Here is a 72089-nt window from a genome sequence, read left to right as displayed (position 1 = left end):
AAACACTCTCAAAATAAGTTGATTTTTACAGCTTGGCCAAACGGGCGATAAATTTAGGGAAGTTCTAAATTATCAAGCATTCACAAACTCAAGGGGCATTTACAGAGTAGCAGAGACAATGCCAGAGAGTGATCGTCGGGATGCATGCCTTGCGAGATCCATTAGCAGCTTCCATGAACACTGCACACATATACTAGATGGAAAATCGGGTATGAAGTTCAGCTATAATCATCCTTCTGGGTATTCCCACACAGTTAGACCATTTATGTATCGTCCAGCCAGTGTCCCAAAATTCTACATCTAGTAAAACTTTACACATCTTTATTTGACCAAAAAATGATAATCTTTGGATAAATTAATTAATCAGTTATTAAAGGGAGCTAATCCTAGTTAAAGCTAGTAACTACAGATCTTAGATCAATGATGTGAAAAGAAAGTGGGCAGTGATGAAACGGATTTAATTCGTAAGCATTAAATGCATCGAATGTAATAATATGTTAGAGGTATCAGGTGTTAAATAGTAATAAATGACGCTAAATATAAATAAAGAGACAAATCCACCCAATATTGAATGAGTTGGATGATTTCTTCCTCTGACAATGATGAATTACAAGAATATAACAAAAATAGTGAGTACTTTCTCGAATCTAGTGGAAATGACAATGGATACTCCAAAAGGTCAAATCTCTTCAGAAAGTTGTTCTTTGTATTTATTTAGAGAGCTTGTTTTTCAAAAGAGTTCTTATCATATGGAATATTATATGTCTTTTGCCTTATCTCTCATACTATTTATATGGTATATTCCCAAAGAACCTTAAAAAGTACAAACAAAGAGAATATTCAATAGAATATTCCCTCTGAAGATCCCAAAGCAAAACTAGCCATTACTTCTATCTATGCCGCTCGACCTCGACCCCGATGAAGCACTCAATGGCTCGTTCTGTTGATCACTGATCGACCTCGGCCAAACTGCTCATATTGATTTGCAAGTCACTCATGACAATCGTCTCCGCATGACGAATTTTTTTAGTCGGATAGCGGTATGTTCTTGATCATGATAACTTGGTTGTAGTGATTTGATCGAAAAACTAACTGCAGTCTGGCTTAGTCTGTTGTAAATTGTGTCTTATGTACTAAATTACACTGTATATATAAGACAAAATCTGTTTTTTTACTTCTATATATTATGTTTTGAACCCCCTTAACACAACTCAAAAGTGTAGTTTAGTGGTCAAAGAGGTTCAAAATCTTTATAAGGTCATAAGTTTAATTTCCACTAGCTACAAAAATTTTTTTTGAACCCCTTCGTGATACTAGTCCCTTTGGAGTCCTAGCGAGAAACCCCACGAAACTTAGAGCCCGTTTGGACATAAGAAATATTTTCTTTTTTTTTCGAAAAATTTAATTTTTTTTCGAAATCAGCGTTTTGTCATAAAATTTTTAATTTTCACTTGAAGAAAATTTGAAAAATTCCAAAAAGCAGTTTTTCAAAATTCACTCAGATCACTCACAAAACATAAAAAACAACCCAAAATTATATTCATGTCCAAACACAATTCTAATTTTCAAATACCATTTTCACTTAAAAAAAATTCACTTTTTCTGAAATTTTACAATTCTTATGTCGAAACGCTCACTTAGTTTGTGAAGTTTAGGATTATAAGTGTTTCTGGTAACTTGAGGCAATACAGTTTTTGTAAGGGAAATTGTGATTCGAATTACGAAACTATAACTTTAGATAGGTTGTTTTTACGAGAGAAAGGGGTAAAATTTGAAATTATCACTTATATTCTGATTCATAATTTGGTTTTTTTTTTTTCATTCAATTTCTTGCAAAAATACAAGGATGTGAATTTTGGATATGATTTTTAAATTTCATGGGATGTAAAAAAAGGTGAAAACTTAGATTACGGAATCTCTATCTATTAAAACAGAAATCATAAAAGAGAAACTTGTTCTTTTAGTTCTTTTCTTTTCTGGGGGAATATCATTTCCATAGATAAAAGTAATGGAAAATTATTTCACTTGAGCAAAACTATAATTCTTTAACTTGCTTCATAATAAATGATAACTTGTTCATTCGTGCCAAAAGAAAAGGGGACTTGGAGTATGACGCAGAAAATATCTAATTTTCGATGTGAATGAATATATTTGTTCTTTAACTATTCTAAAATAAAATTAATATTTTCTAGAAACTACAGTAAAGTTTAAATAAATACTTCTTGTCCGATCGAATAAAAAATTTTATTGAAAAAGAATAAACACGCAATAAAAAGATGGAGTTAGGGAAGCTCACTGACTTAATTAATATCAGAGCCAGGTTTCGATCCTGGGACCTGTGGGTTATGGGCCCACCACGCTTCCGCTGCGCCACTCTGATTTGTTACTATCTACAATGTTAGATAAAATAGTAAAAAGCAGAACTAAGCATATTTTCACAAATTAAAAGTATATGTTGCATCAAATACTAGTCGTAGTACTTTCCTGTGAGAGCAACAATCCTCAACTCAGGTCATACCTCTCTGCCGGCGGGAGAAATACAATTTCAGCGGTTCGTTCTGGATCTTTCCTTAATCAATCTGTAAGGGGCTACTGGTGACTGCTCAAATTTCCCTCTGATTTTGATTTCTCTATGCATATCCACCGTGTTGTATGTGTTCCATTGACATATAGTAATAAAATTCTCTTTTTTTGAAGTATTATTTGGATTTGAAGCGCTGGAAATTTATCAAAAAACCAAAGATGGCTTCCAACGATCCAACAACTGTAGACCGAATCAGTGTGTTGCCAGATTCTCTTCTCCATCACATTCTCTCTCTCATGCCGATAGAGGAGGCATTCATAACGCATGCTTTCTCGAAAGGATGGCGCTATCTCTGGACTTCACTTTATAATTTCTATTTCAATTGTGAACTTTATAATGAAGAATACGTGTCCTTTGTTGACTATGTATTAGCTCATTCCGTTTCTCCTAAAATAAAAGAATTTGTGCTCCACTTCCATGACCCGAATGAATACAAGTCCGCACTCAGCAGATGGCTTAGTTTTGCTGTTGAAAAGAAAGTGGAAAATGTTGTGCTTTGGTCATACTCTGAGGATGATGCCTGTCCATTGCCTGAATTTTTCTATACCTGTTCGTCGTTGATAACATTAATTTTGGGATTTTGTTACTTTGACGCTGGCGTGGTCATATCGTGGAAGTCACTAAAGAGCATACCATTCAAGTGTATGGCCATATTGTGAACTTACTGTTAGGTTGTCCTGCTTTAGAAACTATGGAATTTAACTCTTGTAAGCGTTTTACTCGCCTGGAAATTAGGTCTTCAAAATTAAAGACACTGAAATTGATAGATTATGGTGACAATGGAAGTGATTAGTCCTTGGAAATTGTTGCTCCCTATCTTCAGCATTTGGAGATTTCAGGAAGTCTTGATGATTTCAAGTGTAGGCTTGTAGATGTGACCTCTGTGGTTAATGCTAGGCTTACCTTCAACATTACCTGTATCAAAGACATCCAGGACGATCATGGTGAAGAAGTTGATGATGAGGAAGATAGTTGTGGGGACTATCATCAAGTTTTTAGTATTCTCGTCCAAGATTATCTTCAAAAGTTGAGTTGTGCAACCGATCTAACAATTGCAAGTTGGTTCACAGAGGTCCTATGCATGTTGCAGTTCAAAGGTGTGCTGATTCCAGAATTGAAATGCAAATATGTAACACTAGAGTTGCAGATGGAAACGTTTAATTTGTACAGAGCAGCTGACCTTTTGCAAGCCTCCCCTTATGTTGAGACACTCAACATAGACATGCATACTATGTATTTTTACAAGTCTCGGTGCCAATTTGAATCAAGATATTTGGCTAAAGGAGCTAATATTGATTTGCAGAGTTGGGTTGCATGCTTTGTATTTCCCAACCTCAAGAATGTTAGGATTACTAATTCCTTTGGGTGTTTGGCGGATCATTTCAAACAGGGCTATGACAAGCTTTTCAAACTTTCAGAATTTCTGTTAAAGAGAGCGACTGTTCTGGAGAAGTTCATTATCATATCAAAGACGAGAAGGTGCAAGACATGTTCAATGAACTTTGTGTCTAAATATTTATTTCAATTGGCTGGGGAATTATTAGGTTGCCCAAGATCCTCCACCAATTCTGTGTTTGTCTTCCAGGAGCGAGATTACCAAGGCTGCTGGTAGTTTTCTGCCTCAGGATATGAGGAACGTCGCCTTATATTGAGTTTTTGATAAGCTGCTCATGTAATCGTGAAACTTTAACTTCTCTATGTAACTACTTACTACTACTTTTACTTTTGGGCTTACCCTTGTGGCACATGCCAAATGTTATGGTATCTTACTTTCTCATGAAGAAAAAAAATGGGTTTGAAAAATCCTTTGATGGCATTTTGAGGATTCATTTTGCCAGTGATATCGGAAACAGTCTCTTGCCCTTCCAAGATAGGGGTAAGACTGCGTACATTCTACCTGTTGCGGAAGCCAAATGTATAGAGTGTGAATAAGTCACAACTACTATACCAAAAATTATGACAGCCACCAAATAATAAATAAGACAATAAAGCAATAATAAAGGGAACACCAGAATTTACGAGGTTCGGCTAATTTTGCCTACTCCTCGGACACAACCAATATTTTATTCCACTCCAAAAATACAAGTGAAATAATACTAAAGAGAGAAGATACAAATGCCTTAAACAGATGAGAAGGCAAATGAGAGGTGTGTTTCAATCCTAAACATTAGGCCTTCTTTTATAGGGGAAAAATCCCCCCAAACTTAACTCCCAACCAATGTGGGACTTTGGCATTTTGCCAAACTTCAACAAATCTCCACCTTGGCAAAATTCCACATTTTCAATTCTCTCTCAATAACAAATTTTGGTTGTGTCTTCATCTTCAATCTTCAGTGTTCAACAATGTTGATCAAATCCAAACAATGTTGAAACTTGACCGCAGTCACCACCTTTGTCAGCATATCAGCAGGATTCTCTGTAGTATGAATTTTCTTCACCGTGACTCCACCTTCTTCTATGATTTCTCGTACGAAATGATACCGAACATCAATGTGCTTCGTCCTTGCATGATAAACTTGGTTCTTCGCTAATTGAATAGCACTTTGACTATCACAAAAAATTGTGATACCTTTTTGTTCAACACCAAGCTCCTTTAGCAATCCTTGAAGCCAAATTGCCTCTTTCACAGCATCTGTAATAGCCATGTACTCTGCCTCTGTTGTAGACAAAGCAACTGTTGACTGCAAAGTAGACTTCCAACTAACTGGTGCCTTTGCAAAAGTAAACACATAACCAGTAGTTGATCTTCGTTTGTCCATATCACCCGCAAAATCTGAGTCACAATATCCAACTACAAACTGATTGTCTTCCTGCTCAAAAACTAACCCGACATCTACAGTATTATGAATATACCGTAGAATCCACTTCACAGCTTGCCAATGCTCCTTCCCTGGATTGTGCATATATCTGCTAATAACTCCAACAGCTTGTGAAATGTCAGGCCTTGTGCAAACCATTGCATACATCAAGCTACCAACAACATTTGCGTATGGTACCTTTGACATATACTCTCGTTCAGCTTCATCCATTGGCGACATAGTAGTACTTAGCTTAAAATGGGAAGCAAGTGGAGTACTAACTGGCTTAGTCTTGTCATCTATGCCAAAACGTTGAAGTACTCTCTTCAAATATTCCTTTTGAGATAAACAGAGTTTCTTTAAACGTCTATCTCTAATTATCTCCATGCCAAGAATTTTCTTTGCCTCACCCAAATCCTTCATCTCGAACTCCTTCTTCAGTTGAATCTTCAACTTATCAATTTCTTCCAAATTCTTGGAAGCTATCAACATATCATCAACATATAGGAGAAGATATACAAAGGAACCATCTTTAAGCTTGTGCAAATACACACAATGATCGTATTTGCTTCTCTTGTACCCTTGCCGCAACATAAACTCGTCAAATCGCTTGTACCATTGTCTAGAAGATTGTTTCAATCCGTACAACGATTTTTCAAGTTTGCACACCATATTTTCTTTTCCAGCAACTTTGAATCCTTCTGGCTGAGTCATGTAGATTTCCTCCTCCAAGTTTCCATGTAAAAACGCAGTTTTTACATCCATCTGAACTAGTTCCAAATCCAATTGTGCTACCAAAGCCAACATAATTCTAATGGAGGAATGTTTTACAACTGGAGAAAACACTTCATTGTAATCAATTCCCTCCTTTTGAGCATATCCTTTGGCCACCAATCTTGCTTTGTAGCGAACATCTACTTGGTTAGGAAATCCTTCTTTCTTTGCAAATACCCATTTGCACCCAATTGCTTTCTTTCCCTTCGGGAGATTGGCCAATCTCCATGTATGATTCTGATGAAGGGACTGTATTTCATCATTCATGGCAATCCTCCACTTATCTTCTTCTGAACTTTGGACAGCATCTTTATAAGTGGTAGGAACATCATCAGCTACAATTGAGGTTGCACAAGCAACTGTCTCTATGAGACGAACAGGTTTCGTTATTGTTCTTTTTGGCCTGCTGGTTGCTATTGATTCAAGTTGTTGTTGAGGTTCCTGAGTTGGAATCTCCTCTACTGGCTCTCCTTCCAGAGGGTAATCTTCATTTGTTTCCTCCTCTGCTTCTTGTGTAGGAAAAATAAATTTTCCCTCAAACTCCACCGTCCCACATTGGTTGGGAGTTAAGTTTGGGGGGGATTTTTCCCCTATAAAAGAAGGCCTAATGTTTAGGATTGAAACACACCTCTCATTTGCCTTCTCATCTGTTTAAGGCATTTGTATCTTCTCTCTTTAGTATTATTTCACTTGTATTTTTGGAGTGGAATAAAATATTGGTTGTGTCCGAGGAGTAGGCAAAATTAGCCGAACCTCGTAAATTCTGGTGTTCCCTTTATTATTGCTTTATTGTCTTATTTATTATTTGGTGGCTGTCATAATTTTTGGTATAGTAGTTGTGACTTATTCACACTCTATACATTTGGCTTCCGCAACAATTGGTATCAGAGCCAAGGTACTGTCTAAGTATGCTCTGTGGTTGCAGCATAGTCTGATCTTCCACATCAGAAAAGATTTATCTTGGTAACTGAGTCAAGGTTCTGTCTGAGTATGCTCTGTGGTTGCAGCTTAGTCTGATCTTCCACACCAGAAAGGAAATAATCTTGATTTGTGTCGTCAGCTATTAAATAATATTTGTGTCAAAGATGGGAGACAATAAACAAGAAGAATCTACATCAAGTGTCAACAATACGTCATCATTGGCATCTTCGCTTATGACAAGAATTGTGTCAAATGCGAAATTTGCGGTCGAAATATTTGACGGGTCCGGACATTTTGGGATGTGGCAAGGCGAGGTTCTAGATGTCCTTTTTCAACAAGGGCTAGATCTGGCCATTGAAGAAAAGAAACCAGATGTTATTGGAGAAGAAGATTGGAGAATTATCAACCGTGTTGCTTGCGGTACCATTCGATCCTACCTTGCTAGAGAGCAGAAATATCCATACACAAAGGAAACTTCTGCATGTAAATTATGGAAAGCACTGGAGGATAAATTTTTGAAGAAAAACAGTCAAAATAAATTGTACATGAAGAAGAGACTGTTTCACTTCACCTATGTTCCTGGTACCACGATGAATGAACATATCACCAGTTTCAATAAGTTGGTTACAGATTTGCAAAATATGGATACAACTTATGATGATGGTGACTTGGCCTTGATGTTGTTGGCGTCACTTCCTGATGAGTACGAGCACCTTGAAACTACTCTACTCCATGGAAATGACGAAGTTTCTCTCAGAGAAGTTTGTTCGGCTTTGTACAGCTATGAACAAAGAAAGCGAGAAAAACAGAAGGGCGGAGAAGGAGAAGCACTATTTGTGAGGGGTCGTCCTCAAAATCAAACGAGGACAAAGAAGGGAAGATCCAAGTCAAGATCCAGACCCAGCAAAGATGAATGTGCCTTTTGTCGAGAAAAAGGGCACTGGAAGAAAGACTGTCCGAAGTTGAAGAATAAGGCCAAACATAACAATGGAAAGGCCATTATGGATTCAAATGTAGCTGATTGTGATGATTCAGACTTCTCATTAGTTACAACAGAGTCATCAACATCATCAGACATATGGTTGATGGACTCGGCTTGTAGCTATCATATGTGTCCCAACAGGGACTGGTTCATGGAATTTCAAGAAGGAGAATATGGAGTCATCCACACAGCGGATAACAGCCCTCTTACCTCATATGGCATTGGTTCAATACGATTAAGGAACCATGATGGAATGATCAGAACATTGATAGATGTTCGATATGTACCGGATTTGAAGAAGAATCTCATCTCTGTGGGAGCCCTAGAATCAAAAGGGTTCAAAATCATTGCAGAAAATGGAGTGATGAGAGTATGCTCCGGTGCACTAGTGGTAATGAAGGCTAATCGGAAGAATAATAATATGTACCGCTATCGTGGCAGTACAGTTATTGGGACAGCGACAGTAACATCCAGTGACGACAAAGAGGCAGAAGCAACCAAGCTATGGCACATGCGCTTGGGACATGCTGGAGGAAAATCCTTGAAAACTCTATCAGATCAAGGATTGTTAAAAGGAGTAAAGGCTTGCAACTTGGAGTTTTGTGAGCATTGTGTCAAAGGGAAACAGACAAGGGTTAAATTTGGTACAGCGATCCATAATACTAAAGGCATTTTGGATTATGTACACTCTGATGTTTGGGGTCCTTCCAAAACACCTTCATTGGGTGGGAAGCACTATTTTGTAACCTTTGTTGATGATTTTTCCCGAAGAGTATGGGTGTATACAATGAAGAGCAAAGATGAAGTGTTGGGAATTTTTCTCAAATGGAAGACGATGGTGGAGAATCAAACAGGCAAGAGGATCAAGTGTATTCGCACAGACAATGGAGGTGAATACAAAAATGATCATTTCAATAAGGTCTGTGAAAATGATGGCATCGTCCGACACTTCACTGTTAGACATACACCACAACAGAATGGAGTGGCAGAACGTATGAACCGGACCTTGCTGGAGAAGGTACGGTGTATGTTGTCCAATGCTGGCTTGGGCAAAGAATTTTGGGCTGAGGCAGTTACATATGCATGTCACCTCATTAATCGCTTACCATCTGCTGCTATTGATGGCAAGACACCATTTGAAAAATGGTATGGAAAACCTGCCATAGATTATAACTCTTTGCACGTGTTTGGCTCAACTGCATATTATCATGTGACGGAGTCAAAATTGGATCCAAGGGCAAAGAAGACTATTTTTATGGGAATTACTTCTGGAGTCAAAGGATATCGCTTATGGTGTCCTATGACAAAGAAAGTAATATTCAGCAGGGATGTTACCTTTGATGAATCTGCTATGGTAAATAAGGTAACAGAAGATACCAAACAAAATGAAGGTGCTTCTAAGCAGGTGGAGCTTGAGGGAAAATTTATTTTTCCTACACAAGAAGCAGAGGAGGAAACAAATGAGAGGTGTGTTTCAATCCTAAACATTAGGCCTTCTTTTATAGGGGAAAAATCCCCCCCAAACTTAACTCCCAACCAATGTGGGACTTTGGCATTTTGCCAAACTTCAACACTACCCTCCCTAGACCCCACTTGTGGGATACGCTGGGTTGTTGTTGTATTTTGCCAATGATGACTTGTTTCAGGATTTTGTGACTTTTAGGAATCCCAATGAAGATTTGTTATCAATATCAGTAGTAGTAGACTGAAGATGTTCATTGTTGAAATATAGTTTCTAAGGGATATTTTATCTTGTTTGTTTCACTTGTTCATTTGAGTAACTCCCCTCTGTCTTATTTCTGCATAATTCAGTAGCTCATACACTATACAGGCTTTATTGAGCTCCGGAATTCTGCCATCAGTTAATGTGATTTGTCTTCCTTAAGTTCTAAGCTTATACTCATTACCACCACTTATAGGGAGTTAGAAATTGGTGAAGCAGAGGTCAATGAATTCAATATAACAACTGTACTCTATTTACCATAACAAAGATCACTGTTTTCAATACTTCAATTCTGTGTCTAAAAATAAAATAGATCTGAGCAATTTGCCTTTCTTTTTCCTAGAGAAGATGAATGTTAAAACTGAACCTTTCTGATTGACAATTCAATTTCTTGAACATCTTTGCAACTAGTTATCAGATGAGCTGACGAGTGTGGATTTCGGTGCCTGTGTCATAACTTAAAGTGCTTTGCCTAGAGATAATGTGCAGATGTTAATTGATAATGTATCTATGATAAAGGAAGAGCATTAACATAGACAGCCAAAGTTTGCTGTGTTCGCTTGTGTTGTTCAGATGTTTCCATTACCCTGATTCGGGAAAATGACAAAAAATGGTGTCTTATGTTTGGCGGTAGGTCTAAATAATACTGTATGGGTCGAAATCTGATCAAGAGAAATTTCGCACGAAAAGGGGCGACAGAAGGATCAATAAAGCAAAAGGAGTATTTAAGAGGCCCTATGACGACGAATACCTCGACCACGGTCGAGGTCGTGCACTCGGAAAGCCTGCACGGCGAAGTAAATGATATGGCGCTTCAGAGGGTTAATCTAAAGTATGGTCGAAAGATTGAGGTACCCAGGTTAAGAACCGTTGGGTAAATGATCTCAGAAATATCACTCATAACAGGGTGAAACCTAAGAGCCTACTTCGAAAATGAGGGAGAGCCCAGAACCATGCGTTCATTTGTAACCATTATCGTTACATAAATGAAGAGAAGTTTAGTCTACAAATTGGTGAACTCCTTTCTTTTCTATATTTATTTTACTTTATACTATGAATTGATGTCGTCGAGTATGTTACTCCATTGTATATCAAAGGTGTCAAACGTGTTCATAATAAATCCTTGAGTCCAGCCATTTGGCTCCTTTTGTTTATCATTTTCTGATCTAGAGTTAATTATTTTTGGCTAGAATTTATCCTTCTTCTTATTATTTACATTAATTTACCAAAAGATTTGAAAATATTTTGGTAAACAATTTGGCATCGTTTGTGGGGAATTTTCTAGCCAAAGTATTTGTTTCCTTTAGATCTAAACTTGGTCTTAGCTCTATTACCCGTTCGTGGTAGCTTCAACTTACCGCGACACATGCAGACTTGAGAAATTTACAGGTAAGCCCGCGAAATTAAACCAAACAAGGTCACATCCTCACATAGGATCAGGGCTATGGCTGATTTATGTGCGAAAACCACACCGTGCCGTGATAGTAGATCCGAGGCTTTATATCTTAAGCACACCGCATTCCTTCTCATAAGTTGCGTCTGTTGTGCAACTCTTCGAAACGCCTGACGGGCGAGGAGATCCACCAGCCCATGAAAGTGCCCAGATTCGACTAACGGCAAAGCCAAGCGCGAGGTAAAGATCAGATTTGGGGCCAACACTACAAGGAAGACGAGTCGTTTCATGACATGCCCCCCAGTTTGCCGCCGACCGAGTAGAAGGGACTTCCCAGACCTAAGTAGCGGAGAGCATACCTATGAAGAGAACGCGACCGGTCCACCCCTCATTCATCAGCTAACAAGCCAATCGAGGTAACAAATGATTCCATTTGCTTCTAACCTGTTATTCCTTAAAAAAAAAAAAGAGACGAGGGTGCCCTCCCAAATACACGAACGAGGGACTGCCTACATGCAGGCTTTGAGTTCTATTGGGAAACAGCAAATCGGGAAGAACGCCCCACACTATGTCATACTGCCAGATAACGGGCAAACGGTCCAAAACATGCCGACATCATTAAGAAAAATCCCCGTAGTCTGGGATTGGGCGGCCAACCCTGAAAGTACAAATCTCTCCAACACATACGTTACATAAAGTACGCGAAGCTCTCTCGCACACGCGCTAGAGCGGAATTACGCCGACTCAACCAACTAAATTCGATGAGTTACATCCGAATCCTGTTCGAATCAGTCAAGGCCCAGGATGTCCCGAAGCCTAAGTAATAAGTTCATCGCCCGCCCCGTCAACTGCCTTTCTAGGCCGAGCAATGAAGGGATTAGATAGACTGGGACTCATCCAAACAGGCGCATAAAACATGCAGCAACACGTGATATTCTCCAACGAAAGCAAGGCAGTGTACGACATTCTTACACCATTGAATTTGCACCACCAACACAGAAAATATATGTTCGACCTCGTTAGAATTAACAAGTCAACGATCGACCTCGTTTGAACTCATTACGGGTCACAATTCGACCTTGTTCGAATACACACCCATGCGACCCCCAGCCATCGCCAAGCGAAAGTTAAATTCGACCTCGTTCGAACTAACAAGTCAACGTTCGACCTCGCTCGAACTCATTACGCGTCACCATTCGATCTCGTTCAAATTCACACCCATGCAGTCCCCGGCCATCGCCAAGCGAAAGTAAAATTTGACCTTGTTCGAGCTAACAAGTCAACGTCTGACCTCGCTCAAACTCATCACGGGTTACAACTCGACCTCGTTCGATTTCACACCAATGCGGCCCCCGACCATCGCCAAACGAAGGCGAAATTCGACCTCGCTCGAATCTACAAGGCAAAATTCGACCTTGCTTAAATTTACAAGTCAAAATTCGACCTTGCTCGAATCTACAAGGAAAAATTTGACCTTGCTCGAATTTACAAGATAAAATTAGACCTTGCTCGAATTTACAAGGCAAAATTCAAACTTGCTCGAACTTACAAGTCAAAATTCGACCTCGTTCAAATTAACCTACATTCGACCTCGCTAGAATTGGTCTACATTCGACCTTGTTCGAATCGATCTATGTTCGACCTCGCTCGAATTGATCTACATTCGGCCTCGTTCGAATTGATCTACATTCGACCTCGTTCGAATTAGCCTACATTCAACCTCATTCGAATTAATCTGCATTCGACCTCGTTCGAATCAGCCTACATTCGACCTCGCTCGAGTTAACTTACATTCGAATCCGTGTGAATTAAGGACCTCGTTCAAACCAAACCAAAAGTCAAGGACTTCCTCAAAAAAGAGAAGAAAGGAAAAGCCAGAAACATACAATCAAAGACGAACCAACTATTCCTTTCAAAAAAAAAAGATAAAGCATCTTACAAAGGGCCAAAAGGGCCCCCACCCACCCAACCAAGTACAAAAAAAAAATTAAATGCAAAAGGACAAATTAAATGCACAAAGGTTTCAGTCAATATCAACACTATCCACGCCACCACCTCTCTTCACGCTCGGTCCAACCGCTTCATCTCCATCATCGTCCCCTCCAACATCGTCATCATCGGAAGCAAGCTTATCCTCGACCTCAACATCTCCACCGGCCTCCGGTGTCGCAGGGTCATAGCCGTAGGCAAGACGAGCCTCACGTTCTTTAACACGAGCAACTTCAAAAACAGCTTCAGAAACTCCCCACACCGCCAACAAGCCCTTATCTCGTACAAATGGCGGGGGACGGCAGCAAAGGCAGGTACTTGGGAAGGCGCTTGAGCCAACAATCGCGCCTTTTCGGCCTCGAGAACCACAACTTGATCACCCAGGTTCGAAACATCCCGCTTAAGCATGCCGATTCGTTCCTCTAGCCGCCCCTCCCTCAGTGTAATCGTCTCTCTCTCAGCCTCTCGCTCGGACCTGAGAACGCAGACAATGTCTTCCAACGCCTCCGCCCTTGCTAAAGCTGCCATTCGGTCCCCTTCGGCCCTCTCCAACTCAGTCACCTTATTCTCTAACTCGGCTACCTTCTCTGACCACTCTACACCCAACTGAGCAACTCTGGTGGCGTTCTGATCAAGCTCCACCCGCAGGGCCACCACCTTTGCTTGGAGATCGACACACTCAGCTGCAACGCCCTTGCCCACCTCGAGTTCATCTTTTTTGGCCCTTAGCAGCCCCTCAAGCTCGCTGCATCTGCTAATTGACCGCATCAGCTCCTCATCTTTCCCTCCAACTCCTCGCTAAGGGATTGGTGACTGCTATGGCTATCCAACGGGACGGGTCGTCCCGCGTCCTGTCCTGTCCCGGCTCACTTCATTTAAACGGGATGGGCCAGTGTTAAACGGGACACATGATGGGACGGGATGGCCATTTCATCCCGTTTGTCCCGTCCCATCTGTCCCGCGATTTTTTTTTGAATTCTAGCCGTTAGGCAACGACTCCAATTGCAGAAATAGTCGTTCCCAACAGCCAAAAATGGCCTCCACCCACCCCCCCTCCGAAACCCCCTACCCCTAAACTTTTAATATAACCCCTAAGTTTATTAAATTATACTTTGGTCCTATTTTCTACTATAAATACCCACATTCTTCTTCATTTTTTTCCACAAAAAGTCAATCATCCTCTCTCAAATCTCTTACATTCTGTCTATATTATTCTCTCAATTTTCTTACTATCAACTATCAATTGACAACTTTCAAGTATCTGGGCAAATTTTTGGAGCAACTTTCAAACTTCGAATTAATTTGTCAAGTATTTAGAGTAATATTTTGGGCAATTTCTTCAAGTTTTAAAATTTAATCACGGTGCACTCATTCCATCTCCTAATTTTAATATATAATTTTGCGTATCATTTTAGTGCTTAATTTTTCTAGAGTGAGCGTGGCAAGACTTTTCCAACACTTTCGATAATGGCCCGAAATATCCTAGCTATTCAAGCATCATCAGTAGCATCGGAGAGTGCTTTTAGCGCGACAAGATTTCACATTGGAGATCATAGTCATGCATTAGTAGAGGACATTCTAGAGATTTCCGTATTATTCAGAGATTGGATTAATTCAGAAAGAAGAAATCTTGGTTTTGAAAATTAACCACTAGGGAAGAAGAAGAATACAATGAGATACTTAGAACTGGGAGCGATGACGGCATGGAGCTCATGGAACATCAATCAACATTGTCAATTTCAGAACAATGTCCAAGAGATATTATTGATAAGTTACGAAGAAGCTATATATGAGCTTACAAATATTAGTATGATAATTTGTAATTGGCTACTAAGAGGCCTAGTTCAAACAGAACCCTACCTAGAAGGTGGCTGCATAGATTAATTGCTCTTCAAAAGAATTATATTTGTATTTGAGATTTGAAAGTTCTATTAATAAAATAAAAGGCTCTAAGTGTTGGATTTTTTTTTATGAATTGTCTTAGTTACTTAATACTTTGAAATTATATTAAATAAATTATAACTCTATTATAATTACTAGAATATTTCATTACAAGTCTTTTGTTTTAATATTTTATAATTCTTTACTTAGTTTTCTAATTTCCGTTTTAACATTTAAGCTTATTAAATAAGTCAAAAAACTAGTCGTTGCAAAATTTAAAAACTTAGTCATTGTAAAAAAACTAGACATTTTAAAAAAAACTACACTTAAGGCCCACGAACCCGTCCCGTCCCATCCCGTTTGTTAGCGGGACGGGATGGGCCAACCGTTTTGTCCCGTCCCGCACCGTCCCGCTTAAATGTCGTCTTGTCCCATCCCGTCCCGTTAATTTTGTCTCGTCCCGTTGGACAGCCATAGTGGTTGTCGCCTGACCTAAGCAGCGCATGCATCTCACAACACTTATCGCGATACCGGCGATACTTCACAACCATTTTTTGAAAGACGGCAGCCCGCGCCTCCGCTCGATGAGCACTCTCGGTCTCCAAGATAAAAGTCTTAAAAGGAAAAAGAAGAGGGAAAAGAAAGGGTCAACAAAGGTAGAAGATGTAAAAGAGGAAAAAAGACAAACTTACCCTCAGAGCCATCCCAGCTACACCATGTGACAAGCCGATATCGCTGACCTCCCGAAGCGACCTACTTTCGGTGAAGAACACAATATATCAAATTGTGGAACCAATTCCACTGTATCCTGCAACAAATCAAAATCCGATGGAATCTCTAGCATACGGAAGGACCTTCCGCTCTCACATCAACCCGAATAAACCCCTCCTCAAACGTCCTCATATCCTCGGGGTCGAAATCCTAGTCAGATTCATAATCGTCTACAATCATGCCCTTCGCCCTCTCACTGGTCGAAGAAGAGGCACAGACCTATTGAGACATCGATGGACCACTTGGAACGATCATAGCGGCCCCCAAACTCTGCCTCTACCACGACATTCTCCTTCTCGCCCGAAACAGGCATGTCCCTCGAAGCCATCTCAATCGAAGATGCCCTCTATAACATCATCATCCGTCTCTTTGAATGGGCTCCTTGTCACACCTCCTTTTTACACACCCGAGGGGTATGTGAGGAGTTTTTCCAATTTAAGTGATATTATTCGAAATGGGATTATTTTATTTAATTCAGGGTCACCACTTGGAATATTTTAATTGGTGTCCCAAGTCACCAGTTCAAATCCCGAATCGAGGAAACAATTGACTCTGTTTAACAGTCCGCAAACCAGAAATTCGGGTAAAGAATTCTGTTAACCCAGGAGAAGGTGTTAGGCATTCCCGAGTTCCGTGGTTCTAGCACGGTCGCTCAACTATTATTATTGGCCTAATTATATGATTTTCAAACATTTTTCAAACCTGTGTGCATTCTTCAACTATTAAACCGCTTTTTAAACCGCTTAATTTATTCATAAATAAAAAATTGAGTTACGCATACGTATACTCTTTCCCTTGGCGTGTCAAAAATTATATCACGCGAACGTGTCCATAATTAATAACGCTTTGTTAATTTATTTAAGAAAAATTTGATTGAGGTTGCGCAAACGCATCCCTCGAGTCTTTTTAGAGTTAAATTTGCAATTATGTTACACGAACGTATACATAATCACAATACTAATAGAGATCGAGCCTAAAGCAAACGACGAATATTATAATTCTCCTTCTAAATTTCCGACAATGTGAAATAAAAGGGGCGAAAAAAAAATTATATAATAATATCAGACGCGGATGGAACATTACTAAGGATGTAATTCTTTTCATCTGTCAACAACTCTTATTTATTCTTAAGGAGTTAATAGGTAGTGATGTGTGTGTGTGTATATATATATATATATATATATAGTACATGCTTAATATGAGATTCGATATTTTCCTAAAGGCAGCTCTCTTTCTCTCTTCTTCCTCCCCTATTCCATCTCTGCTTCTCCAATGGTTGTGCCTCTTTAACAATAACCCTACTAATAAAGTAAATAAAACCACTAAAAAACTGGTTGTGAGGTTAAGTGCGTCCAAATAGACATTTAACATGGTATATACTATTCGCTTTTGATCAAACTTACACCATATTTTAGGTATTATGCTATTAAGAGTATTTATATAAGTTATATGTTACTTCACAATCTTTCAAATATCAATGTAGTACTTTGTTCTAGAGGTGTACAAATCAAACCCGAAAACTGCACCAAATCGAAAAGTCAAATCAAACCGATTAGAAAACTTGATTTGGTTTGGTATTGAGTAAAAAAATCCGTACCAAACCAACATATAAATATATAATTTTTATATATATACTTTTAAGACTTTTCACCTCATTACTAAACCCTCTTAAAATAAATAAAAAGATTTTGTAAAGTTCAAAAGGGGTTTTCAAATTTGAAAGTGACAAAAATTTGTACTCAAAAGGACTTTTCAGAGTCACCACCTGACATTGATTTCGGTGTGTCAGGTCACCATTTTTAAAAATAATATTTCCTTTTAGAACACTTTGGACTCCAAAACTAAGTCTGCACCAGAGATTCGGGTAAGGGGGTTCATTTGACTCGAGGAAAAGGTGTTAGGAACTCCCCAAGTCCCGGAACTAGTACGGTTGCATACTTGATCTAGTCGGCTTTTAAGAATACTCAGATTGAGGTGGAAACACACAAGCCAAAATAAACACGAAAAAGGCTCGAGGTCATCCCCACCTAATAAAAGAAAAATAATAAAAATAATAGATGTAAAATCCTAAGCTAATCTATAATATACTTCCTTCATTGTGTAGTTCCGGCCTTCATTACATTCACTACGAGGCATTAGCCCAGATAATAGTCATACTCTTGTAAAGTATTTCGGGGATTTAAATTTTTAAGACACTTCAAAACTTATATAAATTTTTAAGACAAAAGTATTAAGATGGGGTAGAAGGGACACTTTTGTGATTAGAGTTAATGACATAATTTTTAAAACCCCCAAAGTTTTCTTAGTTACAAAAATATCCCCCTCCTACTCCACCCCGATGGATGTTTCAAACATCCCGGGGATGTTTCAAACTTCAGGGGAGATATTTCATTTATCCCGCTGGATATTTCAAAAATCACGAGATATGTTTCAAAAGTCACGGGGTTGTTTCAAACATCCCGATGGATGTTTCAAACATTCCGATGGATGTTTCAAACATCCCAGGAGATGTTTGAGATGTTTCAAACATCTCGATGAATGTTTTAAACAACCCGAGAGTTGTTTCAAACATCACGGGGAGATGTTTCGAACATTCCCGGAGATGTTTCAACAAAATACTCATTTATGGGGATGTCTCAAAATTTCTAGAGGGTATTTTTCAAAATACTCACTTTGTAAAATTTCATATTTTTCTCTTTCTTTTGTATATTTTAAACCAAAGATAAAATAAAAAAAGAAGAAAATGATGAAATTATGAGATTAAGAGGGAAAGAAGAAAAAGACCAAGAAGAAAATGAAGAAGGAGAAGAAGATGACATACCTGAACTACCTAACTACCTGCAGCAGCAACAAAATTAAAGAGAAAGAAGAAAGTAAGGAAGAAGAACGAAAGAATGAGAAAGAAGAAAGAAGAAAGGAGAAAAAAGAGGGAAATGAAAATTTGAAATGATTCGAAAAAGTATGGTTTTTAAAAATTTTAATATTACCCACAACTTTTGTTATTCTTAATTTGACCCCTGAAGAAAGAAGAAAGCAGAAGTGAGTCTTTTGAGCACCTGTATTCATGATATTTTTTGCATGAATCTCACACGCTGCTGAATGGGCGAAGCTATATGTTACAAAGCTACACTGCGTATATAGAGAAAATATTATATTTTAGAGGTATATAATATATATTGAATACTCTTTCTCGGAGAATTTTTTCACTTTCTTTCAAGTTTGAACACCCTTGAGTAAATTCGTGGCTTCGCCATGTGCTTATGTGTAAAAAGAGCAAAATAATTAGCGACACCTGCCATTTTGATAACAAGTTAACAAGTGATTATTAAAAAAAAGTTGTAATTAACCTCCCCCCACGATCACTATCTCCCATAGTCTTCCCCCTTTCGATCTTCTTCTTCTTCAGTATTTTCTTTGGTCCACTTTAATTGATTTTTAGGTTATTATTTTTTGTGATTTATAATATTTGATTTTTCCAGATATTAAGAAGGAATTAACTTTTTTTTTAAAGTTGTCATTGCAGTAAAGAATCTAGAAGCATTTCTTATATTTCCTATGAGCACATTAAGATTTATATAGTCAATTTCATTATTAATTAATATTAAAAGATGAATTTCTTAATATATGTGAAAACCGTCGAAAAAATTAATTAAAATGAACCCAAGGGAATAATAATTTATTCTTCTATCTTTGTATTGATTCCGAAAATAAATCTTTGTATTGATAACAAGGAGAAAGAGAGGGTGGTATACTGTATTGGAGGTGGAGATTGGTAAGGGGAGGAGGAATAAATTATTACTCCCTCCGTTCACTTTTACTTAGCACGTTTTGAGTTTTCATGCCCCTTAAGAAATTAATAAATGAAGTGCATAATTTACCATGATACCCATATTAATTGATGCATATTTTATTGGATTTGAGAAAATAATTTGAAATGAGTAATAAATAATGTGGGTATAACAAGAAAAAAAAAATTGTCTTCTCTTGATATGTCTAAAGTGACAAGTAAAAATGAAAATCTATTTTTAGTACACATGCCAAGTAAAAGTGAACGGAGGGAGTAATAATTAGCAAGATTATTTTACTATGAAGAGCATTAATAATTAGAAAGACCTTATTAATAACCTCCGTGTTGGAGTTAGCTAGCATTTTAAAACTAAAAATTTGAATGATCTTTCATAGTTATTATAGTGAGGTTAAAAAATATATAAGTAGTTCATATTCGTTGTTTCTAAATGGTCAAATACCTAAATAGTCCCTTAAACTTAGCACTTTCTGTAAGTTAGACCCTCTAACTTAGCAAGTTACTAGATAGATTCTACATCATACTTATTTTAGCAGCGTCCTTATGCTATTGATACTGTGAAAAGTTGGGACATCAACAAAGTTTACAAGGAAAAGGAGGAATATCTGGTGGTTGAAGAAAAAGATTGGAAGAGAAATCTTGAGTTTTGCTCGACTTGTGGACTTTTTAAAGTAGATTGTATAGAACAATATCTCTCACTGTCTCACATAGAGTATCGATGCAATTTAAATTTGGTCAAGATATACCAACTTGTATGAATCATGTTAATGATAACCCAAAAATTTGAAAAGAAAAAAAGAAGGAAAGGCCAAAGGCATACAATTAAGGACGAATCAACTATTTCCTTCAAAGAAAAGATAGCATCTTACAAAGGGCAAAAAGGGGGACCCCACCCAACCAACTAAATGGGAAAAAAAACTAAATACAGAAGGAAAAATTAAGTACAAGAGCTTCATTCAGCATTATCCCCATCCACGCCATCATCTCTCTCCGCTTGGTTCGGCAGCTTCACCTCCACCATCACCCTCTCCATCGGAATGTTCCTCATCAAAGGCAAGCCCGTCCTCGTCCTCATCAACTCCACCGACCTCTAGCGTCGCGGGGTCATAACCACAAGCAAGCCAGGCCTCACGCGCTTTAACCCGAGCCTATTCGAAAGCAACTTCAAAAACACTCCCCGCTGCCAACAAACCCTTATATATATCCCACTGAGCCTAAGTGTGAATCCACATCTCATACAAAGGGTGAGCAACAGCAACAGAGGCAGATGCAGGAGGAGAAGAAGCCAACAATTGAGACCTCTCAGCCTCGAGAGCAGCAATCTAATCACCCAGGGTCGAGACTTCTCTCTCAAGCTCGTCAATTCTCTCATCAAGTCGCGCCTCCCTCAGAGCGGCCGCTCCCATCTCATTTGCACGCTCAGACCCGAGAACGCGGATAGAATCCTCCAGTGCCGCAGGTCTCGCCAAGGCCGCTACTCGAGCTCCTTCAGCCCTCTCTAACTTGGCCACCTTCCTCTCCAATTCGATCACCTTCTCTGCCATTTCAACACTTAGACCGGCGACCCTAGAGTCACTCTGCTCAAGCTCTGCCCGCAGGGTGACCACCTTCGCCTGAAGATCAACACACTCAGCCGCAACACCCTTGCCCACCTTGAGCTCTTCTTCTTTAGCCCCAAGCAACCCCTCAAGTTCGCTGCATCTACCCATAGACCGCATCAAGTCCTCGTCCTTCTACTCCAACTCCTCCCTAAGGGACTGAGGATCGCCGCCTGCTCTGAGTCGTGCATAAATCTCTCGGCAATTGTCACGGTATCGGCAGTACTTTGAAACCATCTTTTGGAAAACGGCAGCCCGCCTCTCATCGCGACGGAGACTCTCAGTCTCCAAAATGAAAGTCTGAAGAAAGAAAAGAGGACAGAGAAAAGTTAGCAAGAGTAGAAGACGTAAAACGAAGAAAGCAGTAAAGAACTCACCCTCGATTTGGCTTGAAATTAATGGAAATTAAGGGTTTAAAATTGGGAATTAGGACTTGGTGTTAGAGACCTTTGAGTAAGGGTTTGAGGGGTCATTTGTTGTCGAATTTTGAGACTTTTGATATGAATGAACTCGTGGAGTGATAAGGATTCCGTTGATATAAATTTTGTCAGATTCCGAGACGTGAGCCTGGGGGTCGGGTTTTGGTTAATTTCGGGATTCGTGTTGTAATTTGATTTCTTTCGAGTGAGCTTTATTCCCTTAGCATATTTTGATGGTTATGTACTGATTTTGGATATATTTGGAGCATCCGGAGGCCGATTCGAGAGGAAAAGGCATCGCGGGCTAGACTTTGGACCAGATATAGGTGAGTAATGATTGTAAATGCTGTCGTGAGGGTATGAAACCCTGGATTTCACATCGTTGTGCTATTTTAAGGTGACGCACACACTAGATGACGAGCGTGGGGTCGTGCACCATTGAGGATCGTGACTTAGTCCGTCTCGTATGACTGTTTTACTGCGTACTTGATTGAAAACTGTTTGCTATCATCATGTTTTGGGCTGAATGCCATATTTGGGCCCCGTACCAACTATTTTGAACCCTAAGGGGAGTTTTACTACTATACCTACTGTAAGCACGTGATTTTTGACCCTCCCCGAGGATTTTCACATTTTTTAGCATGAATATGTGAAATTGGGTCTAATATAGCTATTTTAACTATTTTTCGTTGCAAAAAGAAAATTACAAAAATATATATATAAATTTTAGTTTATGTATTTCTCATAAATTTGGAAAAATACAAAAATTGTACTTTATTTTGGTATTTTATATAAATTCGAAAATTACAAAAAATATAGTTCTATTAAGGTTTTATAGTCATTTTAACTTTGAAAAATACAAAAATATTACCTCATATTTTATCTTAATATCTAAAAAACGAAAATTACAAAAAATAGTTTTATTAATATTTTGTAGCTATTTTAAATCTTGAAAAATATTTAAAAAGATATAGTTTTGTTTAAATACTAGTCTTATTTTTGGTAGTTATTTTGCTTACATAGGACTAGTTAAGCAACGTGTTCCTATTTCTCGGGTCCGGGCAAAAGGATAATATTCGGGTTCAAACTACCCGGTTTTCTTCGTGTTGCCCTCACAAAATATATGTCTTAATAGGGAGATAACATTATTAAAGGCGCGCCTAAAGCAACTAGCGCATTATTATTTTGGGGTAGGACCGTGAAATTTGCTAAACGGCCCGTCCCGGAATCTAAGTATTTAAGACATATATTTTGTGAGGGCTTCGCAATCCGTACATTTTTATTTGGCGATGCTAGTCTCGTTTTTTTCTTTTATTTATTTGAGGGCAAACTTAAGGCAACTACGATTTTCTACCAATGAAATCATCCGAGGTTAAACAGAAAAAAAAAACAACGATTCTAACAGGTAATAATATCCATGGTAAAAATGAAAAATAGAATAACCTCGTTCATATGCTCACCTTTACTTTAAGCATGCAGTAACTAAATATAGGATAAACATTTTTTAACAGAACAACAAAACATTGCATGGTTGACATTCATAAATATTGAATATTCTCATTTTTTGCCTTGAACCATAATATGCAAAACGAATGAAATGAAACAAAGGACGAAGAAAACCAACCTTCGAACCTCGACAATCCTAGAACGACAAACAGTGCTTCCTACGGAACTCGAACCGGACTTTTCTTTGTCCTCAACGTAACGGACCTCGACGGACAACGGCGACCTCAACGGAAACGAAAACTCGAACCAAGGTTGTCAACGACCTCGACGCTCACCTTCTCTCTCTACGACCTCGACGGGCAGTGGGTTATTTGGGCGATGGAGAGAGCTGGTAACGAGCCCGTTTGATGGTAGTGTTTTTGTTTTGTTTTGTTTGTCGAAATGGAGACGTTGGCTTGGTGGGGGTGACGACGACGGTGGAGTATGGTTGTTTGGGCAGTGGTCGATGGGACTGGTGGTTTTACTGGTGAGGCAGGTGGTGTTTGGGCGATGCAGCAGCAGTAGCTGCTGCTTGACTGGTGGTCGGGTGGTGGACGTGGGGGAGTGCGACTGGTTCGGGTAGGTTTTTGCTAGGGTTTTCTCGGTCTCTTTTGTGCTTTGGCTAAAGCTAGCTGCATTGCATTCATCTCTAGTCCCATCCTTTCAATCTTTTCCATCGCTTCTTTTAACAACTGGCTCATCGGCCTTTCTTCCTCGTTACTATTCTCTGAAGTAGTCATGCTTATTGCTACCGGTCCTTTGGATCTGGTTTGGTAAGGGTGTGTTGCCAGAATTCTTTAACAACTAACTGTCTTGATCAGACAACAACAAACTTCGTTAGCGTTAGAGTTTAACGGATTTAATCTCAACACATAGAGGATGCAATGCTCCTAGGCAGTTAACCGTTTCTACATGCTTTGCTTTAAACAACATGCGTCATCCCGGTTTGCTCATTTATCCCCTTTTCTTGTTTTTTTTTTATTTTTCTTTTTTATTTTTATATTTTCTTTTCTTTCTTTATTAAAAGCGGTCGAATCTTATGGGGATTGCCTACGTATCACGTCCCCGCGCGAATCAGACCAGGCGTAGTTCTGCCTTAAAGTAAAGAAACACAAAATTCTTGTGAAATCGTTAAATTCATTCTCAAAATTTTGCTATTACAAATTACTTCAAGCAAGGAATAGCAATAGTACAGACTCCACAGTTCTTAACCCGTTTTGACTAAAAGAAAAGAAAACAACATATGGAAAAGCAACAAAGCCAAATAAATAAGACTCAACCAAAGATTAATTTTCCAACTTAGGGGCCCGCGAGGCATCATTCGGCCTTTCCGCGGCCCTTGGTGTGAGGTCCCTCTGCAGGCTTTTCAACTCATTCATGATTCGGTGGACGCAACCCATGATGGAAACAAGGAGGGTCTTCCGAGGCATTTGCTCGCATGCCAGGCATCTCATGTAGATGTAATGCCCAATCTCGTCGATCCTTCCTCGAATGTTGTCCCTTTCTGCAAACAACTGCCTTATCTGTCGGTTCTTCATTCCTAGTGTTTGCGCATTGTTGGCAAGCTGATCCTGGAACATCTCCATTTGTCTTTCCATTCTGGTCATTGCATCGTAACATCGCCTTCTGTCGGCTTGGGCATCTCGTGTTTGCTTGAAGATCCTCTCTTGAAGAATCTTCGTGTGGCCGGAAGGAGTCCTGGTATCTGATATGTAGGCATTATACTGGTGGGCGACCTAGAACTTAAATGTATTCCCGTATTATACTGGTGGGCGACCTAGAACTTAAATACTTAGATTCCGGGACGGGACGTTTAGCAAATTTAACGGCCCTACCCCAAAATAATAATGCGCTAGTTGCTTTAGGCGCGCCTTTAATAATGTTATCTCCCTAAAGTCGGGTGCACATTTATGTGACCCAAATCCAAATCTCAACGAAATCGAAATGTGTCTCTAATCACGGGTACATTGACTGTGACGTGGTATGAGATGCATTTCCATGACGTTGTAAATCCTTTTAATAATGAAGGAGACGAGCCTCGACAAACAAAAAATGCAAAGTTGCGGGGCCCTCTAAATGTATATATATTAAAACACTTAGAATTCGGGACATGCCGTTTAGCGAATTTTACGGCCTTCCCCAAAATAACAATACGCTAGTTGCGTTAGGCACGTCTTTAATAATTTATCTTCCGTAATTCGGGTGCACATTTATGTGACCCAAATCCAAATCTCAACCAAGTCGAGATATGTCAAACAACCATGGGTGCATTGATGTAACGTGGTTCGAGGTATGTTTCCACGACGTTGCAATTCTCGTAAAATAATAACAATAATTGATAAAGCGGTTAAAAGTTAAAATTTGCACATAAGTTCATACTTGCATAAAAATCAGATAATCAAGCCGAATATGATAGTTGAGCGACCGTGCTAGAACCACGGAACTCGGGAATGCCTAACACCTTCTCTCGGGTTAACAGAATTCCTTATCCGGATTTCTGGTACGCAGACTGTAACATGGAGTCATTCTTTTCCTCGATTCGGGATTAAAATTGGTGACTTGGGACACCCTAAATCTCCCAAGTGGCGACTCTGAAATAAATAAACAAATCCCGTTTCGATTGTCCTTTAATTGGAAAAAACTCCCTTGCCCCTCGCGGGTGCGGAAAAAGGAGGAGTGACAGCTCTTGCGACTCTGCTGGGGACCTAACACCCAGAACCACTGGTTCAGGGTTAAGAATTCGAGCTTAGAATAATTGTTATTATTTGGCTTTATTTATTATCTGATTTTTACATGTTTGAGCCTAATGTGCTAAATGTTGCTTTTACCGCTTTGATATTATTTGAACTGTATATAAATTGTGCCGAAACCTTTCTCTTCTTACCTCCGGGGATGTGCTTACTGGTTGAGACTCCCTATTCTGTTAGTGTCATACCCTGAATAAAAGAGGCTCGGAAAGTTTCTAAGCCGGCTGGCCTTTTGGTTCCCGGAAAGGAGCTCCTTCCTCAGCTCGAGTTGTCCGCTCGGGTACACTGTCTAGAACACCGACCCAGGTTTTTGAACATAGAATAACGTGACTTCATGCCGGATCCCTAGTAGGAACGCTTATTTGCATCACGTTGCATTTGACTCAGGGGACTCAACACAGGGGTTGGGTCCGTCTAGGACTAGCGACCTGATATGAAAAGGCCATCCTGATGCATCCTATTTGTTTTCCGTGCATTTATTTGTCTCGTACCCGCATGCTGACCGGTGTTTGAATATTATGAATTTTGTGAAATTGAAAAAAAAAAGAAATAACGGTTAAGGAATTGATTGTTTATTTTTGAAAAAAAACCAATACCCAAATACTGTCAAAACTCTGCCGAAATTTTGAGAAAATGAAAAAGAACGTCTTATTAGTTTGTTTTATTAAAAGCAAAGGAAAAATAGAAAAATCGTTGTTTTGTTTTGTTTTTCAGAAAAAATATAGAAATATATAGTTTGTCTTGTTATAAAAATAATTTTTTTTTTTAAAAAAAAGTCTTATTTTAAAATGGTTTTTTTATGAAAATTCAAAAAATAATAATAATAAAAAAGAGTCTTTCATTATTTGTCACAAATATATACATGTATATATATATATATATATATATATATATATATATATATATATATATATATATATATATATAAATTATTTTTTTCCAAAAAATATATATATGTCTTTATTTGTTGCAAAAATATTTGTCTTGCCAAAAGTTTAGAAAAGTTTTTAGACTCCCAATTTTCAAAAACAAAAAAAAAGATCCAAAAATATTTTCCATTATTAACTTCTTTAGAAAGTCTTTTAATTATTATTTTTTTAAAAAAAATGTATAATAAGAAGAAAAATCCGAAAATATTTTGATTCTTCTTTCAAAATTGAAAAGAAAATGCAAAATTCAAAAAAAAAATATTTTAGAAGCATTTCTTTTATTAAAGGGAAAATTCCAAAAAAATATATTCTTCTTTTCTTTAGAATAAAAAATAATGCAAATGAAAATTCAAAAAATATATCTTAGAAGTGTTTCTTTTAAAAAGAAAATCAATCAAAAATCAAAAATATACTTCCTTTCTTCTTTTAAAGTAGTTCTTTCACAAATTCAGAAAAAAAAAGTTAGTTCATCTACTTATTCTTGATTACCCGAACTACGCGGGTTTGATTCTCACCGGGTGTGAGATACGTAGGCAACCCTCATCGGGTCCAACCCCACCTTTTTGCTAAAAAACCAAAAACAAATAAAAAAAAAAAAAAATGTCAAAGATTTTTAATTTTGTCGTAAATAAGTCTAGCGATGTAACTTCCCCCTTTTTACAAAAAAAAATAGCAAAAACAAATATGTCAAATTTTAATTGTCATAAAGAAGTCGGGTGCCGCTGTTTTATCAAGACATAGCCGAATGTTCCCGAAAGGGACGCCGGAAGGCTGACTTTGCATAATCAGCCACCTTTGGGTCATTTTAAGACTTGGTCCAGTCGACCCACATAGCCTTAAAAATCTTCGTCCCCGAGGCATTGAAAGGCCGTGTTTGCAATGTTGAATTTTCTATTTTTGAAAAATGATAAAAGAGTCATAAACAAGTCCGGGTGATGCCGCTTATGTCAAAAATGGCCAAATGTTCCCGAAAGGAACTCCGGAAGGCTGCCTTGGTACAGACGGCCACCTCGTTTTTTTTCTCACACAACCTTAAAAATCTTCGTTCATGAAGTGCTGAGAGGTCGTGTTCAGAAATCCTTTTGAGAAAAATCGTATATATTTTTGTTTTTTATCAGAATAAGTTTCGTTTGTTAAAATCTTATTAATAAATGTGCAGAATGAGCACGACTCCAAATGAACCCTTTTCAATCATGAATAAAATCCCCCTCCAATTGCGGCTCTGGTGGAATGATTTAGGCAAAGAAGGGCATGACGAAATCAAGAAGTATCTGAAAGGCCTCACGAGTTTGTTGGATATCAGGCCACGAGGAGATATCATAAGGGCACTAGTCCCCCACTGGGATCCTGCGCACAATGTCTTCCATTTCTCGGACTTTGAACTTACCCCAACTTTAGAAGAAATAGCAGGGTATATCGGCAGCGCTGAGACTCCTTTGAGGCACAAATATCTGATTGCTCCAAGAGCTGTAGCAATACACCGGTTTCTGGACTCCTTAAAGATAGTCAGAACAATTCATAACCCTGACTTGGCAAAAGGTTTTTGCAGCATGAGTTTCATATATCAAAGATATGGTCACATAGGAGGATTCGACAAGCCAGAAAACCAGTTGTGCAGCAAAAGTAATCGTCAAAAGTGGGAAGAACATAGACGGATTGCTTTCATGATAACTTTCTTAGGACTACTAGTATTCCCAAGAAAAGACGGGAATATTGACATAAAGATAGCAGGGGTCGTCAGTACGTTGCTCACACAGAGAGATAGTACGTTGGCGCCCATGATAGTATCTGATATATATCCAGAACATGCCTCTAGAGACCAAAAAAGAGCCCTTCGGCGTTTGTCGAATGGTTTCTTCCTCAGTGGAGGAGTATTGTACAAAAGAACCCCGGATTTGGGATTGTTGAGATGCATAGATGCCAGTCAAGCAACGACGGTTATGGCAGAGGTACATGCTGGAGTTTGTGGGCCACACATGAGCGGATATGTATTGGCAAGAAAGATCCTTCGAACAGGGTGTTATTGGCTCACCATGGAACACGACTGTATCACTTTCGTGAGGAAATGCCATCAGTGCCAGATACATGGAGATCTGATTCATTCTCCGCCAACAGAGTTACATACGATGTCAGCACCCTGGCCGTTTGTAGCATGGGGCATGGATGTCATTGGACCTATCGAACCAGCAGCATCCAACGGCCATAGATTCATTCTAGTGACCATTGATTACTTCACCAAATGGGTTGAGGCTAAAACCTTCAAATCGGTAACCAAAAAGGCAGTGGTGGACTTTGTTCATTCCCATATCATCTGCAGATTTGGGATCCCAAAAGTGATCATCACGGATAACGGTGCGAATCTTAATAGCAGCTTGATGAGAGAGGTATGCCAACAATTCAAGATTACACACCGCAATTCCACCCCATATCGTCCCAAGGCGAATGGAGCAGTCGAAGCAGCCAATAAGAATATCAAGAAGATACTGCGAAAAATGGTGGAAGGGTCCAGACAATGGCACGAGAGATTACCCTTTGCTTTGTTGGGTTACCGCACTACCGTCCGAACTTCCATAGGCACAACTCCTTATTTGTTGGTGTACGGAACTGAGGCCGTAATACCAGCGGAAGTCGAAATTCCGTCCCTCCGAATTGTCGCTGAAGCCGGGATTAATGATGATGAATGGGTCAAAGCTCGATTGGAACAGTTGAGCCTGATAGATGAGAAAAGATTGGCAGCAGTGTGCCATGGTCAGCTGTACCAGAAGAGAATGGCAAGAACATATAATAAGAAGGTGCGCCCCAGGAAGTTTGAAGTAGGGCAGCAGGTATTGAAGAAGATCCTCCCACATCAGGTCGAGGCAAAAGGCAAATTCGCCCCAAATTGGCAAGGGCCTTATATCGTGACCAGAGTATTGTCCAACGGTGCTTTGTGTTTGACAGATGTCGAGGGTAGATGTGTCGACATGGCTATCAATTCAGATGCAGTCAAGAGATATTATGCGTAATTTCTTTAATTATGGCAATTTTTGGTTCATTTGTTTGTATTTGGCATTTATTGGATAATGAGATGACGGAGGCAATTCTTTCTTCTATCCAAACACTTTTAACCCTTGCTTCCCCCTTTGAGCCTTAAGTTATTCTTTCATACCCCTCTTTTGGAATCACTAATGGAAAAAAAAGGAGAAAAGAAAAGAAAAAGAAAATGAAAAGAAGGAAAAAGAAAAAGGAAGATAAAAATCATAAGAAATACAAAACCGTGGGAACTACGTTTGACCGTTCTCCAGGTGGACGCCTGATTTCTATTTTTCTTTATCATTGTTCTCCAGGTGGACGCCTGATTTCTTCTTTTCTTTTGTCCTTATTCTCCCGGCGGACGCCTGATTTCTATTTTTCTTTGTCCTTGTTCTCCAGGTGGACGCCTGATTTCTTCTTTTCTTTTGTCCTTATTCTCCAGGTGGACGCCTGATTTCTATTTTTCTTTGTCCTTGTTCTCCAGGTGGACGCCTGATTTCTTCTTCTCTTTTGTCCTTATTCTCCAGGTGGACGCCTGATTACTTTTTTTCTTCGACATACAACAAACTCCGTTCTACAGGCGGGTCTCCTATTGGTAAGATTAAACTTAGGAAGTGCGTCTCCTATGGTGAAACTAAACTGAGGAAGTGCGTCTCCTATTGGTAATGACATGCCTCAGGCACCGAGACCGAGAAAACCCTAGCAAAAACCGGTAGTGATATTGGGAAAATGTATTCCCGCATAAATGTATGCAGGGCAGGGAGAAGGCCTTCGAGGGAATGTACGACGTTGCAATTCCCAAACTTAAAGAAGTCTCGACCAGTGGAGGGACGAGTGTACAGTCGCAGGGAGAAGGCGTCAAGCCGGTAGTGATATTGGGAAAGAGCCCGTCCGCCATAACAAGCAAACCCGAGCCAAGCAAGTTGGTAATATCAGGAATCCCGCCCACACCGGCAGTCGTGTTAAAAGGGGTATGTAGAGAACTGGTGACCATAAAGCCTGTGGTCCAGCTGCCGATGATTGACAGCAGGGCTGTGCCTTGGAAATATGAAAAGGCAGTGGTGATGTACAAAGGAAAACAGGTGGAAGAAGTCAGTTGTGAAGCGCAAGGGCTGACTCGATCAGGTCGATATTGAACCAACCCAGTTGCAACCAAGAAACCTATGTCCGAAGAAGAAGCTGAAGAGTTCCTGAGGAAGATGAAAGTACAAGACTATTCTGTGGTCGAACAGCTGAGAAAAACACCGGCCCAGATCTCACTATTGTCATTACTGATCCATTCTGAGGAGCATCGTCGGGCCCTGTTGAAGATATTGAACGAAGCTCATGTACCCAGTGAGATTTCTGTAAACCACCTGGAAACCATTGCCAACAAGATTTTCGAGGTGAACAGGGTAACATTTTCAGACGATGACCTGCCGATGGAAGGTACGGAGCACAATAAAGCTCTATACCTAGCCGTCAAATGTGAAGACTCGGTGGTAACTCGAGTATTGGTGGATAACGGCTCAAGCGCCAATATTTGTCCATTAACGGAAGGATCCACAAGAACAGTATCTGTGTCCGAGGGTTTGACGGAAACGGAACAGCTACTGTAGGGGATGTTGTACTTGAACTGACCATTGGTCCGGTCCTGTTTACCATGGAATTCCAGGTGTTGGACGCCACAGTATCTTATAACCTGCTGTTGGGACGACCCTGGATTCATGCAGCCAAAGCGGTGCCTTCCACCCTACATCAGATGGTGAAGTTCGAGTGGGAAAGACAAGAGGTCGTGTTACACGGCGAGGATACAACGTGCACCATGGGCGGAACCATTGTACCTTTCATAGAGACCGCTGATGACAAAGGTCCTTGGGTCTACCAGATTTTCGATACAGGGTCGGCCAACAAAATTTCTGAAGGAGAAATCATCCCGCACCCTAGGGTAGCTGCCGCAACAGTCATGATGGTCTCAGAAATGCTGGGTAATGGATTTGTGCCAGGAAAAGGCCTGGGAGTCGAGCTTCAAGGGATTGTCCAACCTGTCTCCCTTCCTAAAAATCTGGAAAATTTCGGATTGGGGTTCAAACCAACCGCAGCAGATAGGAAGCGAATGCGAGAAATGAAGAAGAGGGTTTGGGTTTTGCCTAAACCAGTACCGCGTCTCTCACGGTGTTTTGACAAAGCAAGTGCCAGGGGGTCACCGGTCCCGAAGATTCTAGGACCATTGATCGGTATAAATGAGGACCTGAATCAGAGTTTTGAGAGGCTCTTCGCTGATGTCAGCGTGGTAGAAGCTGGGGAAGGTTCCAGCAGAACAGAGATACAGTTTGTGGGACTTGAGGCCAAGACCAACAATTGGACAGTTACTCCTCTTCCTGTCCGAGGGGAGTCTTGGTAGTAGGCTTTGATTTATGTTTTGTGTGTTTTGTTTTGTTCGGATTATCCCAGGGTGTAATCCAAATTTTACTTTCGTTTTTGTAAAAGTGTGAACCCTTTTATCCCGCAAGTTTAATAAAATTCTCTTCTTTTGCCCATTTTAATTTTGTTTCGTTCTTTTGTCTTTCTGAACAGTTCTCTTTTTACTGGTTCTAATGACATGGCATGCACAGCGGATCTTCGACCTAGTCTAATAAATCAATCTGAATCTGACTCAATGATGCAAGAGGTCGTTTGTGATGATGAATCTGAATGTGATGAAGGTGAAGCCTTCGAAGAGATAAACCGAGAATTATGCCAATTTGAAGAAAAACCCAAGCCTAACCTAAATGACACTGAGGCTGTAAACCTAGGAGACGCTGATAACGTCCAAGAAACCAAAATCAGCATCCACATTGAGCCGAATGTCAGGGAAGAATTGATCAGAACCCTCATGGAATTCAAAGATGTTTTTGCATGGTCCTATGACGATATGCCTGGATTAAGCACAAATTTAGTGGTTCACAAATTGCCCACTGACCCGGCATACCCTCCGGTCAAGCAAAAACTAAGGAAATTTAAAACAGAAATGAGTGTAAAAATCAAAGAAGAGGTGATTAAGCAGTTGCAGGCAAAGGTCATTCGGGTCACTCGATATCCCGAGTGGTTGGCCAATGTGGTACCAGTCCCAAAGAAGGATGGAAAAATCAGGGTGTGCGTCGACTACCGCAACCTCAACAAAGCAAGTCCCAAGGACAATTTTCCGTTACCCAACATTCATATCCTGATCGATAATTGCGCTGGGCGCGAGATCGGATCCTTTGTGGATTGCTATGCGGGTTATCATCAGATCCTAATGGAAGAGGAGGATGCTGAGAAGATAGCGTTTATTACGCCATGGGGAACCTACTGCTATCGGGTAATGTCGTTCGGGTTAAAGAACGTCGGGGCAACGTACATGCGAGCAATGACTGCCGTGTTTCATGACATGATACACAAAGAAATCGAGGTGTACGTCGATGATGTGATCATCAAATCTTGGCGTCAGGAGGACCATGTGGCAGACCTAAGGAGATTTTTCCAAAGACTCCGAAGGTATGATATCAAGCTTAACCCGGCCAAATGCGCATTCGGGGTTCCATCAGGAAAGTTGCTAGGATTCATCGTCAGTCGACGGGGGATTGAGTTAGACCCATCCAAAATTGAATCCATCCGAGATTTGCCACCGCCAAGGAACAAAACAGAGGTAATGAGTTTGCTGGGTAGACTCAATTACATCAGCAGGTTCATCGCTCAACTCACAGCAACTTGTGAGCCCATATTTCGGCTGCTGAGAAAGGATGCTGCGGTAGGTTGGACGGCAGAGTGTCAGGAGGCTTTCGACCAAATCAAAGGGTATCTGTCTAATCCACCCGTATTGGTCCCGCCTAAGCCCGGGAAGCCCCTAATTCTTTACCTGACGGTCTTGGAAAATTCATTTGGTTGTGTATTGGGGCAACATGATGACACAGGAAGGAAGGAGCAAGCCATCTACTATCTTAGCAAGAAATTCACAGTACATGAGGTCAAGTACACTCAACTCGAGAAAACATGTTGCGCCCTAACTTGGGTAGCTCAGAAGTTGAAACACTACCTGTCTTCGTATACTACTTATCTCATATCCCGCTTGGACCCATTGAAGTATATCTTTCAGAAACCTATGCCCACGGGAAGGTTGGCAAAATGGCAAATTCTGCTCACAGAGTTTGATATCGTCTATGTAACGAGGACGGCCATGAAAGCCCAGGCGCTGGCAGACCATTTGGCAGAGAATCCCGTTGATGAAAAATACGAGCCCTTAAGAACGTATTTTCCTGACGAAGAGGTAATGCATACAAATGAGTTGGAATTGCCTGAGGAACCGGGTTGGAAGCTTTTCTTCGATGGAGCTGCAAACGCGAAAGGGGTTGGAATAGGAGCAGTACTCATTTCTGAAACAGGACGGCATTATCCTGTTACGGCTCAACTACGCTTCTATTGCACCAACAATATGGCCGAGTATGAGGCTTGCATTCTGGGTCTGCGCTTGGCTGCTGACATGGATGTCCAAGACGTCTTGGTCTTGGGAGACTCGGACCTCTTGGTACATCAAATTCAGGGTGAATGGGAAACACGAGGTACATTGACTGTGACGTGGTATGAGATGCATTTCCATGACGTTGTAAATCCTTTTAATAATGAAGGAGACGAGCCTCGACAAACAAAAAATACAAAGTAGCGGGGCCCTCTAAATGTATATATATTAAAACACTTAGAATTCGGGACAGGCCGTTTAGCGAATTTTACGGCCTTCCCCAAAATAACAATACGCTAGTTGCGTTAGGCACGTCTTTAATAATTTATCTTCCGTAATTCGGGTGCACATTTATGTGACCCAAATCCAAATCTCAACCAAGTCGAGATATGTCAAACAACCATGGGTGCATTGATGTAACGTGGTTCGAGGTATGTTTCCACGACGTTGCAATTCTCGTAAAATAATAATAATAATTGATAAAGCGGTTAAAATTTAAAATTTGCACATAAGTTCATACTTGCATAAAATCAGATAATCAAGCCGAATATGACAGTTGAGCGACCGTGCTAGAACCACGGAACTCGGGAATGCCTAACACCTTCTCCCGGGTTAACAGAATTCCTTATCCGGATTTCTGGTACGCAGACTGTAATATGGAGTCATTCTTTTCCTCGATTCGGGATTAAAATTGGTGACTTGGGACACCCTAAATCTCCCAAGTGGCGACTCTGAAATAAATAAACAAATCCCGTTTCGATTGTCCTTTAATTGGAAAAAACTCCCTTGCCCCTCGCGGGTGCGGAAAAAGGAGGTGTGACACCTACTACTTTGACTTTATACTTGTACTCAGTCATGTCATATCCTACTGTTTTCGTAACTCAGCCATGTTTACTCTGCTTTGACATCTTAAATGATATTTTGAGTTGAGCATCATATTTTACTGTGCCCGAGTGGCTTTTAGAGATTTCTGACTGAGTAGGATCGAGGGCCTGAGTTGTACGCCACAATGTGGCTTGTTATAAGGTCGAGAGCCTGTTTCATTATGCCACGAGATAGCTTGATATTGCGCTTGGGTCGTAAGGGGCCCCTCCTGGAGTCTGTACACCCCCAGTGAGTGCGGGTACCCAGTGTGATATGTGATGTAGCCCGAGGGGCTGATGTTGTTCCATGTTATTGCCCGAGGGGCTGATTCTGTTGATACTTTGCCCGAGGGGGTGGTTTTATATGTTTATCTTTTCTCACTGTTTTTCATTCACTCGTTTAACTGTTAAAAGATGTTTTAAAGAAACTTATACTGAACTAAGGTGTTTTATAATTTTTTCACTGTTTTGTTGCATTGTATTGGTTTTACACTGCCTTTTTTGTAGCATTTTGCTGTGTTTTACGTATTTTCTTATCTCTCAACTGTTTTTACTTTTATTACTCACTGAGTTGGAGTACTCACATTACTCCTTGCACTCTGTGTGCAGATTTAGGAGCCTCGGGTCCCGCTAGCGAGTGGTGATTGCTTCCAGTAGGCGGTTCGGAGTTCACTAGGTAGTTGCCCGACGTTCGCAGCTCAGTGCTTCTCCCTCTTATTTTACTTTCCTTGTATTAGTTCTGTAATAGATTGTGTAGTCCTGTTTCACATTCTTAGACAGATGTTTAGATGCTCATGACTGGTGACACTCCGATGTCGGGCTGTGTTTGTTTCCGCATTTGGCCTATTTCACTTCTTTTTTTTTGGGAATTCATCACTTATTAATGACTTAATTATGAATTATTATAACTGTTAATTGAATCGAGGGCTTGTGTCGGCTGGCCTTGTCTTCACGAGAGGCGTCATCACGACCAGGTCCGGTTTGGGGTCGTGACATCACATGTGGTATATATAAAAGTATGCAATAGCAAATATTGTTGTGCTATTGTGCAAAATTACTTTAGATGCTTTATTATTGGAAGAAAGATGACTCTGGCAAGTACTGAATCATCACCAGTGCATCTTTGAAGCCTAACACTCAAATTTTATTAATAACTTCATATATTATGTGAATAAAATTCCATTTCAAGGATGCTGCTTCACGAGTATAAAATAGCGAAGTTAAGAAGCAGTGCATTTTATTTCTTTGTTGTTTTTACTCTCTTTTTTGACTACTTTGTCGTGGAAATATGATTTGATGCTAATATTGACGTTATTGAAGTTGAAACCAATACATCACTTGTTTCATCCGAATAGATATTCAGATTTCTTTTGAAATATACATTTTTTTTTTGTATGCCAGAAAGGCAGAACCATTAGATCCCTGATGGAAGTACTGCCTCAGGCAGTAGGATATCTTGACAGCAACGCACCACGTAGGGGCGGATTTAGATACACTGTATATATAAGGTAAAATCTATTTTTTATCTCTATATATTAAGTTTTGAACACCCTTAACACAATCCAAAAGTGTAGTTTAGTGGTTAAGGGGGTTCAAAATCTACATAAAGGTCATGGGTTCAATTCCTCTAGCTATAAAAAAAAAAATTAAACCCCCTTCGTGGAGATCCTGCCTCCGCCACTGGCACCACGCCACCAATAGTAGTTTAGCAGTTACCCAACATGGGGTTTGCCCTAAAAATCAGAATGCAGATAAAACAAATAGACCTCTTACGTGTTTAGTTTGCTTCTGCCAGCTCCTATTGTTAGTGCCTGCTTGCTTCTTTCCTCTTAATTCTATAATTCATCCATAAATTGCCGCAGTTACGTCCATTTATTGAAGGATATAGGCAGCATAGACTTCAAGGATTAAAAAAAAAAAAACAAATGTTGACTCTTGATTAATTGCAACACTTCCTTTTCCTTTAATTAACTGTAGCAGCTTACTGTTGGGCTTGAGCTGGTGCTTAGCACCGGCATTCCCCTGCTCGTAAATTTAGGGGGCATTTGTATGTAAAAATTGCACGGACACCCTATTTGGTCGCCCCCATTTAATCTATACCTATATTTTTAAAAGGTTTTAATTTTTACTCACTTTTTAAACAACTTCAGCCTCCTTCATCCTCCTCATTCTTCTCCTCAAAGTTATATCCGTCCAAGAACAAAAATGCATATATTTCAACTTTCAAGAAAGGAAGGAAAACAAAACGTTAAAGAATGGGAGAGTCATCCACTCAAATAGAGATCGACAATAGCTTTAACGAATAAAAACCAAATATGAAAAACTCTTTCAGTTGTCATTCTCAACATACATGATGCAGAAAATCTTCATCATTGTGATAAGGAATTAGTTTCCATATAGAACTGCCATAGAGTCGGTTAAAATGTGGCCATTGGGTTCTCTTACGGAAGAAAGTTTTTTAATTAAAGTAATGACGTTTGGAATTGTGAGGGAAATGAAATTCTCAGAGAAAGAAGAAAGAAAAACGCGACCTTCTACGACGGCAAAATTCTATATGGATTGATGAAAAAGATTTGGAGAAAAAGACACTTGAAGTTATTTGTGATGCTATTCAACTTTGAATTGTTTTCCTTCTCTAGAGCTGAAGTTCGCCAGTTACAAAAACAAAAACTTCGCTCTAAAGCTGAATTTCGCCAGTTACAAAAACAAAGACTTCAGCTCTAGAGCTGAAGTTCGCCAGTTACAATCTTCAGCTCTCATAGTAGTTGAAGTTTTGTTCTCTATTTGCTGAAGTTTGCCAGTTACAAAAACAAAAACTTCAGCAATTACAAACAAAAACTTCAGCAAATAGAGAACAAAACTTCAACTACTATGCTTAAGTTCAACAATTACAAACAAAAAATTCAGCACACTTGGTTCAGCACACTTGCTACTTCAGTCTCGTCTACTAGAATGATGAAGTTTTGCGTGATTGTCTTTGCTACTTCAGCCCTGTATGTTGAAGTTACGCAAAAAAGTGGGTACGCTTGTAATTTTTTTTGCAAAGCGGCACAAGTTAACCCATTTGCATCTATACTCGCTTTTTGGGTCACGTTTTAAGTCAACATAAAATCACTGAAGTAGCAAATGCAATCACGCAAAACTTCAGCATTCTAGTAGACGGGCCCGAAGTAGCAAGTGTGTTGAACCAAGTGTGCTGAAGTTTTTGTTTGTAATTACTGAACTTAAGCATAGTAGTTGAAGTTTTGTTCTCTATTTGCTGAAGTTTTTGTTTGTAATTGCTGAACTTAAGCACAGTAGCTGAAGTTTTGTTCTCTATTTGCTAAAGTTTTTGTTTGTAATTGCACTAAATAAGCTGAAGTTTTTTTGTCCTAGATTCATTAGTTTTGTCGTTAAGCTTTTTCAAAAACTTCAGCAGAAGATGTTGAAGTTATTTAGTTCACTTGTAAAAACTTCAGTACTAAAAGCTGAAAGTTTTTTGTCCTAGGTTCATTAGTTTTGTCATAAAGCTTTTTCAAAAACTTCAGCAAAAGATGCTGAAGTTATTTAGTTCATTTGTAAAAACTTCAACACTGTATAAGCTGAAGTTTTTGAAAAAGCTTTCTAACATATTAGATAAATAATCAGATTGTCAACAATATCTAAATCATAAATTTTGGAAACAATAAACGTGAAAAGAACATAATTATCATTGTCTACTAACTTACGTACGTGGAAATATTCACAAATTATTGTCTACTTAACTTACGTAATTATTTATAATTTATTTTTAAATAATCTGATAAACATATTTATGACAATCATCCCATGAACTGAAGTTTCATAGCAGCACCAACATCAGCAGAAGAAAGAAGAAGAAGAAGAAACGAATGAGGAGAAGGAGGAGGAGAAAGGGGGCTGAAGTTGTTTAAAAAGTGGGTACAAGTTGAAATTTTTAAAAAAAAATGGATATAGGTTAAACGGAGGCGACCAAATAGAGCGCCCCGTGCAATTTTTACTAAATTTAGATACAATAAATATGAACTAGTACTTTTTTAACCTCACTACAATAACCATGAAAGATCATGCAAATTTTTTTTATAAACTCAAACAGGAGGAATATGAATTACTTGAACAAAAAGAACAAATGATATTACACAACCAAAGAGTAGGATCTGTTTTGCTCCTTCAATTGCTTGAGATAATAAAGTAGGAGAAGGAAAAGAAAAAGGAAACTTTAATAGTTAAACTTTTTGTTACTAACATATTTGATAAGATAAGAATCATAAGTTGAGTTTTAATATAACTCCTACTATTGCATTTTAAAAACGTTACAGTCCAAAAGTCAAAGACAAATTCAACGTGTTAAAAACTTTACAATTTTCTGTAAAATAGCTGCCTCCCTTTTCCCACGCTCAGCAAAAAGTTGCAAATGCAGCTATAAATGGAATTTTGAGCTGATATTGCTTGTTTTTTCATACACAGACTGGAAAAATAGTACAGACCAAAACAACCAGAAACTTTTTCAGTGGCATATAATACAAACATTTGTCCCATTATTTTTTAGACTAAAAATGAACAACTTTGGCAGGAATACAGTACAAAGAGCAAGGTGCAGAACTATCTTTTTTGTTTCTGGGTTATTTTGTCCACAACATTCTTGAAACCCTGATATTAAAAAAAACAAAGAGCTAAGAGGAAAGGAAAAAACCTTAATACTCAAAAATGGTGGATTTATCAGAAGATGCGTTAATGATGGAAGAAAGAGAGGAGTTCATGGTTTCACCCATTGATGATGAACAAGTAATACCCATTTTTAGAGTTGCCCATTTTCTGAAACCAACAATACGCTCTGCCCAAAAGCTCCCATTTCTCCCTTCAAGACCCAATGTTCAAGAACTGAGAAGTTGTTCACTAAAGGTCAAGTTTAAGGGTGGTGTTTCAGTTTCACAGTTGAAGGAATGGTCTACGTGGGTCCATAAGCTAAAGCCTTTATATCAAGAAATATGGAAGAAAGCTGGAATCTTTGAAGCTATTATAGCTTCCACATTCAAGATTTATTTGCACAATGATTTGATTATTGCTCTTGCTGAGAGATGGTGCGTTGAGACAAACACATTCATTTTACCATGGGGAGAAGTAACTGTTACTTTGGAGGATATGGCAGTTTTGGGTGGTTACTCTGTTTTGGGCCACTGTATCTTGAACCCTATAAAGACCAAAAAGTCTGTTGAAATGGAAAAAACTATTCGCGAGGCTTATAAAGTTATTAGAGCACGTAAAAAGAATGTTACTCACCCTGTCTGGATGGAACATTTTACAGGAAAAGGTGATCATTTGGAGCATGTTGCATTTTTGACCCTTTGGTTGTCAAGGTATGTGCTTCCTTCTAGAAGTTATTTTAAGGTGCAAGGAGCTCTATTCCCTGTTGCAATTCATCTTTCTCAAGGAATTCCAGTGGCACTTGCCCCTGCTGTTCTTGCTAGCATTTATAGGGATTTAAGGTTGCTTAAACAGTTTATTATATCTTCAGCTAGTTCTAGGTGTAACCAAGATGAGTCAGATCCTCTCTTTAGGGCTCCTCTTCAATTTGTTCAGTTATGGGCTTGGGAGATATTTTCCAATTTGCAGCCCAAGCCTAGTATCATCTGTTCCGGGGAGCCTAGATTGGCTAGATGGCATAATGTGAAAAAAATAAACTGCGTCGATCCTCGGAGTGCAATAGATTCTGCAACAGACTTGTTTCTGTGGCGTCCTTACGCTATTGATACTGTGAAGAATTGGGATATTAACAAGTTTTACAAGGAAAGGGAGGCATATGTGGTGGCTGGACCAAAGGTGGGAAGAGAAATCCTGATTTTTGCTCGACTTATTCGAGCTTCTGAACTAGTTGGAATGGATTGTGTAGAGAATTATCTCCCACATAGAGTATCAATGCAATTTGGATTTGATCAAGATGTGCCCGGCTGTGCAAATCATACCAGTGATACCCCAAAAATTGCATGGTGCAATTATGACAGACCAATTATAGATGACAAGCTCTATATACGTTCCAGGCTCTTTGAGTCAGATGTTACCAGACGATATTTGAATTGGTGGAAGAACCAAAAATTTGCACCTGAAGATGCACTGAAACATGTAACCAAAGGGCAGCAGTCTAAAGCTCTTGAAAGGATGAATGCCTCTGTACATTGTGAATATTTGCAGAAGTGTAATGAGATTAAAACAGATGGCTGTACTCAGGATTACGAATTGATAGTCGTGGAATCATCAGATGATGACAACTTACCGATTTCAGAATCTTTATGCAGGAGGAAACTTTATCCAAGATTCGGGAAGAGGTGAAAATAAGATCAAACTAGCTATAGTGCTGATGCTTCTGATCTGATTTAGTTTTTTGCTTTGATCAAAAAGTAGAATACTCAATGATACTGACTGTGTTAAAAGCTCATTCATTCTTCAACTTAGAGGTCTTCTCTTGTAATCAGCTTATATACTGAAAAGTTTACCCTTGATTATGTTTCAGTTCCTTGTTTGTTTTCCAGCTCTATTATGCACCCTTGATGATCAAGCCATTGACAAAACATTTATTTTTTCTGTTTCTGACAGTTCCCAAAGAAAAGCGAAGATAGATAATTTCACCTATACTAAAAATTTTGTGTTCCTTGTGTTAAAGTAGTTGGCAGAAATGTTTGTTTGTCCCACATCGGTGGGAAATGAATAGTTGGGGGGATTTCCCCCTATAAAAGAAGGCTTAATGTTTAGGATTTAAACACACCTCTCATTTGTCTTCTCATCTGTTTAAGGCATTTGTATCTTCTCTCTTTAGTATTATTTCACTTGTATTTTTGGAGTGGAATAAAATATTGGTTGTGTCCGAGGAGTAGGCAAAATTAGCCGAACCTCGTAAATTCTGGTGTTCCCTTTATTGTTGCTTTATTGTCTTATTTATTATTTGGTGGCTGTCATAATTTTTGGTATAGTAGTTGTGACTTATTCACACTATATACATTTGGCTTCCGCAACAATTGGTATCAGAGCCAAGGTACTGTCTAAGTATGCTCTGTGGTTGCAGCATAGTCTGATCTTCCACATCAGAAAAGATTTATCTTGGTAACTGAGTCAAGGTTCTGTCTGAGTATGCTCTGTGGTTGCAGCTTAGTCTGATCTTCTACATCAGAAAGGAAATAATCTTGATTTGTGTCGTCAGCTATTAAATAATATTTGTGTCAAATATGGGAGACAATAAACAAGAAGAATCTACATCAAGTGTCAACAATACGTCATCATTGGCATCTTCGCTTATGACAAGAATTGTGTCAAATGCGAAATTTGCGGTAGAAATTTTTGACGGGTCCGGGCATTTTGGGATGTGGCAAGGCGAGGTTCTAGATGTCCTTTTTCAACAAGGGCTAGATCTGGCCATTGAAGAAAAGAAACCAGATGTTATTGGAGAAGAAGATTGGAAGATTCTCAACCGTGTTGCTTGCGGTACCATTCGATCCTACCTTGCTAGAGAGCAGAAATATCCATACACAAAGGAAACTTCTGCAAGTAGATTATGGAAAGCACTGGAGGATAAATTTTTGAAGAAAAACAGTCAAAATAAATTGTACATGAAGAAGAGACTGTTTCACTTCACCTATGTTCCTGGTACCACGATGAATGAACATATCACCAGTTTCAATAAGTTGGTCACAGATTTGCAAAATATGGATACAACTTATGATGATGGTGACTTGGCCTTGATGTTGTTGGCGTCACTTCCTGATGAGTACGAGCACCTTGAAACTACTCTACTCCATGGAAATGACGAAGTTTCTCTCAGAGAAGTTTGTTCGGCTTTGTACAGCTATGAACAAAGAAAGCGAGAAAAACAGAAGGGCGGAGAAGGAGAAGCACTATTTGTGAGGGGTCGTCCTCAAAGTCAAACGAGGACAAAGAAGGGAAGATCCAAGTCAAGATCCAGACCCAGCAAAGATGAATGTGCCTTTTGTCGAGAAAAAGGGCACTGGAAGAAAGACTGTCCGAAGTTGAAGAATAAGGCCAAACATAACAATGGAAAGGCCATTATGGATTCAAATGTAGCTGATTGTGATGATTCAGACTTCTCATTAGTTACAACAGAGTCATCAACATCATCAGACATATGGTTGATGGACTCGGCTTGTAGCCATCATATGTGTCCCAACAGGGACTGGTTTGTGGAATTTCAAGAAGGAGAATATGGAGTCATCCACACAGCGGATAACAGCCCTCTTACCTCATATGGCATTGGTTCAATACGATTAAGGAACCATGATGGAATGATCAGAACATTAACAGATGTTCGATATGTACCGGATTTGAAGAAGAATCTCATCTCTGTGGGAGCCCTGGAATCAAAAGGGTTCAAAATCATTGCAGAAAATGGAGTGATGAGAGTATGCTCCGGTGCACTAGTGGTAATGAAGGCTAATCGGAAGAATAATAATATGTACCGCTATCGTGGCAGTATAGTTATTGGGACAGCGACAGTGACATCCAGTGACGACAAAGAGGCAGAAGCAACCAAGCTATGACACATGCGCTTGGGACATGCTGGAGGAAAATCCTTGAAAACTCTATCAGATCAAGGATTGTTAAAAGGAGTAAAGGCTTGCAACTTGGAGTTTTGTGAGCATTGTGTTAAAGGGAAACAGACAAGGGTTAAATTTGGTACAGCGATCCATAATACTAAAGGCATTTTGGATTATGTACACTCTGATGTTTGGGGTCCTTCCAAAACACCTTCATTGGGTGGGAAGCACTATTTTGTAACCTTTGTTGATGATTTTTCCCGAAGAGTATGGGTGTATACAATGAAGAGCAAAGATGAAGTGTTGGAAATTTTTCTCAAATGGAAGACGATGGTGGAGAATCAAACAGGCAAGAGGATCAAGTGTATTCGCACAGACAATGGAGGTGAATACAAAAATGATCATTTCAATAAGGTCTGTGAAAATGATGGCATCGTCCGACACTTCACTGTTAGACATACACCACAACAAAATGGAGTGGCAGAACGTATGAACCGGACCTTGCTGGAGAAGGTACGGTGTATGTTGTCCAATGCTGGCTTGGGCAAAGAATTTTGGGCTGAGGCAATTACATATGCATGCCACCTCATTAATCGTCTACCATCTGCTGCTATTGATGGCAAGACACCATTTGAAAAATGGTATGGAAAACCTGCTGTAGATTATAACTCTTTGCACGTGTTTGGCTCAACTGCATATTATCATGTGACGGAGTCAAAATTGGATCCAAGGGCAAAGAAGACTATTTTTATGGGAATTACTTCTGGAGTCAAAGGATATCGCTTATGGTGTCCTATGACAAAGAAAGTAATATTCAGCAGAGATGTTACCTTTGATGAATCTGCTATGGTAAATAAGGTAACAGAAGACACCAAACAAAATAAAGGTGCTTCTAAGCAGGTGGAGTTTGAGGGAAAATTTATTTTTCCTACACAAGAAGCAGAGGAGGAAACAAATGAAGATTACCCTCTGGAAGGAGAGCCAGTAGAGGAGATTCCAACTCAGGAACCTCAACAACAACTTGAATCAATAGCAACCAGCAGGCCAAAAAGAACAATAACGAAACTTGTTCGTCTCATAGAGACGGTTGCTTGTGCAACCTCAATTGTAGCTGATGATGTTCCTACCACTTATAAAGACGTTGTCCAAAGTTCAGAAGAATATAAGTGGAGGATTGCCATGAATGATGAAATACAGTCCCTTCATCAGAATCATACATGGAGATTGGCCAATCTCCCAAAGGGAAAGAAAGCAATTGGGTGCAAATGGGTATTTGCAAAGAAGGAAGGATTTCCTAACCAAGTAAATGTTCGCTACAAAGCAAGATTGGTGGCCAAAGGATATGCTCAAAAGGAGGGAATTGATTACAATGAAGTGTTTTCTCCAGTTGTAAAACATTCCTCCATTAGAATTATGTTGGCTTTGGTAGCACAATTGGATTTGGAACTAGTTCAGATGGATGTAAAAACTGCATTTTTACATGGAAACTTGGAGGAGGAAATCTACATGACTCAGCCAGAAGGATTCAAAGTTGCTGGAAAAGAAAATATGGTATGCAAACTTGAAAAATCGTTGTATGGTTTGAAACAATCTTCTAGACAATGGTACAAGCGATTTGACGAGTTTATGTTGCGGCAAGGGTACAAGAGAAGCAAATACGATCATTGTGTGTATTTGCGCAAGCTTAAAGATGGTTCCTTTGTATATCTTCTCCTATACGTTGATGATATGTTGATAGCTTCCAAGAATTCGGAAGAAATTGATAAATTGAAGAATGAGTTCGAGATGAAGGATCTGGGTGAGGCAAAGAAAATTCTTGGCATGGAGATAATTAGATATAGACGTTCAAAGAAACTCTGTTTATCTCAGAAAGAATATTTGAAGAGAGTACTACAACGTTTTGGCATAGATGACAAGACTAAGCCAGTTAGTACTCCACTTGCTCCCCATTTTAAGCTAAGTACTACTATGTCGCCAATGGATGAAGCTGAACGAGAGTATATGTCAAAGGTACCATACGCAAATGTTGTTGGTAGCTTGATGTATGCAATGGTTTGCACAAGGCCTGACATTTCACAAGCTGTTGGAGTTATTAGCAGATATATGCACAATCCAGGGAAGGAGCATTGACAAGCTGTGAAGTGGATTCTACGGTATATTCATAATACTGTAGATGTCGGGTTAGTTTTTGAGCAGGAAGACAATCAGTCTGTAGTTGGATATTGTGACTCAGATTTTGCGGGTGATATGGACAAACGAAGATCAACTACTGGTTATGTGTTTACTTTTGCAAAGGCACCAGTTAGTTGGAAGTCTACTTTGCAGTCAACAGTTGCTTTGTCTACAACAGAGGCAGAGTACATGGCTATTACAGAGGCTGTGAAAGAGGCAATTTGGCTTTAAGGATTGCTAAAGGAGCTTGGTGTTGAACAAAAAGGTATCACAATTTTTTGTGATAGTCAAAGTGCTATTCAATTAGCGAAGAACCAAGTTTATCATGCAATGACGAAGCACATTGATGTTCGGTATCATTTCGTACGAGAAATCATAGAAGAAGGTGGAGTCACGGTGAAGAAAATTCATACTACGGAGAATCCTGCTGATATGCTGACAAAGGTGGTGACTGCGGTCAAGTTTCAACATTGTTTGGATTTGATCAACATTGTTGAAAACTGAAGATTGAAGATGAAGACACAATCAAAATTTGTTATTGAGAGAAAATTGAAGATGTGGAATTTTGCCAAGGTGGAGATTTGTTAAAGTAGTTGGCAGAAATGTTTGTTTGTCCCACATCGGTGGGAAATGAATAGTTGGGGGGATTTTCCCCCTATAAAAGAAGGCTTAATGTTTAGGATTTAAACACACATCTCATTTGCCTTCTCATTTGTTTAAGGCATTTGTATCTTCTCTCTTTAGTATTATTTCACTTGTATTTCTGGAGTGGAATAAAATATTGGTTGTGTCCGAGGAGTAGACAAAATTAGCCGAACCTCGTAAATTCTGGTGTTCCCTTTATTGTTGCTTTACTGTCTTATTTATTATTTGGTGGTTGTCATAATTTTTGGTATAGTAGTTGTGACTTATTCACACTATATACATTTGGCTTCCGCAACACCTTGGACTTCAGCTGGCACAATTTTGTTTCCCCATTTGAAGCTCAAATAATATTTTTGATTGCTAGTAACAGTAAGATGAAGCAACTTTGTCGATCATTATAATAACCCATGTGAATATCTGCATTGCATAATATCCATTGCTGAGTCTCATACTATATATTATTGTATTAAAATGGTTTTAGACCTACATTACTCATGGTATCAAGTCATTTTTCAGAAGTTTCTCTATTTTCCTCAAATTTACTCAATTTAAAAATGGCTACTGAAAAATGAAAAGGATAAGTTTTCTTCGGAAATGAGATCGTCGAGGAAAATACAAGAACAAGTAGTTGATCGACAGTATGAATTTGAGAACAGTATGAGAGTCAGAGAGGAGTAAGTTTTGGTAAGCTGCAATCCCCAATCTGGCACACTTTTGTTTCCCCATTTGAAGTTAAGAATATATATACTATATACTATGTTATTGTTTCCATTTCTACGATCATGAAGCTCAAATAATTTGTTTGATTGCTGTCCCATGAAAATAATTTGTGGATGAGAAAATATTGCAGTTTGGCGGCCATTCTCTCTCAAAGAAAAAAGGGTATTAACACTTTTAGCCTGCTCCAAAAACTATTTACTTTTGGTAGCCGAAAAAGTGTATAAATTTTGTATAATTTTTGCATATAACATACAGAATGTATATAAATATACAAAAAAATATTTTTTTTTTACTATTATTTTGAGGGTGGCTGTACAGTCAGAGTCGGATGTAGTAAGTTAGGAACGGGTTCAGTTGAACCCATAACTTTCGACATGGAGTACAAATTTATGTGTAAAAATTCATTAAAATTACAAAAATAATAAATATGAACCCATAACTTTAAAAATTTAATAGGTTCAATGCTAAAAATTTTAAAAGTTAAAAATTTTAAATTTAATAACTTTTGATATGTGCCGTAGGACAAATCGGGGTCCTCCCCACTATACTAGAAGAATGTTTTTTACACAAGCTTTATATGTATCTATTGCTATGTACCTGTTAGTAAAATTTAAGCCTCACATGTTCTATTTTATTTTACTGTCGATTTTTTGAATTTGCAATTTTCTTGGAAAAGCTTCCTTAATTATGAAAGTAACAATTTCTCTACAACACTAATACTCCTTCCGATCACTTTTACTTTGGACTTTGCACGCCCCTTAATAAACAATAAATAATGTGCACAATTTACTATAATACCCATATTGATTGGTATATAATCTTAATTAATTTGAAAAATAATTTAGAATGAGTAATTAATGCTAATGGCAAAACAAGTAAATAAAATATATTTTTTTTAATATGCGAAAAGTGATAAGTAAAAATAAAAATTTATTTTTAGAATACTAATAACTAAAATTAAACCCAGGGATCATATCCTGTATCTATATTTGCATCTGTAATTAGTGAACTTAGTTTCTTTAGCCACATTTCTGGCAACAATATACGTGTTTTTAATTGGTCAGTGACTCAAACTTCCGTTATCAAACCAGCAATTTAAGGGGCATTTGCATCTATATTCGCTTTTTGTGTCACGTTTTAACTTGTGCTTGTTTTGCAAAAAAAATTACAAGCGTACCCGTTTTTTCGCATAACTTCAGCATACGACGCTGAAGTAGCAAAGGCAATCACGCAAAACTTTAGCATTCTAGTAGACGAGCATGAAGTAGCAAGTATGCTGAACCAAGTGTGCTGGCAAACTTCAGCTCTAGAGCTGAAGTTTTTATTTTGTAACTGGCAAAGTTTTTGTTTGTATGTGGCGACAGCTGAACGTCAGCCCTAATTTACTCCTTCAGAAACAAAACCTTATTGACGAAAGTCATAACCTTTAACGCATACTGGTGTCCTTTTTCATTTTAGAGACACGAATGCGCTTGACACATATTCATTCGTATTGATCAATTATATAAGTATTACTATAAAGTTCAAGAACTAAATAACGGCAGGAACCTAAGTTGATTTTAGCTACACCAGAGTGTAATTAAGAAAACAAGTCAAGTAAATGGAGTATTTTCAAATTACTGTCTAAATGTTGTTTCAGGAATGACAGTACTAGTTACTTCCATGAGAAAGAACCGATGATGTTGTAGGACTCGCTCACATTCTCCACGCTCCCAACGTGTGTTTTCCCAGTTAGCATCTCTATAGCAATTTGAGCTACTTCTGCAAACCATTCATACTCTGGATTCCGTCAAAAACGTCCATTGATATAACTTTAAGGAGGAAGAGAAAGGAGGCTGAAATTGTTTAAAAAGTTAGTACAAGTTAAAAGTTTTAAAAAAATAGGTATAGATTAAATGGAGACGACCAAATAGGATGCCCCGTGCAATGTTTACGCAATTTAAAGGTTAGTTTTATGCTGGTAATAAATGAGCTTTATACGGCTCAATTGGTATTTGGAAAAGTGAAAAAGGGACGAAAGGTGTATTTGCATTCTGTCTTTCAGGCCAATAAAGCACTTTCTGAATAAACCATTAACAGTTGCCCTGTCGCATTCGCAATGCATAGCGGCCCAAATGGCCTTTGCATTTGCAATATGTTCCTCGCGTTTGCAATGGTTCTCCCCCCTGACCATCGCATTCATGACCCAGTGGCCGCGTTCGCGAAGAACATAAGCCCAGCCTTCCTAGAGTCCCACAAACCTTCGTGTTCGCGTGTGGGTGGTCGTGTTCGCGAAGGTTGAACGCCCCAAGGCTTCGCGTTCGCGACCTATTCCCTGCATTCGCATAGGGTGAATCCCTCCCCATCCCATGTTGCTCTTCACGAACACGGGAGTATATTCACGATCGCGAAGAAGAAAGCATCAAATGATAGCAGAAACCCAAAAACCAGAAATTCTAAGTCTAAAATTGTCTGTAGCCTATCCAAAACTCACCCGAGCCCTCGGGGCTCCAAACCAAACATGCATACAAGTCCAAAAACCTCGTACGAACTCGCTCGTTTGACCAAAACACCACATATAACCTAGAACTACGAATCGAACATCAAAACAAATAAAATTTTCAATGAAACTTAAGAACTTTCATTTTAAAGAATTTTCTTATTTAAACAACTTTTAGAAAAAATAGTTATTGGAAAAAAATTGGATCTATAATAAGGTAATTGCAGGTGAATTTTGAACTGAAGTTTCATGCACTGGAAGTGTAATATATCATTTAATAGGCTACAGCAGATAATTATATATAAGAAATATTAATTTGTTACATAAATTAAATGATAAGTAACTTGCTATAACATGTTAAATCATACTTCTTGTGTAAAGATTTTTTACGTTATAACATAAATCTATAATCACTAATTTGTAATTTGATAAAAATAATAATCAACCTAGTATCACATGTTAAATCATACTGATAGTATAAAGAATTTTTACATTATTGAATAATACTTAAATTCATAGATTTAAGTTTTTTTCCTCTGGCCTTATTTATTTTAGCTGTAGGCATGATACTTTCTCCCTTAAGGTGCTCATCCATTAATGTATACTAATAGCTTGTTTGGCCAAGCTTCTAAAATCAACTTGTTTTGAGAAGTGTTTTTCTCAAAAGTATTTTTGGTGAGAAGTAGTTTGTGTTTGGCTAATTAATTAGAAAAACACTTTTGAGCAGTAATTAGTGTTTGGCCAAGCTTTTGAAAACTGCTTCTAAGTGTATTTTTCTCAAAAGTGCTAATCAGAAAAGTGCTTTTGGAGAGAAGCTACTTTTTTCTGCTTCTCCAAAACTACTTCTGCTTCTCCTCAAAAGCATTTTTTTCCTTCCAAAAGTTTGGCCAAACACCTCAATTTTTGGCTAAAAGTGCTTTTGGCCAAAAAAAACACTTTTGGCCCGGAAAAAAAAAAAGCTTGACCAAACAGGCTATAAGCCAGTCAAATGCATAGCAGAAAAGTGGGAAAGAACTAAATAACTAGTGACCTGAAACATAATACATGTAAAATTTTCACTACATTAGCACTAGATCAATAATATTGTCTTAGCAAGAGAAGACATGAATGAGATAGTCTTTCAGTACTAGGCAGTAGACAGTAGAAAAGTACTACACAAAACAAAAAACTAAGTCAGAGAAGCATCAGCACTAAAGTTAGGCTTAATCTTGTTTTCACCTTGTCCTGTGCCTTGGAACCTTTCCAGCAATGATATTTTCTATGTTTCGAATCCTCTTCTCAAGTTTCAGAAGATCAATCTTTTCATATCTACTGCTCCCTTTCTCATGGTTGTCAATGTTCTCAATCTGCATATTTCCTTCAGTCTTGTTGATACCACTTGCAGTTCCCTTATGTGCTTCCACTGAAGCTTTAGCGAGACTAGTACTCGAACATTATGCATATCCATCACTCCTATTTGCATTTATTAGACCCTCACTACCAAGTTCAATACTATCAGGCAAGTTGAGCTTACAGTCACCTTTATCATTCTTGTCCATGCTCTCTTGTGGCATCCTTTCTTTAACTACATATGCCTCATTTCCATCTTCATCTGATTTTCCATTTGTAGTCTTAAGTTTTTCTGGTTTTGATTCAATTAGAGTCTCCCTTTCTCTGGCAGTTTCATCATTCAAAGTTGAAGAATATTGGCTGTGGATGCTAGGTAGGAGTTCTTGATTACCAGGTACAGTAATTCCTTTCTTTTGGAGCCTCCTCTTGCGTGAAAATTCTGATATCGTTAAATTGTCATCATCATCTGATGATTCTACAACTCTCATATCACATCCCTGAATATTGCCATCTGTTCTAACTGTTGCGGAAGCCAAATGTATATAGTGTGAATAAGTCACAACTACTATACCAAAAATTATGACAACCACCAAATAATAAATAAATAAGACAATAAAGCAACAATAAAGAGAACACCAGAATTTACGAGGTTCGGCTAATTTTGCCTACTCCTCGGACACAACCAATATTTTATTCCACTCCAAAAATACAAGTGAAATAATACTAAAGAGAGAAGATACAAATGCCTTAAACAGATGAGAAGGCAAATGAGAGGTGTGTTTAAATCCTAAACATTAAGCCTTCTTTTATAGGGGGAAAATCCCCCCAACTTTTGTTTTCCCACCGATGTGGGACAAACATTTTGTCAAATTCAACAAATCTCCACCTTGGCAAAATTCCACATCTTCAATTTTCTCTCAATAACAAATTTGGTTGTGTCTTCATCTTCAATCTTCAGTGTTCAACAATGTTGATCAAATCCAAACAATGTTGAAACTTGATCGCAGTCACCACCTTTGTCAGCATATCAGCAGGATTCTCCGTAGTATGAATTTTCTTCACTGTGACTCCACCTTCTTCTATGATTTCTCGTACAAAATGATACCGAACATCAATGTGCTTCGTCCTTGCATGATAAACTTGGTTCTTCGCTAATTGAATAGCACTTTGACTATCACAAAAAATTGTGATACCTTTTTGTTCAACACCAAGCTCCTTTAGCAATCCTTGAAGCCAAATTGCCTCTTTCACAGCCTCTGTAATAGCCATGTACTCTGCCTCTGTTGTAGACAAAGCAACTGTTGACTGCAAAGTAGACTTCCAACTAACTGGTGCCTTTGCAAAAGTAAACACATAACCAGTAGTTGATCTTCGTTTGTCCAGATCACCCGCAAAATCTGAGTCACAATATCCAACTACAGACTGATTGTCTTCCTGCTCAAAAACTAACCCGACATCTACAGTATTATGAATATACCGTAGAATCCACTTCACAGCTTGCCAATGCTCCTTCCCTGGATTGTGCATATATCTGCTAATAACTCCAACAGCTTGTGAAATGTCAGGCCTTGTGCAAACCATTGCATACATCAAGCTACCAACAGCATTTGCGTATGGTACCTTTGACATATACTTTCGTTCAACTTCATCCATTGGCGACATAGTAGTACTTAGCTTAAAATGGGAAGCAAGTGGAGTACTAACTGGCTTAGTCTTGTCATCTATGCCAAAACGTTGAAGTACTCTCTTCAAATATTCCTTTTGAGATAAACAGAGTTTCTTTGAACGTCTATCTCTAATTATCTCCATGCCAAGAATTTTCTTTGCCTCACCCAAATCCTTCATCTCGAACTCCTTCTTCAGTTGAATCTTCAACTTATCAATTTCTTCCAAATTCTTGGAAGCTATCAACATATCATCAACATATAGGAGAAGATATACAAAGGAACCATCTTTAAGCTTGTGCAAATACACACAATGATCGTATTTGCTTCTCTTGTACCCTTGCCGCAACATAAACTCGTCAAATCGCTTGTACCATTGTCTAGAAGATTGTTTCAATCCGTACAACGATTTTTCAAGTTTGCACACCATATTTTCTTTTCCAGCAACTTTGAATCCTTCTGGCTGAGTCATGTAGATTTCCTCCTCCAAGTTTTCATGTAAAAACGCAGTTTTTACATCCATCTGAACTAGTTCCAAATCCAATTGTGCTACCAAAGCCAACATAATTCTAATGGAGGAATGTTTTACAACTGGAGAAAACACTTCATTGTAATCAATTCCCTCCTTTTGAGCATATCCTTTGGCCACCAATCTTGCTTTGTAGCGAACATCTACTTGGTTAGGAAATCCTTCCTTCTTTGCAAATACCCATTTGCACCCAATTGCTTTCTTTCCCTTTCGGGAGATTGGCCAATCTCCATGTATGATTCTGATGAAGGGACTGTATTTCATCATTCATGGCAATCCTCCACTTATCTTCTTCTGAACTTTGGACAACGTCTTTATAAGTAGTAGGAACATCATCAGCTACAATTGAGGTTGCACAAGCAACCGTCTCTATGAGACGAACAGGTTTCGTTATTGTTCTTTTTGTCCTGCTGGTTGCTATTGATTCAAGTTGTTGTTGAGGTTCCTGAGTTGGAATCTCCTCTACTGGCTCTCCTTCCAGAGGATAATCTTCATTTGTTTCCTCCTCTGCTTCTTGTGTAGGAAAAATAAATTTTCCCTCAAACTCCACCTGCTTAGAAGCACCTTTATTTTGTTTGGTATCTTCTGTTACCTTATTTACCATAGCAGATTCATCAAAGGTAACATCCCTGCTGAATATTACTTTCTTTGTCATAGGACACCATAAGCGATATCCTTTGACTCCAGAAGTAATTCCCATAAAAATAGCCTTCTTTGCCCTTGGATCCAATTTTGACTCCGTCACATGATAATATGCAGTTGAGCCAAACACGTGCAAAGAGTTATAATCTATAGCAGGTTTTCCATACCATTTTTCAAATGGTGTGTTGCCATCAATAGCAGCAGATGGTAAGCGATTAATGAGGTGGCATGCATATGTAATTGCCTCAGCCCAAAATTCTTTGCCCAAGCCAGCATTGGACAACATACACCGTACCTTCTCCAGCAAGGTCCGGTTCATACGTTCTGCCACTCCATTTTGTTGTGGTGTATGTCTAACAGTGAAGTGTCGGACGATGCCATCATTTTCACAGACCTTATTGAAATGATCATTTTTGTATTCACCTCCATTGTCTGTGCGAATACACTTGATCCTCTTGCCTGTTTGATTCTCCACCATCGTCTTCCATTTGAGAAAAATTCCCAACACTTCATCTTTGCTCTTCATTGTATACACCCATACTCTTCGGGAAAAATCATCAACAAAGGTTACAAAATAGTGCTTCCCACCCAATGAAGGTGTTTTGGAAGGACCCCAAACATCAGAGTGTACATAATCCAAAATGCCTTTAGTATTATGGATCGCTGTACCAAATTTAACCCTTGTCTGTTTCCCTTTGACACAATGCTCACAAAACTCCAAGTTGCAAGCCTTTACTCCTTTTAACAATCCTTGATCTGATAGATTTTTCAAGGATTTTCCTCCAGCATGTCCCAAGCGTATGTGTCATAGCTTGGTTGCTTCTGCCTCTTTGTCGTCACTGGATGTCACTGTCGCTGTCCCAATAACTGTACTGCCACGATAGCGATACATATTATTATTCTTCCGATTAGCCTTCATTACCACTAGTGCACCGGAGCATACTCTCATCACTCCATTTTCTGCAATGATTTTGAACCCTTTTGATTCTAGGGCTCCCACAGAGATGAGATTCTTCTTCAAATCCGGTACATATCGAACATCTGTTAATGTTCTGATCATTCCATCATGGTTCCTTAATCGTATTGAACCAATGCCATATGAGGTAAGAGGGTTGTTATCCGCTGTGTGGATGACTCCATATTCTCCTTCTTGAAATTCCACAAACCAGTCCCTGTTGGGACACATATGATGGCTACAAGCCGAGTCCATCAACCATATGTCTGATGATGTTGATGACTCTGTTGTAACTAATGAGAAGTCTGAATCATCACAATCAGCTACATTTGAATCCATAATGGCCTTTCCATTATTATATTTGGCCTTATTCTTCAACTTCGGACAGTCTTTCTTCCAGTGCCCTTTTTCTCGACAAAAGGCACATTCATCTTTGCTGGGTCTGGATCTTGACTTGGATCTTCCCTTCTTTGTCCTCGTTTGATTTTGAGGACGACCCCTCACAAATAGTGCTTCTCCTTCTCCGCCCTTCTGTTTTTCTCGCTTTCTTTGTTCATAGCTGTACAAAGCCGAACAAACTTCTCTGAGAGAAACTTCGTCATTTCCATGGAGTAGAGTAGTTTCAAGGTGCTCGTACTCATCAGGAAGTGACGCCAACAACATCAAGGCCAAGTCACCATCATCATAAGTTGTATCCATATTTTGCAAATCTGTGACCAACTTATTGAAACTGGTGATATGTTCATTCATCGTGGTACCAGGAACATAGGTGAAGTGAAACAGTCTCTTCTTCATGTACAATTTATTTTGACTGTTTTTCTTCAAAAATTTATCCTCCAGTGCTTTCCATAATCTACTTGCAGAAGTTTCCTTTGTGTATGGATATTTCTGCTCTCTAGCAAGGTAGGATCGAATGGTACCGCAAGCAACACGATTGATAATTCTCCAATCTTCTTCTCCAATAGCATCTGGTCTCTTTTCTTCAATAGCAAGATCTAGCCCTTGTTGAAAAAGGACATCTAGAACCTCGCCTTGCCACATCCCAAAATGTCCGGACCCGTCAAATATTTCTACCGCAAATTTCGCATTTGACACAATTCTTGTCATAAGCGAAGATGCCAATGATGACGTATTGTTGACACTTGATGTAGATTCTTCTTGTTTATTGTCTCCCATCTTTGACACAAATATTATTTAATAGCTGACGACACAAATCAAGATTATTTCCTTTCTGGTGTGGAAGATCAGACTAAGCTGCAACCACAGAGCATACTAAGACAGAATCTTGACACAGTTACCAAGATAAATCTTTTCTGATGTGGAAGATCAGACTATGCTGCAACCACAGAGCATACTAAGACAGTACCTTGGCTCTGATACCAATTGTTGCGGAAGCCAAATGTATATAGTGTGAATAAGTCACAACTACTATACCAAAAATTATGACAACCACCAAATAATAAATAAATAAGACAATAAAGCAACAATAAAGAGAACACCAGAATTTACGAGGTTCGGCTAATTTTGCCTACTCCTCGGACACAACCAATATTTTATTCCACTCCAAAAATACAAGTGAAATAATACTAAAGAGAGAAGATACAAATGCCTTAAACAGATGAGAAGGCAAATGAGAGGTGTATTTAAATCCTAAACATTAAGCCTTCTTTTATAGAGGGAAAATCCCCCCAACTTTTGTTTTCCCACCGATGTGGGACAAACATTTTGTCAAATTAAACACTAACCTCATTACTTTTCAATGCAAATTCACAACCTACTAAGGCATTTAGTTTTCCGTTGTGTCCCCATGACACTCTTGGTATCCTTGAGTTTTACACTGTTGTCCCTTGATTACATGCTCAACTGCATCTTTAGGAGTAAACTTTTGGTTCTTCCACCACTCTATGTATCGCTTGCTGACATCTGACTCGGGAAGGTATGTAGAGTTTGGCATCTTTAATTGGTCTGACATAATTTCTCCAAGCATGATTCACACAACCAGGCACATCTTGATCAAATCCAAATTGCATTGATACCCTATGTGGGTTATACAGTTCTACACAATTCATTCCAACTAGTTCAGAAGCTCGAATAAGTTGAGCAAAAATCAGGATTTCTCTTCCCACCTTTGGTCCAGCCACCACATATGCCTCCCTTTCCTTGTAAAACTTGTTAATATCCCAATTCTTCACAGTATCAATAGCGTAAGGACGCCACAGAAACAAGTCTGTTGCAGAATCTATTGCACTCCGAGGATCGACGCAGTTTATTTTTTTCACATTATGCCATCTAGCCAATCTAGGCTCCCCGGAACAGATGATACTAGGCTTGGGCTGCAAATTGGAAAATATCTCCCAAGCCCATAACTGAACAAATTGAAGAGGAGCCCTAAAGAGAGGATCTGACTCATCTTGGTTACACCTAGAACTAGATGAAGATATAATAATTTGTTTAAGCAACCTTAAATCCCTATAGATGCTAGAAAGAACAGCAGGGGCAAGTGCTATTGGTATACCTTGAGAAAGATAAATTGCAATAGGGAAAAGAGCTCTATCCACAGTTTGATAACTTTTAGAAGGGAGCACATACCTTGACAACCAAAGGGTCAAAAATGCAACATGCTCCAAATGGTCACCTTTTCCTGCAAAATATTCCATCCAGGCATGGTGAGTAACATTCCTTGCTCTAACAGTCTTATGAGCTTCGCAAAGAGTTTTTTCAACTGCAACAGAATCTTTGGCCTTAACAGGTTTCAAGACACAGTGGCCCAAAACAGAGTAACCACCCAAAACTACCATATCCTCCAAAGTAACAGTTGCTTCTCCCCAAGGTAAAATGAATGTGTTTGTCTCCAAACACCATCTCTCAGCAAGAGCAATAATCAAATCATTGTGCCTATGAATCTTGAACGTGGAAGCTATAACAGCTTCAAAGATTCCATCTTTCTTCCATATATCTTGGTATAAAGGCTTTAACAGATCAACCCAAGTAGGCCATTCCTTCATGTGTTGAAAACCACCCTTGAACTGGACCTTCACTGAACAAGTACTTCTCAGTTCTTGAATAATATTGGGTCTTGAAGGGAGAAATGGGAACTTTTGGGCAGAGAGTAGTGTTGGTTTCAGAAAATGAGCAACTCTAAAAATGGGTATTACTTGTTCATCAACAAGTGAAACCATGAGTTCTTCTCTTTCTTCCATGATTAATGCATGAATCCAACATTTTTGGGTATTAAGGTTTTTTTCCTTTCCTCTTAGCTCTTTGTTTTTTTTATATCAGGGTTTCAAGAATGTTATAACACAAAATATATAACCAACAAAAAGATTAGTTGTACACCTAGCTGGTTTACTGATCTTTGTATTCTGTCCTGCCAAATTCTGTTTTTATTGTGGAAAATAATCGGATAAATGCCACTGAAATTTTTTTGGTTGTTTTGGTCTGTACGATCTTTCAGTCTGGGTATTAAAAACAAGCAATATCAGCTCAAAATTCTATTTTTAGGCAAACAATCACGTAGCTGCATTAGCAACACTCTGCAGAACATGCCCCCCAAAAAAAAGGGACGCAGCTGCCACATTTTCATAACAGAAAAGTGTAATGTTTTTAGAATGCTGAATTTTTCTTTAATTCTTATCAAATATATTTGTGACAAAGATTAACAATTGAATTTTTTTAATCTCAAACAATTAAAAGGAGCAAAAGAAGTTCTATTCTTTGGATTATTTATTTTTCATGCTTATTCTGTGTTCTACTTGTTTTCATATTTTGTGTATCATTTGTTTTTTCGGTTCAAGTTTTTATTCCTCTATTTGTAAATTCATTCCTTAATGGTATCAATTTTGGAGCTAATTAAAATTTTAATATTAAAAATTTACATGATCTTTCATGGTTATAATGGAGAAGCAAAAAAAAAAAAAATACTTCTAATTGTATTTGTTTCAAAGAACTCATCATATTTTTCATCCCTTCTCTATCAGTTTTTAATCTTCTCAAAATTATTTTGACTTTTGATGGTACGCTAGAAATCCGTATTTTAGTCATAGTTTTCACTCTGATTATTGCATTTTACTTGTGGTTGAGCTAATTAAATAATGGTAATTTGAGCTTATTACGTGTTTTATGCCTTGCACGAAATGATTCCGAGCTATTAAGACAATTTGGAGCTAATTTGAACAAGTTGGAGCTTTGAAGCTGAGTAAAAACTCAAGAAATTAAGTTGAGATCACGTTCGGGGTGCGAGGACCAAGTGTAGATGTCAAAAAGTGAGAAAACAAAAATTACTATGAGAAAATTGCGCTACTGCGCCATGGGGCTCAAGGCGCTAGTGCAAAATTCATGCAGAGTGAAAAACATTAACTCTCTGAAAATCCTCACTAATGTGGTGCATGGGGCGCCATGCCAGTGTATTTTTGCGGTCCAATTATCCCAATTCGGTTTGGAAAGGTTAGTTTCGTCCGGGCCCGTTTCTACATAGTATAAATACACCAAAAATATGATTTTTAGAAGACTTTTGACCTTGGAAGCTTTGGGAGAGCATTGGAGACTACAAGACACATGATTTTATCATCTTTCCATCAATTTCAATACGAGAGTTTGGATTGTAACGTTAGATTGATGTTTTCCTATTCTTTAATTATATTTGTGATAACTTCCTCCATGATTATGGGGAGTAGTTTCCCTTAGGGTTTGAGTGTTTTGATAAATATTTGTGGATTTTAACTCTATTTCTTTGCTTGAATTCGTTTGTGGAGCTTAGAATTGTTGCAACTTTATTCACCGGTTTATTTAATCGAAAGAGGAATATTTTGGTGATTATCTTTGCATTATTTTAGTTTATTTAATTCATTGATTCTCTTAAGTAATTGAAAGAGATTGTTGAATTGTTGATTAAATCAAGTTAGCAGAATATTCGAGAGACGTTTTCCTAAAGACTAATCCATTAACGCATGCATGCATACTTTCACAATGCTTATATTAGTTCACCTCGTGCAGTTAAGATTTAATCGAGAGAGGAATCTTGACTACACGTTTGAACTAAACATCGAGTGAATTAGTGAGAATCATTAGAATATTATAGTGAATTAAACTAGAGTTAAATCTCAAATAGCTATCTTACACCTATCAAGTCAAACTCTTATTCCTCACATTGATAAGAAACTAACTCTGTTGATATCTAGTTCTTTGCAGTCAGTTGTCAATTGTTTTACTTTAGTAGTTAATCGTAGTTTGTAATCAATCCAAATCAAGTTTTGATCATCCTGAATAGCAGTTAAACCAATAATTACTAGAGCATTGTTTAAATCCAATCCCTGTGGAGATAATAATCATAACTATACTATCTTTGGTTAGCGAACATTATTTTCGTGTTGTGTTTTGCGCTCGTGAACTCTGCTCAAGAACCCTTTCCATCTCCCCTTATACCTTTATCATTAAATGAATTATCATCAAAATTAGTAGATGAAATCTCGGGGCTAACACTCGGAGTTAACATGCTTAGGCATAATGTCTCAAAATAGTTGGATTTGCTAGCCTTATTCGAAGAAGACTGTTCGTATAGCTGAACAAACAATTTTTTTCTAATATCTGGTCTTAGCAAACCCCCCCCCCCCCAAAAAAAAAATATCCAAAATAATTGTCTAAATAAATACATAAATATTAGACTAATGAAAAGATAAAGACCTTTACTTGTCTTCTTCGTGCCAGAAATGCTTATATGAGCTACTAACTGAACTTTAAGTGGTTTTTGTAGAATGTTCCTGAATAATTTCTGAAATCACACTATGAAATACTATTGAGTGAATATATGTCACAAGAAAACTAGTGCTTCCCGTATAATGATCAAAGGATTCTTGAACATGCTTTATATGTGCATATTTATTTTATATATTTTACACGTTTTAAAACATGCCAAAAGTTAGTACATACCGGTTGATAAAATTGGAAACTTACAAGTTATATTTTTATTTTATTATTTTGATCATAAATTAACTAATTTAACCGCAACTTTCCTTATTTACTCGAGCTTTGAACCAACGATGCGAGGAAGCTCACACAGATGATGCTTATAATTTTATTTAGTCATTGATTTTTTAAAATTTCAATTTTCTTGGAAAAAGCTTCCTTATGGAAATAAACAATTTTGTAAGCTACTACTCTTTTTCAATTTGCTTCTGTGATAAATAAACTCAGTGTCTTCACCCACAATTCTGGCAATTGTATACAATTTTTTTTAAATTGGTCAGTAATTCAAACTTTTTGTTATAAGACCAGCAATTTTAAAGGTTAATTTTAAGCTGGTACTCAGTGACTCTTATACAGCATAATTAGTACTATTTGAAAAAGTGAATAAAAGGACGACTGTTGCAGCGCATTCTCATAAATCATTAACAGCAACATTCTAAAAGTTTTAATCTCAAAAAAGACATATAATTTGGATAGGAAGGAATATCAAAATCCGTTTCACTCAAAAAAAAATATAAACAGACATTCTAAAAGTTTTTTTTTTTTTTTGCCGTACAAATGCTCTCCTTCTTGTCCCAAAAGAAACAGATTAACAACTAGTACTCACCATTTCTAATTTTGATCAAATCCATGTTGGAAAAACCAATGACAGACTCAATCTTTGAGGTAAGAGAAGAGTTAATGGTTTCACCATTAGGTGGAATCCCACAACACAGAACAGCTCATTTCTTGAAACCCATTGTTTCTTCTCCTGATGGTCCACCATTAAAGCTACCTTCACTTCCTTTCTCCTCTGAATCTGAATGGCCTTTAAAAGTCTCCTTCAATGGCTGGAGGCTTCCTCAAAACAAATGGAAAAAATGGGTTGAGAGTATGAAATCTGTTCATTACTCTGTATGGAAAGCTGCTGGTATTCATGAAGCCATTATAGGTTCAGTATACAAAATCCATAGTTACAAAGATTTGATTTTTGGAATGACAGAAAGGTGGTGCTGTGAGACTAATACTTTTATATTTCCTTGGGGTGAAGCTAGTATTACTCTTGAAGATATGATGATTTTGGGAGGGTTTTCTGTTTTGGGTGGCACTGTTTCATTGCAGCCTCTTCAATCCCCTGAGTTGGTTGAAATTCAAGAAAATCTTGAAAAAGCGCGAAAGAAACTTATCAGAATGAAGACTGATAATCATAATGGGTGGTTGAATCATTTCATGAATAGTGGACACAGGTTTGAACATGAAGCTTTTCTTTCTCTTTGGTTATCAAGATTTGTGTTTCCAGGAAATGAATATGGTAAAATAGGTATACATGTTTTTCCAATAGCTGTCAACCTTGCTAAAGGTACGCGACTAGCACTTGCTCCTGCTGTTCTTGCAAGCATATATAGGGACTTGAGTTTGTTGAAACAGACTATAGAAATTGCTTCGTCTTCAAATGAGCGAAATAATGAAAATGTTGGAGATAGTGTTGACATTCTAGCGCTTACTCTTTGGGCGCCTTTGTTGTTTGTTCAAGTTTGGGCTTGGGAGAGGTTACTACCTTTGCAGCCAGAGCAGGCTCGCAAATGCAGTATGGCTAGTGGGGTGAGAATAGGACGATGGCATAATGTGAAACAATTGGATGTGATTAATGTGAGGAATATTATTGATTCTTCTGGAGAGACATTTCTGTGGAGGCCATATGCCTTGGCTTCTGTGGGAGGTTGGTCAGTTCCTAAGTTTTACAAGGAAAGATCAGAAGAGTGGACAATAATTGAAGGGCAAAATGTGGAACAAGAACTGGAGTCTTTCGTTCGATGCTTGAGGTTATCTGAGCTAGTTGGGTTGGATTGTCAAGAGCCTTATCAACCACATCGTGTAGCAATGCAGTTTGGATATGACCAAGATTTCCCTAAATGGATTCCTCGTTCGTGTTCATGTCCTCAAGTTGCTTGGTACAACTATAGCAGACCCATTGATTCTGATTTGAAGCTATATTATCCATCTAGGTTGTCTGAATCAGATGTCACTGCCCAGTATTTGAGATGGTGGAGAAAAGAAGTATTATTTCTAGCTGTTGCATTCAAAGGAGTGTTGCATGGACTTAGGAGTAAAAGAAGATCAAGACGACTTTCTAGCCTTTATGCTCCTCCTGCTTTTGCTCCTAAGTTAAAACATGTGAAAGTAGCAATTGACTATAACTTAAAAAAAGCACAAGTAGAGAGTTACCCTGATGTTCCCCCTGGTTTTCCACCCAAATGTGGTGAGGTAAATGACAGGAAGCGTATATCGATGATGGAAAAGAAAGTACAAGTGGAGAATTACCCTGATGTTCCTCCTGGTTGTCCACCCAAATGTGATGAGATAAATGACAAGAAGCATATATGGATGATGGAAAAGAAAGTAAAAGTGGAGAATTTCCCTGATGTTCCCCCTGGTTTTCCACCTAAATGTGGTGAGGTAAGCGACAAGAAGCATATATCGATGATGGAAAAGAAGGTAAAAGTGGAGAATTGCCCTGATGTTCCCATTGGTTTTCCTCCCAAATTTGGTGAGATAAATGAAAAGAAACATATATCGATGATGGAAAAGAAAGTAAAAGTGGAGAATTTCCTTGATGTTCCCCCTGGTTTTCCACCCAAATGTGGTGAGGTAAATGACAAGAAGCATATATCGGTGATGGAAAAGAAAGTAAAAGTGGAGAATTTCCCATATGTTCCCATTGGTTTTCCTCCCAAATGTGGTGAAGTAAAGAATATTTCTATGGGGATTTCACAAACAATGGCTTTCAATGGGAATACTGCAGAAGAAAGAAAACACATTCCCTGACTATGCACATGAAAGGAACAAGACTAATAGTGCAGCTCAAATTCTGACTACCAACAAGCTGTGTTGATATTAACTTGCTTAGTTTAACGGAATTAGAAGCTCGTCTTGGCCGGGTTGAGCGACTAGTTGCTTCACACAAGAGTAGCTAGATTCAATATACTTAATATAATTTCAGATGCATATTTCTTTTCCTTTTGTGTGGTTCCTTTTCTTAGTTTTTCTCTTTCCCATTTTCGGTTTACCTCCTCGTTTGATTAGTTTAGGTATGAACTACTAGAATAGTATATGTCTAATTAGCCCTACTTGTAGAGAAGTTCAGTCAAGATATGAAAATATATACAAGCTTATTAGAGAAAGTGTACAAACTTACTCAACATATGATAGTTACAGTTGACAGTAAGCCTGTTAGAGCTTCATGCATTTATTTTGGTTTGCTTTGAAATCCCTGCTACTTATACTCTGTGGAGTTCTCAATTAATATGCCGTCATTTTCCACAATATGGTGTGATCTTGTGTTGCTCAGTCGATGCTGATATATGCTGGTATATTTGCTTTGTTACTTTCTGTGGTGATTTAGCTGCTCTTGGCTGGTTTTGACCAGCAATGGGCTGGTGATGACTGAGACATCTTATAGTTTTAATACCTTCTTAAATGCATTCCTGATCTGTAAGAAAGAAAGGCAGAAACAATTACTGCTCTAAAAGAAATCAACATACAAGCTTCGCGATACAATGTAGCCAAAGATATACACAACAAATCAACTTAACCACTTCAAGTAAGATCAGAATTTATAAAAATGAATCCAGATCCTTTCTGAACAGACATTATTTCATGAATGCACTGATATCAACATAAGTAATAGTATATGAACACCCTTTAATTAGATACTTCTGATCGTAATATGGTACACAAGCACTTGAACACCAATGTCGGATGTTTTTGCTAAAAATTAGATCACTACACTTCGTGGACATATTAAAAAGTGCACCATTAGCCATGCTTAGCTCTCCAAATCTGTGTTATGACACATCCATGAATCATTTTTGACATCTTCACTTCCAGTAAGCGTAATGGAAGCATTTAATACAACTGGAATTATAAGCTAATTAGACTTCAAAAATGATGGCAGGCTTACCCAAAGAACCATAGTGTATACCAAAATGTTTGACCCCATAATATGACTATCTTCCATCCCACTTCAATCTTAAACAGACACTACTAATTAGACCCAATAGATTAGTAATATATGGATAAGTAATGTGTAGTTTATGCGGTGATTAGTAATGAAGGTATTGTTATGCGCTGATTAATAATCAAAAAATTATTAAATTTGCCATACAAGAACTACTACTTACTTTAAGAAGCATTTTTCTCTTTAAATAGTCTAATCCCCATATTTGCTAATGCAAGTATTCTTATTCCATATTTTAACCCGTAATAAAATGTAAATTCTTTTTTTTTTTTTGTAAGCTAGGGAACCTGCAGCTGCTACTCTTTGGGTGCGCTCTGGATAAACCTAGCTAAAGTGCAATAGCTCGCAAATCACAAATAAATTACACTAAGTAAATAACGTGCGACGTGCTTGATCGAAAAAGAATGCAAGGGTTTCGAACTTGCGGCCTCCAATTTGGGGGATCTTATGCTCAATCAACTTGGTCACCCTTGCGGATTAATAATACATAAATTCTCTAATAACTTTATGCAATATTATTTGTAAGAAGTGCAAATTATAACCAGCTTATTCTTTGACCTATTATTGGCCGTTCGACCTTGGTCACCCCTAAAATGTATTTTATTTTGTGCCCGAAATTGTTGGGTTTAAAAAGAGAGGAAGCAAAACAAATGTTTTGGTATAAAGAAAGAACAGAGAAATAAATGAAAAAATATGTAAAGTTATACGATGGCGAAAAAGGGTTACATTCTTGTATTGCACCGAGAAAAAAAGACTTAAGAGACAATAGTCTTTCTCTTAGGTCTCTTTCTCCGGTGACCGTCACCGCACGGTTCACCTTAGACGGGATAATTAGGAACTATTTTTGGCATCCAAATGTTCCTATTTTCCTGTTGAATTGATATATAGATTTTATGAGTTTGTTGGTATCGGAATCGTCTCTGAAAATATCATCAATAAATTATCAAACAACTGTTATAAGGTCATATTATTTATATATATTTTGAGACAAAATTACATAATTTTATTGATGATTTTGAGGAATTGTGCCTAAGATATGATATTAGGTAGATTAGCAAAAAGAGGATGGATGAATTGTTTTTCATGTTGTATGCCGGTGGAGGACAGCATTCATAATTCCTCTTTGGAAAATAGCATTATTCAACAATACAAAGATACCAAATCTCCAGCACAATTTGCCAACATTTCTCTTAAAACTGGTAATTCTTCTGCCTTTTTGTCTCCTCTATCTTAATATCAAGCACTTGCAATTTTCCATGATAGCATTTTCTGGTCAAGAGAGAAGCCTTGACGTAACTGGTAAATTTGCTGCCTGACAAGGAAATTACGGGTTCGAGCGGGACCCTTATGGTCCGGCCCACCTCTAGACCCGCACATTGCGGACTACATCGGGGTGCCCGTTAGAAAGGACTTCCTCTGTTTTCTGTATTCGGATTCGACTAAAAAAATTGACATGAAAATGAACCACACTAAGTTAAAATGGGATTTGACATGAATAACCAGCTAACCCACATGTCAAAAAAATATTTTTGTTCCTTTCAGTTGACACATTAGTGACATCATTATTATATTATGGGAAAATGTTCAAATTTACCTTTTACTATACCAAATATCTTAATTTTACTCTCTGTTATAAGTTATCCGTGCAACTTATTTGACTTTAACGTAGCTCTAATATGGATTGGATAGATTCAACAACGGGAAGAAGGTTCAAATTTGTTCATCTATTTTTGACTATGGTTTAAAATTAGCTTATGCTATACTCAGGGAAGCAAATACGACAATTTGCTAATGACAAGAGTATCAATGTCGCAAAGTATAATGAAGGTTAAATGTAGATATTCTTTATAGGAAAGGAGTATCTTTAACCTTTTTCCCTTATATCATCGATTTGATGGCCCCCTTCTACCTTTGTTTCCCTGCAATTTGATGTTCATTGTTTTTTTGGCTGAAACTTTGGGAATGACTAATGAAAACTAAGTATTAATGTTAGTTCAATCAAATCATGAGTGATTGTCTGTTTTGTGATTGTGCTAAATATTCAGATAGCAGCAGAAGGAGATACATAGCTTCAGAAATAGAAAAATTTGGAAAGGGGAACATTGCAGCTCAGGCCTTCACATTCCGCGAGTTGTGTCTTGCAACTCAAAACTTTGACTGTGAGTGTTTGCTTGGTTCTGGTGGTTTTGGTAAAGTGTACAAGGGCCATATTAAAAGCAAGAATATGGTACTCTCCCCACATTTCTTTAATTTGTTCAAAAATTGATTCAGATTTCTTCAACTCTAAAAGAAAAATAAGAAAACCGATTAACTATTGTTGTGTTGTTTTCGTGTTGCTTAGGATGTTGCTGTGAAACAACTTGACAGGAATGGTTTCCAAGGAACTAAAGAGTTCCTTGTGGAGGTTCTGCTGTTGAGTCTTCTCCGTCATTCCAACCTCGTCAATTTAATAGGATATTGTTCAGATGGTGATCAGCGAATATTAGTCTACGAATTCATGCCAAATGGTTCGTTAGAGGGTCACCTTCTTGGTATGCAACCTTCATTAATTGCAACACTTTGTTAATGTGATTGACAATATGATGTCGAGTTTGACAGTTGCCTTTATATTGTTTGGCAGAACTTGGTCCAGATAATAAGCCTCTTGATTGGGATATGAGGATGAAAATTGCAGTAGGAGCAGCAAAAGGACTTGCATACTTGCATGAAACAGCTAATCCTCCGGTGATTTATCGAGACTTTAAATCCTCCAACATACTTTTAGATGACAACTTTAATCCAAAACTTTCTGATTTTGGACTTGCCAAGCTAGGTCCAACTGGTGGCAGGACTCATGTCTCCACTAGGGTCATGGGAACCTATGGTTACTGTGCACCTGACTATGCTTGCACAGGTAAATTGACCGTTAAGTCTGATGTTTATAGCTTTGGCGTAGTCTTCTTAGAAATAATCACAGGAAGACGAGTCATTGACAGCTCCAGACCAAGCGAAGAACAGAACCTCGTCAAGTGGGTACGTTTTAAGCAATGTCGCTAAATAAACAGCAATCTGGTTCATTTTATTGTACCTAGTCAAACACAGTCATATAAATTGAAATGAGGGAATACTATAATTTAGCAATTAGGAGCCTGTCTTTATTTGACAAATTGATGGACAGGCACGACCGTTGATCAATGACAAGAAGAAGTTTCACTTAATGGCAGATCCATTGCTGGGAAAGAACTACCCGACGAAGGCACTGTATCAAGCTCTAACAGTTGCATCAATGTGCCTGCAAGAGGACGCTAGTACGCGACCTTTAATCAGCGATGTAGTGACTGCTTTAGAGTATATATCTAGTATCAAGAAACATGAGAAGGAGGAGGCTGTAGCAGAAGACACTTTCAAATCCCCACCTGCATTGCAAACTATTACAAGTCATGTTGAACGTATTCAAAGTAATAAAGCTCATTGTATTAGAGAAAGATTCTAAAACCGTTTTCCTGTCACCAAACACTTCTAGTCTAAGTGTTTCTTTGATTTTATGTAGTGTTGTCGATATGAATGTCCATAGATTTTCTCATATACAGGTCATCAAATTACACTAATTACACTGATACTGTAAAAATTCTTTATATTGTCAGTGTATAATTTAAATCCTTCCTATAGATGCAATGTAGCATTCCCCTTGGGAAACAAAATAGGAAGCCTCCTTTCAATACAATTCAATCAGGTCATCTCCCACTTATTCATATTGATGAACATCACAGTACGTCATGATTTTCATTGTCTCTAACTAAATATGAATTGCCTAAACATTAGAATTTGATATCTCTTGTATATTGTTATACATCTTATTCTTCTTTATTCCATCTATTTTTTTAACTTGGAGGCAAAGACGACAACTTTTGCTCGTTTGTATGAGGAACTAGGGAACAAAGGCGGGGAGAAGAAGTTACTCTGACTCGCTAAGGTGAGAGAGAGGACGACTCGGGATTTGGACCAAGTGAGGTGCATAAAAGATGAGGACGGCAAAGTTTTGTTGGGGGATGACCAGGTTAAGAGGAAATGACAGACCTACTTTCATAAACTTCTAAATAAGAAAGGGGATCAGGATATTGTACTAGGTGAATTGAGGAATGCCGACAGCCCCCATGAACTAAGTGATTGTCAGGACTTTGAGGTCGATGAGGTCATGGAGGCAATGCGTAAGATGAGAAGGGGCAGAGCTACCGGTCCAGATGAAATTCCGGTTGAGCTTTGGAGGTGTGTGGGGAGAGCAGGCTTGGAATGGCTTACTAAGTTGCTTAATGTTATATCCAAGACTAATAGGATGTCCGAAGAGTGGAGGTGGAGTACAATGGTCCCGTTGTATAAGAACAAAGGCAATATCCAGATCTGTAACAACTATAGGGGTATTAAATTACTAAGTCATACCATGAAAGTCTGGGAGAGAGTGGTAGAAATGAGAGTGCGAAGGACGGTGTCTATTTCAGACAACCAGTTCGGGTTCATGCCGGGGCGATCTACCACAGAAGCTATCCACCTTATTAGGAGGATGGTGGAACAATACAGGGATAAGAAGAAGGATCTCCACATGGTGTTTATCGATCTAGAGAAAGCGTACGACAGGGTTCCTAGGGAGGTCTTATGGAGATGCTTAGAGGCTAAAGGGGTCCCGGTTGCCTACATTAGGGCGATTAAGGACATGTATGATGGAGCTAAGACTCGGGTTAGGACAGCAGGAGGCGATTCCGATTATTTTCCGGTTATTACGGGGTTGCACCAAGGGTCTGCGTTCAGCCCTTTCCTATTTGCCCTGGTGATGGATGCTATAACGCATCATATTCAAGGGGAGGTGCCATGGTGCATGCTATTTGCTGATGACATAGTCCTAATCGACGAGACACGACGCGGCGTCAGCGAGAGGTTAGAGGTTTGGAGACATACCCTTGAGTCCAAAGGTTTCAGGTTGAGCAGGACGAAGACGGAATACCTTGAGTGCAAATTTGGGGCAGAGCCGACGGAAGCGGGAGTGGAAGTGAGGCTTGATTCTCAAGTCATCCCTAAGAGGGGTAGTTTCAAGTACCTGGGGTCGTTTATTCAGGGGTCCGGGGAGATCGACGAGGATGTCACACACCGTATAGGGGTGGGGTGGATGAAATGGAGGTTAGCGACGGGAGTCCTGTGTGACAAGAAAGTGCCACTGTTACTGAAAGGTAAATTTTATAGGGCAGTGGTTAGGCCTGCTATGTTGTATGGGACCGAGTGTTGGCCGGTGAAGATCTCACACATCCAGAGGATGAAAGTTGCAGAGATGAGGATGTTGAGGTGGATGTGCGGGCATACAAGGAAGGATAAGATTAGAAATGAAGATATTCGAGAGAAGGTGGGTGTGGCCCCCATGGAGGACAAGATGCGGGAAGCAAGACTCAGATGGTTCGGGCACATTCAGAGGAGGAACACTGATGCACCGGTGAGAAGGTGTGAACGACTGGCGGTGGTGGGTACGAGAAGAGGTAGAGGGAGACCTAAGAAGTATTGGGGAGAGGTGATCAGGCAGGATATGGCGCGACTTAGGGTTACTGAGGACATGGCCCTAAACAGGGAATTGTGGAGATCAAGCATTAAGGTTGCAGGTTAGGGAAATTGTGATGTCTTTTCTACAGCGCACTAGAATGAGACTAGCCAGTTAGGAATTAGTCTTAGGATGTTATTGATCAACTACTGATGATGAGCTTTATCTGTTGTGTATTAATACCTTACATCTTTCTCGTATTTCCTATATCTCTTATATTGCTGTTACTTTATTATTTTATGGTATTTATGTTATGTTATGGATTTTATGGTATTTTATGTTGTTTTATTATGAGTCTATTGATAGTACTAATATAGTGTTTCTTGTTGCCCCTTTGAGCCGAGGGTCTCCTGGAAACAACCTCTCTGCCCCTCGGGGTAGAGGTAAGGTCTGCGTACATATTACCATCCCCAGACCCCATTTGTGGGATTATACTGGGTTGTTGTTGTTGTTGTTGTATGTCTATTGTGCATTAGTAATCAAATAAATTAAAGGGATTCAACATTTATTATAAATACATAAAAATTAATTTTGATCTTGTATATATTGTAATTTTTAGGTGAAGGGATAGCTTCGCCCGTGTTAGTAGTCACCAAGAATAAAAGAACTACATAGGGAAGGTAATTTAGTGGGAGGACAGCGAGATAAACACTTCAGAAATTCCTCTCTACAAATTTCAACATAATCATATCTCTAGTTTTTTTAACATTTCTAACTTTTCCTTTTTCCTCATCTGAAAAATATTGGACATAAAAAGATATTGAAGGTGGAATTAATAGAAAAGTAATACATTCTAGGTAAAAGAAAAAGAAAAGTGAAATAGGCTGTAGTCATTAGTCATTATCAATTGGTGACCGTCGACTATAGATCGAAAATACTCTGAAAAATCATTTGATCTAATAGTAATAAACATAAAGAGGTAATTGTGGTTTTGAATTAGATTCTTGATAAATTTTAATTTTGAAAAATCGTGCATAATTTTTGTAAAAACTTGTACCTGGAATCTTGGATTAATATTTACTCCTTACTCCTTACTAGTATACCGCACGATGCGCGGAGAATATTTATTATTTTCACACTAAATTCTACTTGCAACAAATAATAGTCTAAAGAAGTGCGCCAAAAATGGAAATGAATTTATGACCTTTCTATTTGCTAATATCATCATTTTGATATACGTTATCATTCATAATGACAACTTTTTCATGCAATCAAAACATTTCACATGTTTTTGTGGTTTTGATATATTATTTTATTATTTTCTTTGTGTGGCTATTCATCATTAGTTTATATTATAACTATTAGTTCAAATAATTAAAACACCAAAGAAAAAGAAAATAAATGCAAACAAAATATAACACTAAATATCTTTAATTTGCATAGTGCTATTGAGATTGTGAATAATGCCAAAAAAAGAACTCTTGTACATTCATAATATATTTGGTCATTCCTTGAACGGGTGATTTGGTAAAACTCCTTTATATATTCGGTTCTCCATCGTAATTGTTAATGCTTCAGATATTCATTTCGCATTTCTGAGATATTTATATACATTGTATTTGTGAAAACCTCAGATTCCTCAATTACAGTTGTAACAAAAAGTAAATGTAATATTAATTGTAAATAATAGTAATAAAGTAATAATAATAATAATGAGTTAAATCAATTATGAATATATACCTTGATAACCTATTAAAACTTCTTTATGTTTTTCAAATTCTCCATACTTGTTCATTTTTGATAAATTCATTTTTTATTTGTGAAATATTTCTATA

At 38.3% G+C, this 72089-nt stretch overlaps 5 protein-coding genes across 8 annotated transcripts; 4 read left to right on the top strand and 1 right to left on the bottom strand.

Moving 5' to 3' along the window:
- The first annotated feature begins 2742 nt into the window (after positions 1-2742).
- LOC104211344 (putative F-box/LRR-repeat protein At3g18150) lies at positions 2743-4236 on the top strand. Its single transcript, XM_070151803.1, has 4 exons — positions 2743-3133; positions 3256-3369; positions 3424-4063; positions 4170-4236. Exons 1-4 carry the CDS (start codon positions 2743-2745, stop codon positions 4234-4236), a joined length of 1212 nt encoding a protein of 403 aa, XP_070007904.1.
- Positions 4237-39831: 35595 nt separating this feature from the next.
- Positions 39832-41451, top strand: LOC104221062 (protein MAINTENANCE OF MERISTEMS-like). Its single transcript, XM_070151802.1, has one exon. It carries the CDS (start codon positions 39832-39834, stop codon positions 41449-41451), a length of 1620 nt encoding a protein of 539 aa, XP_070007903.1.
- Positions 41452-48777: 7326 nt separating this feature from the next.
- On the bottom strand, positions 48778-58115 carry LOC104230124 (uncharacterized). 3 transcript variants are annotated; one of them, XM_070152732.1, is made up of 2 exons: positions 57389-58115; positions 48778-49036 (listed from the first exon to the last, which is right to left on the bottom strand). In XM_070152732.1, the coding sequence occupies exons 1-2, from the start codon at positions 57997-57999 to the stop codon at positions 49015-49017; spliced, it is 633 nt and encodes a 210-aa protein (XP_070008833.1). In that variant the 5' UTR covers positions 58000-58115; the 3' UTR covers positions 48778-49014. The 3 variants fall into 3 exon arrangements, with proteins under 3 accessions (XP_070008833.1, XP_070008832.1, XP_070008834.1); XM_070152731.1 differs by having other exon boundaries at positions 48778-48962; XM_070152733.1 differs by lacking the exon at positions 48778-49036 and adding an exon at positions 51018-51529.
- Positions 58116-61405: 3290 nt separating this feature from the next.
- LOC104230126 (uncharacterized) lies at positions 61406-63565 on the top strand. Its single transcript, XM_009782866.2, has one exon. It carries the CDS (start codon positions 61406-61408, stop codon positions 63563-63565), a length of 2160 nt encoding a protein of 719 aa, XP_009781168.1.
- Positions 63566-65464: 1899 nt separating this feature from the next.
- LOC104230125 (probable serine/threonine-protein kinase PBL23) lies at positions 65465-68402 on the top strand. Of its 2 annotated transcripts, none has more exons than XM_070150760.1 (5): positions 65465-65956; positions 66803-66984; positions 67099-67288; positions 67378-67769; positions 67961-68402. In XM_070150760.1, exons 1-5 carry the CDS (start codon positions 65794-65796, stop codon positions 68009-68011), a joined length of 978 nt encoding a protein of 325 aa, XP_070006861.1. In that variant the 5' UTR covers positions 65465-65793; the 3' UTR covers positions 68012-68402. The 2 variants fall into 2 exon arrangements, with proteins under 2 accessions (XP_070006861.1, XP_009781166.1); XM_009782864.2 differs by having other exon boundaries at positions 67915-68402.
- The last annotated feature ends 3687 nt before the right edge of the window (positions 68403-72089 follow it).

Source organism: Nicotiana sylvestris, chromosome 7 (genome assembly GCF_000393655.2).
Source record: "Nicotiana sylvestris chromosome 7, ASM39365v2, whole genome shotgun sequence".
Classification (NCBI taxonomy): domain Eukaryota; kingdom Viridiplantae; phylum Streptophyta; class Magnoliopsida; order Solanales; family Solanaceae; genus Nicotiana; species Nicotiana sylvestris.
This window is presented reverse-complemented; position numbering and strand designations above follow the sequence as displayed.

What these genes read in the sequence shown, in the direction of transcription:
- LOC104211344 (XM_070151803.1), top strand. Translation starts at nt 2,743, where the DNA reads ATGGCTTCCAACGATCCAACAACTGTAGACCGAATCAGTGTGTTGCCA. An exon ending in AGATTATGGTGACAATGGAA is followed by an intron (nt 3,370 to 3,423) that starts GTGATTAGTCCT and finishes TGGAGATTTCAG; the next exon opens with GAAGTCTTGATGATTTCAAG. An exon ending in ATCATATCAAAGACGAGAAG is followed by an intron (nt 4,064 to 4,169) that starts GTGCAAGACATG and finishes TTTGTCTTCCAG; the next exon opens with GAGCGAGATTACCAAGGCTG.
- LOC104221062 (XM_070151802.1), top strand. Translation starts at nt 39,832, where the DNA reads ATGGTGGATTTATCAGAAGATGCGTTAATGATGGAAGAAAGAGAGGAG.
- LOC104230124 (XM_070152731.1), bottom strand. Translation starts at nt 57,999, where the DNA reads ATGGAAGAAAGAGAAGAACTCATGGTTTCACTTGTTGATGAACAAGTA. An exon ending in TTGACCCTTTGGTTGTCAAG is followed by an intron (nt 48,963 to 57,388) that starts GTATGTGCTCCC and finishes AATGGTTTGCAG; the next exon opens with AAGTAGCTCAAATTGCTATA.
- LOC104230126 (XM_009782866.2), top strand. Translation starts at nt 61,406, where the DNA reads ATGACAGACTCAATCTTTGAGGTAAGAGAAGAGTTAATGGTTTCACCA.
- LOC104230125 (XM_009782864.2), top strand. Translation starts at nt 65,794, where the DNA reads ATGATATTAGGTAGATTAGCAAAAAGAGGATGGATGAATTGTTTTTCA. An exon ending in GTTAGAGGGTCACCTTCTTG is followed by an intron (nt 67,289 to 67,377) that starts GTATGCAACCTT and finishes ATTGTTTGGCAG; the next exon opens with AACTTGGTCCAGATAATAAG. An exon ending in AACAGAACCTCGTCAAGTGG is followed by an intron (nt 67,770 to 67,914) that starts GTACGTTTTAAG and finishes ATTGATGGACAG; the next exon opens with GCACGACCGTTGATCAATGA.